This window comes from Ambystoma mexicanum, chromosome 3p (genome assembly GCF_040938575.1).
Source record: "Ambystoma mexicanum isolate Mex_15411 chromosome 3p, UKY_AmexF1_1, whole genome shotgun sequence".
Taxonomy (NCBI): Eukaryota; Metazoa; Chordata; class Amphibia; order Caudata; family Ambystomatidae; genus Ambystoma; species Ambystoma mexicanum.
The window spans coordinates 363,341,765-363,413,853 of NC_090925.1; positions in this window are offsets into that span (position 1 = coordinate 363,341,765).

Below are 72,089 nucleotides of genomic sequence, written 5' to 3' on the forward strand. Positions count from 1 at the left end.
ACTGAAACTGCTCTCATTTCCGTTCTCAACTCCCTCCTCACTGCTTGTTACTCCAAACACTCCTCTATTCTCATTCTCCTTGAACTCTCTGCCGCCTTTGACACAGTCGACCACCCCTTACTCCTCAACACTCTTTCTTCCTTTGGTCTCAAAGGCTCTGTCCTCAATTGGTTTTCCTCCTATCGCTACAACCGCTCTTTTACTGTCTCTTGGGGTGGCCGCTCCTCCCCTACTCATCCCCTTCACTTTGGGGTTCTCCAAGGCTCTGTGCTTGGCCCTTTCCTTTTCTCACTTTACACCACCTTTCTTGCCCCAATCATATCCTCGTTTGGCATCTCTTACCATTTCTATGCTGACAACATCCAGCTTTTCCTTTCCTTCTCTTCCTTCACTCCTGAAATCCACCTCAAACTCTCTTCCTGTCTCACCGCTATCAAAGACTGGATGTCTTCCCACTTTCTTACCCTAAACACTGACAAAACTGAAGTCTTATTCCTTGCCACAACACCCTTCCTCCCCCTTCTCCCACTCCTTATGTCCTCTTTCCTCCCGCTCATCTCCCCTTCTCCGCCTCTGCCCGCAATTTAGGCCTCCACTTCGACTCCAATCCCTCCTTTACTCATCATATCTCTCTAACCTCCCGTACTTGTCGCTACCACCTCTACAATGTTCGCAAAATCCGATCCTACCTCACTTTACATGCCAACAAACTCTTAATTTCTTCCCTCATCTTTTCTCGTCTCTTCTACTGTTCAGCTCTCATCTTTGGCCTCCCGCCTCTCATCTGGCCCCCCTCAAATCCATCTACCATTCTGCAATCCGCACACTTTGCTCTCTTTCTCCTCATGACTCCATCTGCTCTTCACTTTCTTCTCTTGGCTGGCTTTCCTTTCAATCTCAACTTAAATTCAACTTTCTCTGTATCGTCTTTAAATCTCTCCATGATCTTGCCCCTCCCTACCTTTCCTCCCTCCTCTCTTTTTACTCTCCCTCACGCTCTCTCCATTCTGCCGACCACTTCTTACTCACTGTCCCACACCCTCCTTGTGCCCCTTCCCGCTTCCATTCTTTCCAGCTCCTTGCCCCTCTCCATTGGAACTCCTTACCTCTCTCTATCCGCTCTATCTCTTCATACTCTTCTTTCCCCTCCTCCTTAAAAGCCCACCTACTTCATCCTCCCTCCTGACAATTCTTTACTACCTCCTTTCTTGCTTTCCCCCTACCCAGGCTCTTAATTTCATGATCTTGGAAAATTGTCCTGCTTACTGTTCTTGATGTTTTGACTCATGACCTGTACTTATTGCTTCTATTGTATTCATGTTGTTTTCTTGTAAAGCACTTTGGTTTAAAGCGCTATATAAAATTTTATAAATACAAATACAAATACTGGCTTCTCCCAACACTTGAACGTGCAGTAAAAATCTGAAGATGGCCAGCAGAGGAAAGGCTTAGGTAGAGGGCAGTCATTGGCTGGGGGCAGTATGACCCAGAGCTCAGTGATTGTTTTATAGGAGAAAGACAGTTTAGAAACGAAACTGAAACTGTTTTTTCTTTTACCAAGGATTCCCAGCCTGACGACAGGGAATATTCATGAGCATGTGAATCCATGCCAGACCCCATGCTGGAGAACTTTATGTGTCAAACAGTGTCTGGCAGGCTATTGAACTGGGCCTAATTGAGAGACATTGTAAACCTGAGAGAGGGGTCTGGGACCCGAAAGCTGAGAGGATTGAAAACTTGCATCCTCGAAACAGTGACTGGCAGTAAACAGTGACTGCCAGGCTAGTGAACCGGGCCTGATTGAGAGACATTATAAACCTGAGAACAGAGTCTCGGAACCGAATGTTGAATGGATTACAGAATTGTATCTGTGGAACAGTGTGTGATGCTGGAAATGCATTGGAGGGACAGGGCCACCCTGTCCTTGTCCTGTAGTCCTTTTTCATTTGTGTTCTGTATTGTTTTCTGCCCAGGAGTCCATGTGGGACTCCTGGCAGTGCAGCTCTTCCTGTTTTTGGTTTGGTGTACAAACCCATTGGACACCCTTATGGCACCCATGGGTGGGGGTGCAGCCCTGTGCACCTAGTGTATGTTTTTGGGCACCTGTGTGCGGCCCACAGAGCAGGGTATGGGCTGGTGGCAGCTCCGTGCTGAACTTTGACAGGTGCTCTGGGTATCCTCCATTTTGGGATACCCAGGCCCTGCCATTGGAATCGGTTGATTCCTGATAGGAAACAATATGGCCCCTGTGGAAACAACTCTGTCCCTTCCCCCTGACTGGCTGTTGGGTGGAAATTCCATATATGGTGTTGTTGTGAAGTCCAGGCCAGACTGGCTGTAGCCTTCCCAGTGACTGTATGTTGTGGGTACACCCTGTGGGTGGGACCTGGAAGAATGGAGTGTGTGACCAATATGCACTTCTTGTTGTGGATGTCTGGTTTCTGTTGTTTGACACAATGACTGAGGCAGCCCTGCCCGAAACTGGTATGAATGCAGTGTGTAGTGTTGAATGGCTGGGTACTTGTCCCAATACACATTCCTTGTTGTGAGTGTCTGAGAGGGAGGAGAATGGCCTGAATGCACTGTATGCCTGATTGGCTGACTGACTGTGGAATGCCCTTCTGAGTGATTGGTCACCTGAGTGTGACCCAGCAGAATGAATGGGAGATCAACTAGTATATCGGGGGCCTCTCACTGCTAGAAATCATTCAGAAGCTGGAGTTGAAACTAACATTGAAACTGAAGCTGAATCTCAAAGCCGAGCCTGAAGAAGAGTTGACTGCTGTCTCCCTTTGCCAAAATCCGAAAGCCGTCGAGACTGATCCAAGAGGGGACCTGGTTAGGCGCCCTCTTCCCGTGCTCCAAGGGACCATCGAGCACCGCTAACATTTGCCAAAGCGCCCTGGAAGTCAGACCCTCGACAGGCTGCCGACCGGAGACTGGGTCTGCCGAGGAGAATAGGAGAATGAAGATAATCACCGGACATTCCATCCACCGTCGTCAACCAGGGTTCACAGGTTTGCATAACCGCTGGAGGCCCGTCGAAGCCGTGTTGCCCAGAAGAGGGGACTGCTTGATGCCGTACCATCGATGACTGGAGCTGCAACGCTCCTTTGCCTAAGACGTTTGATTCACGGACGCGCTCGTCCGCACCGCCGCCCGCCTTAGCCCGCCAGAGAAGGCCAGGCTGTCGACGCGCCAAGGAGCATCCGACGGTGGGCTTCCTGCCACCCAAAGACCATAGAGATGCCGGATGACTCAACACCCTTGCTGGGCCACAGTTCTTCACAAACTCTTTGCGGTCCTGAACTATCGACATCGAGGTGCCCCGCACGCCTCTTCCTCGCAGGACGTCTTCGCTTCATCGTCGACGAGCACCGATAGGACCGAAGCTGCCGCCATGACGCCGAGTTCACTTTCTTTGAGGAATCTCAACGATCCGTGGCTCCTGCTTTAAAGCGAACCGCTCAAGAAGGATCCATCAACGACTCGTTGTCGAACTCTGCTATTCCAGGTACATTATAGAAGTAAATAAGACTTATAGAACATATATAGACTGGGCTTGTGATATATCTTTTCTTTACAGGTTGCCCAGGTGGGGGGATCGCCACACAGAATTGTGTCTAACGGTAGAGGCCAGTATTCTGCCAATTGTTCTAACCAACTGCTTTCTCTCCTATGTCTTTTGTTGGTTACCTTTATTAAGTGATTTGTGTGACATTTTACCAGAGTACAGTTGATGCACTTTAATGAAATCTAATAATAATTGTGGTACCACTTAGAACTGTATATATTTGGCATTGTAGATTTACTGAGCACAAAGTGAGTTATTGTGATTGTGTATATAACCTTGAACCTTAATTATATAAAGACTGTGTTTTAACTAATACAGTGTGTGGACATTCCTTTGTGGGGGCTTGGGGACTACACTGTACTTAAGAACCAGCCTGCATCACCTCCTGAGAAGCTAGGCCCCAATTGCTCGTCCATTGCTACCAACAACAGAGAATCTTGGCTGGGGTCCTCTGTGCCTCTCCTCTACCATATAGAGAGAAGAAGTACACAGCCCCCATCCAGTCTTTACACAGTGCCTGGCAGGATAGTGAAGTGCGCCTGAGTGAGAGAAATTATACACCTGAGAAAGGGGTCTGGGACCCCCACAAGTGGAAGAGAAGACCAAGGGGAGAGCGGTGCCCTTTTGCAAAATAGAAGGAAAGACCAGGCGAGGAGAAAGCTATCCTTTGGCAAAACCACAGATATCATTGGGAATACTAAAATAGAGCCTGAAAGGGGATTGTGGAAGTGAGACATATTTCCACATATTTGTGGAACTGTAAGAGTTGTCCAAGTAGACTTGGGGAAAGGAGACCTCCCCCTTCATTTGTGTTTAACTACCGTGGAAGGCCTAGTGTCGGCCAGGGGAAGAGAAAGATCTCCCCAATAGTTACAAACTGCCGAAACCCATCCAAAGGAAAGAACCATCTTTCTGTAATTAGGGTGAAGTTAGTATTATAGTTTTCTTTTGAATTGTGTGGGACAGAAATAGGTTTGGGACATACAACAGCGGACTAGCTTTCTTTTGACTGACATTCTGACACTATGCTTAGTTTTGTTTGAGGCAGGGAAACCCCTCTTAGTTATAGGAGCAGATAGGGTTTCCACTTTATTTCCTTTAAATAAATGTTTATGACCCGAAAATGTGACCACTGTGTCCCATGTCTACTTCTACATCCTTACAGTTTGCAGCACTCTGCTTAGAGGCTAGCCCTTTTTGGCTGGGTGGGCCCTTTGATTCCTGTTTCACGGGACAGCTCCTGTTGGGAGGCTGTCCTGCTCAGAGTGGCAGGGGCAGGGTGTCTGACCAGAATATACACAATCGCTCCACAACTGGTTTGGGCTCACCGTGCGGACACGTGTTCAATCTAATGTGGCGTTTATACTTATGTGAATTACTATCCACTATACCCTAAACTCAGGTATGGCTTTGTGTTAAAAGATTAAACTGCCACCAGAATAATAATTCATCATGACTATGATTTTGGAACAGAGGTGCAGACTTTAAATGCAGCCTCTCTGTTGAAGCAACTTGTCTGTTGCAGCAGCTGTGACATGGGCACCAGTAACCCCTGGACCTGCACTGTGCCACTGGATAGTAGGCATTGCAGATCAGGATACTGATTCAACATGGCACAGGTGCACACTATGGTTTTGGCATGGAGCTAATAAAAGGGAGATCCCCCTTTCTGGGGTAGGATTACCTGCATCATTTTATTAATAAATAAAAAACAAAAAAGCCAGGGCTTCTACACCCTTGACAGATGGCAATGCGTCACAGCCTGATGTATCTAGAGAGTAACTTCAGCACAATCTGAGAAAGGAATCCCTATAGAGTGGGTTCAAACCAGCTTCATTGACATATGCGTAATACACCTATGACTAAACAGAGAGATATCCCAAATGTGAGCTCAGTGCAGCCAACTAGAGACAACCTAGAGTGATTTCAGCCCAACCTGAAAGCCATCCCAAAGTAATTTTACCCCAGTCTGAGTGAGAGATCAAATGATTGACCTCGGATTAGCCTAAGAGATGCCTAGTGGCTGACCTCAGGCAAGTCAGAGATATTCCAAGAGTCACACCCCAAACGTGAGTGCCACCCAATATCTGAGCAACATCATTGCCCAGAAAGACTCTGAAAAACATCCCGTAGGTTACCTCTGGTTAGCTCAAGGAGACTGCCTGGCAACATCATCAAATCAACCTCAAAGGAGCTTTGTGGGAATTCTTAGCCCTGCCATAGGCAACCCAATAATGAGCTCCCAGAACAATAACAATACTTCAAGGAGTTAAACACACAGGGACCACTTGTTCGGCAGAATTATATGCAGTACCCTTTGGGAACACCACACACAATTAAGACTACAAGTGACAGTACAAATTCACCTTTGGTACAAGCCCGTACTGCACAGTTAAAGTGGTAGCAATGGCTGAGCAGTCAGACTTATCTCAAGAGTAAGTGAGCAGTATTAAATAGTTACACAAAGGACAGCAATTACTATGATTCAGGCAAACACTGACTCAAGGTTTTCAAGTAAAAGAATAAACATTTATTTCACTCTTCAGTTGTATAAGATTACACTATTATAAGCAGTTTAAAAATCACACTCTTAATACACCACATCACTCCCATTAAGTTCCAGACAAGTTAAGCTCACAAAATGAAGTGGGAGCAAAATGGCACTCCAGCAATTTAAAAGGGAGGGAAAAACAAAGTTAATAGAAATTGAACCACACCAACAGGTAAGTACTCAGGGCAATTGAGCAAGATGAACTACAGTGATAGAATCAGGTAGAAAAGGCTTAGGGCCAAAGTCAATGGGTCAAAAGTCTTTTGCTCAAGATCACATAGTTCAGGGTAGTTTGCAGTAAAATTCGTACCACGGATTCCGGATGAGGTTGGTTGACAGAAAAGTTAGTTCAAAGAGAAGAGAAGGACACGCCCTCAGATTGGAGAAAGATTTCAAACACTTTCACCACGGTTGAACGAAACAAACAACCGGATTTGCACAGTACCTTAAAATGGAGAGGAAGCTGTAGCTGAGGCGGACGTTCCTGGTAGTTCCTGCAGGCTCACGGTTCCTGAAGCGACTGTCGGACTGACACGAAGTAGGAAGACTGGAGGGTCCTGCACTACCCAGGGAAGAAACCAGCAGCAGAGCAAAACAACGAATAAAAGGTGCGCTCCTTAAAACCCAAGCAGGGTCCGACCTTCCTGGCTATCCGGACCACTGTAGCTCTGTACAGTGAATTTGACCAGAGGAGGGGTCCTGGCTTGAAGTTTGGGCGAACTAGTTGGTCCCACCAGCTCAAGGGAAGAGGTTTCCTGGAGGATCTTCTCTGTCGTCGGATTCTGAAGATTCAGACCTGCAGCAGGGCTTCACCGGGCGGTTCAGTCGTTGTAGGGGTCCTCTTCCATCAGCTCCTCGTTGGTTCTTTCGTTCCAGTGGCGACTCGGCCTTTCCAGTCCCAGAGACCTGTTTTTATGCAGTTTTCCGCCATTCACACAGCCTGGCTCTCAATCACACAGCAGAGTGGCTGTCCTGGCAAGGACAGTCACCCAGCCAATCTCACAGGAGTGCGACTTGGGTTACCAAGGGAACCCATGGCAGGGGTCCTAAGACCCCTCCCTCACATCCTGCCTACCCAGACTTTTAGGCACCTTAAGGAGGGCTTCTGTGTAGAAGCCTGCGAAAAGACGGCAAACAAAGGGACCAAACCTGGTTTGGCGCGCAGAGTAAAACACGAGAAAGACTTTAACTAAAAGAAACAGCGACTAAACCCAGCCGGAGCCGAAATAAAATATATTAGGTCAAGCAGGTTTATGTTCGAGGCTAATATAATAGCCTAAGACAATACCATGATTATAAAAGATAACCACGGTATGAAGAATAGGGTAGTTACCACTGCCACCAGCCAAGTCTTGATGAAAAGGGAGCAAAACAGTGCTCCAAGAGAAACAGGTTAAAAGGGATAAGAATTAACCCTTTCCAATACTCCATGTAAAATGGGGTGTACTGGGTCTGTGGTTTAAAGAGACTACATAAAGTTAATGGCAACTTTACATGTTTCTGGGAGACAGTAGTCAGTCCCAAGAAAATTGAGTCAGTGGGAAGTCTAAAAGACAACCCTGTGTCACTGCACTGAAGGTGCTGTGTAACACATATGAAATTGATGCTAATGGAGTAGGTGAGGCTCCAGAGCCCAAGATCACACAAATGGTAAAAACACACACAGCAAAACACATGTAAGAGTGGGGAAAAGGCTCACACCCTTACCAGGTGAAAAAAAAAACCCTAGAAATCCAGCAAAGCTGCTGAGGGACTCATTAGGTAAGGGAAATCAGCCATTTATGAGAATTCTCCCTAACACCACTCAACTGTCATCATAGTATGTTTCCGTTGTACTGCTTTTTGAATTGGCATGGCTTTGCTCAAACTGGTCTAGAGATGCCTGTTACCCTTTTCATTCTTACGTTGCAGCTTCCAATCTCAGTTTGGGCTTGGCCTAGACAGCTGAAAATCAAGATGTAAATGATTGTGCTTAGCATGCCTTGGTAATGGAGCATTTTTATGAGCCTTCATTTTCTGGTCCATGACAGTTCTCCATTAAACTGATCCCATTGAGCAGACATCTCGAGACATGTCAGCAGTACCTCCACTGTTCAACAGAGTAGTCTGTGAGTGGGATTAGACTGCCACCTGAGGCAGCAGTACACTGGATCACGCCCATCTTCCCAAAGATTGTGATAACTGTTTCGGCCAGTACATCAACCATGCTATTAGAAAACTGACCCCTGCACAAAATAGAAGCACCCACATAACTAAGGCTCAAACAAGTATCAAAACAGCAAACAATTGCTGTAATTTGAATAATATGCTGATACTGCAAAAGTTATTCTTCCAAAGGTAAGAAAGCAATGCTCAGTATTTTGTTACTGTTTTGACATTCTTAAGTAATGCAATTGGGAATCTCATCTGGTTGGTTATAAGCTGCCTTTATTTTTAGAATAATGTAAAGAAAAAGTGCTGACATTTACAAAATGGAATGACGTGGCATGTAATACTTCACTTTCTTCAAGTAAAACAGACAACTTCGCAATAAGCCGACAATTGCCAACTCTGGTTTGTTACGATAAAAAAAGACATCTTCGACAAGATATTATCAAATCTGAAATAATAACATTTGTATCCAAAAACAAGTAGACAAGAGTGTGGATTTCAGTAAAGATTCAAGTTTAAGTAAACCTCTGGCACAAAGTATGAAACCCGCAGGCATTTAAGAGTGTAGATTGAGGTGTTTCAGGCATCCAGCAATTGCAGCGCAGAACGGTGACAGGCGTCCCACTGGCATTCAGTTAGAGCAGCACATAGTAAACATACAATTTACCCCAAGATACTTAGCATTATTCTGAAGCAAAGTAATCCCTTAATGGTAAAAATAGGTGTTGGATGACCGGGACACTCCATGCTTGGCCAAGAAGCTTCTGGCGACCAAAGCGTCCCATGTTGAGGACATCTGTGTAATGTGAGGGGAAACCGAGAACTCTGTGGGAAAGATAGAAACAGTAAGCAATGAGGATTGTTGGAACAGATAAAAACAGGTACACTGCAACCAACTGGCAGACTAGCAAATCCACACACCACTTTATTGCTTGAAGTCGCTCTTTCTCTGTAGCGAGATAAACCATCCCAGTCTCACAAGGTTTTGTAAAGCAGTAACTTTGGAATTGCTTTATAGAGTGTCACAGACTGCAACCAGTTTGGACACAAGACCAAGACAAGTTTTAGTTAGAGTAACAAACAAGATTTATTAGACCGACCAGGACTAAGGTGATTCAGGTTAATGGGGACTGAGAAAATAACTGCAACTGCTATGGGTAGGAATGGGGAATAATAAAGTGAGCTTTCATTCAGCAAAGTCAATGTTATCGCAGGTGTTCATCACTCCACACCCAGTTGGGACAAATATGACCCACAATGAAGAATGAAGGTGGTGGCAAAAACCCAAAAGGAAAATAAACCAAAATCTCACAATGGTTGTTAAAAAGTGGGGCGTCACCGTGACATAAAAAGGGGAAGAAATCAAGGAAACAGAAAGAAAAACAGTTTCTCACGATGGTTACAAAGAAACATCTACCTTGGCGGTGGTGGGAAGTCTGTTTTCAACATCTTGATCTTTGTCTTTAAATTGTGGATTTTTGGGGTTACCAAACCCACTGATGAAGTCTCCAAGGTAGGGGGTCCTCTTAGCCTAAATCATACTGCTTTGGCAAAGTCTCAAGTTTCCGTCCACTAGTTTAAGGCAGAGGTGGATCTTCCCCCTAGGAGTGGATGGGTGTGCTTGGGTAGGTCTCGGCCACCTGACCCCTTCCTTGCACAAGATTCTGGTGGGGGACACACCCCTGCTCGCTATACCTGTCATATCCTTCAAGTCCCACAGTGAAGTTGTACCATCTTGTTCCCCCTTTTAAAGTAAATCTTCATCTCCCCCCTTTAGCCAGCTGCAATCTCCTCCTCACCAGGTGAGGATAATTTGTCCTCCTTCCACATTCCTGAATACTATCCTCCCAATGATCATCCTCCTCCTCCAATATCACTACCTTCTTCTGACCTCAAATATCTCTCTCTCCAGATGGTAACCCTCCTCCTCCAACAAATCCCCACCAGACGGCACCCCTCCTCCCCAATACAAATCCTTCCTGACCATAGCCAGCCTCCTTCAGTACAACTCTCCCTTGATGATAACCTTCCTCCTCCAATAAAACGTAATCCTGATAACAACTTCATCCTCCAAGATAACTCCATCCTATTGACAGCATTCATCCTCCAATTTAATTGCCCCCCAACCAGTTTCCTCTTAGCAAACACCTTTTTCAAGCCTCTGCTCGAACACCCCATGTGCATAGATAGAGGTATCTTGCTTTTATAGTCTGGTCCTGCCTACCCCGGATAGTGCCTGTGTATACAGACTGCACTAGTGTAATGTCAGATAGGTTGATCAGTGATTGGGCCATGTGAACTGAAAGGGGGTTGGCCTAAAGCAGGGGTCTGCAAACTGCAATTTTTCAGATGTTTTGGACTATGACTCCCATGACCCCTCCCCATTGACTATGCTGGATTGGACTGCTGGGGATTGTAGTCCAAAGCATCCAAAGAGCCAAAGGTTGCAGACCCGTGGCCTAAGGTTATTTTATGGTCTGGAACCATCTTACTTTTTAGACCTAGTTTGGACGTGTGACTCACCTACTTTCCACCCCTGGTGAGCTCTGTTGCCATTGCCTCTTTCAAACTGGGTCACTCCGTCTCTCAAGTGTTTGCATCTGAGGTTAGTGAAGCCTTCAGTAAGCCAGGGGACATGTTTAGTGTCAATGGAATGCTCCAACCTTACCTTCATGCTCCCCCAATGACTGCTCTGCTCATATGGTCAGACCACGCAGCCATTACATTCTCCATCCTATCAGAATGCCGAACCCCACACGCACTTTGGCTAACAGTGTACTATCCACCCATGTCCTACTATGGAACAAGGTCATGGTAACCCCCGGACATGGCCGACACCCACCTCTACTCCTTGCCCAATCTACCAGTCGAGGAAGGACTACCCTTTATCAATCACTTCGACCTATGGCTCTCCAACGCCGTCCTACCTCTCGCCTCCTCAAGGTCAACCTCCAAAAGACAAAGCCCCTCGCCCAGATGGTCCACACCTGACCTCAAATCCCTCAAAACACTCACCCTCAACCATAACAGAACAGCTTACACCCCTCAGACCCATGTCTACAAAGCAGAAATCCAGAAGGCCAAAAATCATTTTCCGGGAACAGAATCTCCAACGCCTGTAGAAGCAGCAAAGAACTCCACAAGATCATCAAAGAATTCATGGCCCCTCCTGGCACTCCCCTGCGTCACACATCTCCTAATCGCTCTGCAATGCCCTCATGGACCATTTCTACAACACAGTGCTAGAGAGAACCTGCACCATCGGCACAAAAGTAGCAGCACTCCCAGTCCCTCCATTACACCCCGGCATGAACCCGAACCTCTAACCCTCCCACCCTATCTTTTCTTCTTTCTCTCCCATCTCTAGACCCAAATTCCTTAAATTACTTGCCAGCCACCATCCGTCCGGTTGCCCGAGTGACCCATGCCCTCCTACCCTCCTCAAAGGAATCTTTACCTCAACCTGTGCAGGCAACATCGCAAGATGCATCCTTGCCTCCTCCCTCACCTAAGGCATATTCCCAGCAGCATTCAAAACAGCACACGTCAAACCCATACTCAGAAATCCCTCACTTGACCCCCTCCTTCCATCCAAATATAGACCCATTCCTAACACCCATTCCTTAGCCAAACCCACTGACTGAATGGCCTACTCCCAGCTCTGCACTTCCACTCAATCCAACCACCTTTGCGACCCCGCCCTGTCCGGCTTCAGATCCTGCCATGGAACTGAATCATCACTAATCTCCATATGGGATGACCTCAAAAGGGACTCAGACACAGAGGACTGTGCCGCACTCATATTCCTCAACCTCTCTGCACCCTTCAACACCATCGACCACAGCATCCTCATTGACAGACCACTCCCTCAGCATAAGGGACACAGCACTAAAGTGGATCTCTTTATTCCTCACCAACAGACACTAAATCACGCACCTCCCTCCCTTCACTTCGACCGCCGCCCGCCCCATCAACAGTGGAGTCCCACAGGACGCTTGCCTATCACCTCTTTTCTTCAACCTCTACATGATCACTCTCCTTGCACTTATCCGCTCACCCAACCTCACCTGCTACAACTACACTGACACCCAAATCATCTTTAAGAGCCCCAGGTCCGCCTCCACCCTCCACCCTGACCTCGCATCCTACCTCACAGAAAATCCATCACTTGATGATGGTCAACAACGTCCTCCTCAATACCGGAAAAACTGAAATCTTGCTCTGCGGGTAGACAGCTCTCTTCCCCCAACCCTCACCCTGGCCTTCATCCTTAGCCCCCCTCTCCCCTGCATCACCCATAGTAAAAAACCTGAGATGCACCATTGACACAGACTTTACAACGTGTCTAAATCTTGCTACCTACACCTCCACACTCTCAAACGCATCTTGCCTTACCTCTCCTACCCCCCACATAGTCACTGCAATCTTGTCCATTGTCCTCTCCCGCCTAGATTACGCCAACTCCCTCTACCTGGGTGCCCCTGCTTATCAACTCAGAAAGAACCAAAAAGTTCACAACTCCACATCTAGGCTCCTTCTTGCCCTCGGCCCCATAGAGCACATCACCCCTGTCCTCCGTACCCTCCACTGGCTCCTAGTCGGATGACAGACCTGTGCATCACTCACTGCGCCCTCCACAAGACAGGCCCAGAATACCTTCAATAGAACATCACCCGCTACCAACCCAAAAGAAGCCGTTCAGGCACTGTACTCCTCCTTGTGATCCCCACCTTCAAATCGACTAGAATAGGAGGATCCACCTTCTTTGTCCAAGCCCCCACTATTTGAAATTCAATGCAGCTTAACATCCCACGCATAGAGGACCACCTGGCCTTCCGGCGGGCCTTCAAGACATGGCTATTCCCCATACCACTCTGACAAACACTGCCTTCTTGAGCTGGTCAACCACGTCAGGTAGGCTGGGGCAGCAAAGAACTTTCCTGAAATCACCAAATGACAGTAAGAATAATCTACCAATCTACAGCAGAACACAGGAGAGAGTTCATGCCACACCTCAAACCTCAAGCCAGCCAGAGAACATGGGTCGTATCACACTCCATGCTTATGGAAGATAGCTGAAGGCAATGTCACCCAGCACATATCTGCAACCATACACCACTTCCAATGACAAATCACACAACACTTCTGCCATTAGAATGTAGCTTTCCCCCACAACTAACATTCCGTCTAGCTGTCAATGAGTTCTACTACTCTCCCATACCCTCTTGTCAACTTCAAAGCACCCATCCGCTTGCAAGCTCGATATTAGTAGCTAGTAGGGACCTGGCCACCCCTACCCAACTTTGCTTTGGCCAAAATGCACACACACATTCTAAACTCCTCTGATCAATTTGCCCATACCTTGGACTATGGTCCCCCTAGCACATTCACCTAGAGCGCTCTGAGTCCATAGCAATGGGATAAAGGCGCTACACAAATGACTAATTACATTACATTATGAGGTAAAGTAAGTATCCGCTGCGAGTTGAGCAGGAGTGGGGAAATAATGAGAGTTTATTTTGAAATTCCCAAAGGAAGGGCATGTAAACTTCATTTTACTAATCTTGGTCGGCAATTGACACTTTGTATCCATGGGACTTCCATAGGCTAGGTCGATGTGGTTTACTTTGCAGAATGATTTCCCTGATAGTTGTGCCAAAGAACACAAATGTAACAAGCTAAAAGGTAAAGGCGGGCACTGTCCTCAATATGATAAAATGATATTGTAATTTACAAAAGGTGTATTTGGTACTCCACGAAACCAACACCATGCACACATGTGGAAATCAATAGCAACTAATACAGCAAGGAACACCTACCTTCCCTTGCAACTGGGTGCACCTATGGAGTGCGACGAACACAGCTACTTTAAAAGAAAGTATGAACCACAGTAAACAAAAGCATAATCCAAACCACTGGAGACACAGATACCCCTTTTTATATTTGATATTTTTTTGATTAATTGTTCATTTTATGTAGGGACACATTTTTATTGTAGTTTTTCATTTCTACCATTCTAAGATTTTTCTATACACAGAACGAAGGCATGTTGTTAGATCCTTGCACTTTGTTATATATGTTTATGGTATTCATCACTGAGTTATGTCTGACATCATGTTATGCGTTGATTATTTTTTATTTATTTGTGTTAATGGGTTGCAAAAAAACCTTACACAAAAAAAGAAAATTTTGTAGAAAATGCTAAAATACATTACCAACACTCATATGAAAAGTAAAACAAAAGAAAATACAAGTGCAAATATACAGTTAAAATTCAAACAAGTCAAACATCAAACAATTCTTGTTCCATACTATTTCATATATTTGAAAACAATTGGGTTAGTATATCATGTTCTGTGACTTTTAAAATCCATATATTTATAAATGAATCAAATGTATCATATATAAAAACTGTAAAAGAGCAAATGTAAGTGCAATCGAATTACCACCAAAAATCCTTTCTCAAAATGTCTCACTCATCACAAAAGAAAGTCTGTTCACAAAACGCCCAAAACACAAATGTCCCAGTGCTTCACAGTACAAGAACAGATGTTTTAGATTTTCTATTTCATCCAAGCAAAATCTACATAGGGAAATCGAACCTGAAGTAGATTCCCATATACACGTCTACTCTCTTGTCTTAAGGAGGTTTACATTAAATGTCATTATGGTGGCTCTCAGCAAAGGGAAAGAAAAATGAATCAAATACGGCGGCTGGCTACATTTTATGGGTAGCCGCTACGTCTTTAAATCGCTTATATTTTTCATTGCACTGGCATGTCTCAACATTCATAACACCAAAGCCTATCTTCTTTTTATTGCATCATGTTTTCCATGATATTCCCAAGAGTGAATCCTATTCGACTAAGTTCTTCTTCACACGTCATTGCATAAAATGTTCTTTCTTCTTTATAGAAGTTGGAATGCTTCATATGATGAGTTTGAAGGAGCTTCTCTTGCACACCACGAGGCGTTTCCAGAGAAGCCTCATATTCAACAGGACAATTCCTAGTTCAAATCAATTGACTGCCCTTGGAATGCATTTTGGTAATACAAGAACATTTTTCCACACAAAACCTTCCAAATAGGTATGAGGAGCCAGGAATGAGACGCAGAGACAGGGGATTCATGTCTATGAATATGAACTGTTATTGAAATAATAATGGGGTTTGGGAAAGGCCTCACTGTCTCTAATCTAGGAGGTATTTCCCTACCTCAGCTAAAAACGTAGGGTCTGTCCATTGTCAAGATGTCCAAAGCAAAAATGTACTGTGTCTGAAATCCTATTCTAGCCCTCTCACACTAAAAATAACTATAATGTGCCGAGGATAATGTCTTTGACCTAGAAAAAGTGCACAAATGTTCAAGCTCAAACAAAGGTGTAAATCCAATAGAAATGTCCAAAGGATAGTGTTCGCAGCAGCTGGGGGATGGCTCCCTTCCCCAGGTTTCTCTTCACCAAAGCAAAAATGGTTAAAAGTAATAACCAAGTTCCTGTGGTCCAAGAGGATAACTCCCTCCTCTTGGTGTTGCAATTCTCCACTGGAGAAAAGACTCCCTTCCCCAGGTTTCTCTTCTTATGCAATGCAGTTCAAAACCCCAAGGGTATGATTCTTTATTTGGATTCCCTTTTCAAAATGCCACAACTTGGGTGTGGGTTCCAGACTCACACAACACCTGGTATACTCCCCTGCCAGGTCCTTTGCACAGTCCCTTTCAAGAAGGGGTATTGCTCTTCTTTTCTGTTTTGCATCAATTTTTCAGCTTGCGTGGTATACTCTCCTGCCAGGACTTTCAATTTCAACTTCATAGTTACGAGTCCCAGACTTGCCGTTTGCCTGGTGTACTCTCCTGCCAGGACTTTCAAAACAACAGTCAACAGCTTCGGGACCAAGGGGGTATTTAGCTTCCCAAGTTCCCATTTTAATTTGGGTACTTATATTCTCCTTCGTCCTCAGGTATTGGGACTCTGAAGATTAGCCATGTCGTAAGCCGAGGGATTTGCCTCCCACTTTAGCTTAGGAGTGCCTTCTCCTACGCCCACGTTGAGCCCCTGCCTTCTTCTATGGGCTCACTGGTACTTTAACGACTTCTATAGCTTCTTGACCCTCATTCCTGTCCTGCTTCGTGCCTGCTTTCTCTCCTCGGTACGGACGGCTGAGCCCTGCAGCAGATGGCATTCAGCGTGTCATCCTGGCTTCCCTTGTCGGTACAAAGCTTCCTCTTTGCTTCGTGTCACCTATCAGCACCTCCGGTGTCTGCAGGATTACGCCACTGACACAGACGCCACCTTTCCTGCTCTCCGTTTTGCCCTTCAGCTTTGCTCGTGTTCTCCTTTTCCTCTACGGTTCACTCGCGTATTGGTATTCGCACGTCCCTCTGACAGCTTGGCTTGGTGTAGGCTAGCCAGCCGGATCGCTCTGTGTTGCTCAGCTATTTCAACTTTGAACTCCAATGCTGGGAAAGGGAGTTGCTCAGAGCTAATCGAATTTCTCCAACTACTAGACTGCTTGTCTCGCTTCAGTCGAGTGATCTTCATTCGGGTTAAACTCTTCCAAGTGTCAGTGTTTGTCATTAGGTTGGTTACCGAATATTGAAGGATACTGTAAAGAGGCTTTGTGGGTTGCTGAGGGGGATTATTACAATATGCCATCAAAGCATGTGGAATGGAGGGGATATCGCTGAAAGGGAAAGGGGGATACCATGTCCCATCCTACAATGCCTCACTGCCCTCTTACCCCCGAGGACCGCCTCCCCCCCATCTGTAGCCACCCCCAGGGTCAGGATCAGGTAGCGGATGCCGTGCCCTGGCCACATGAGGAGAGGCTACCTCCAGGGAAGGAGTGATTTCATCATCGGATTAATCACATAGGCCAGGAGGATAGCTCAGGGACAACACGTTTGTCTTGGAAGCAAGGCATAGCAACACAGGTTGAATCCCGGTCTCGTGCTTAGAAACTGGCCTTCGGTATTAAGCGCCTTATAAAAGAAGAATTATTAAAGGTTAAATCAAGATCAAAAAGAAGATAGTGGATTTCGAGATCATATATGACATCAGGAATAACTTTTCCTTCATAGAATTTTATTACTGGAAGCATATTCAATTTATCAAAAGATTATGGAAATGCTTCATTTGGTTCATCAGAAAAACTGCTTTGTTTTTTAAATCACTAATTAACACTTTTTTATTCGATCTAACAACCACCAATTCAGTCTTATCTTTTTTCTACTGGATGTTATGTGCAGGATCTTAGTGATCTTAATATTTATGATTAAGTCATTAGAAGAAGTATAGTTTTGGAACGCAGTGAGTAATCTCTGTAGTCTTACCTGGGTACAATCCAGCAAGATAATATCATCCGCATAGGCTAACCAAAATAGCTTAGTACAATACATTTCTGGAGAAATAAAAGTTGACTTAGCTAACTCTTAATCCATGTCTAAGAGACATATGCAGGGAGTCTGCGGCTTCTGCGTTACATTTTGCACATTGGTCACTAGTCGCTGGTGCAAATTGGGTGACATGCGTAGGTGTATAGTGCAATTGATTGAGTACCTTGAATTGTATTAGCCTAAAACTGGCATTTAGTGAGATCTCTTTTGTCAAATGGCACCAACGCAACCACTGCTCCTCATGAATCGTTATGCCTAGATCTCTTTCACATTTCCCTTTGGCCCTATTGACAGATGATTAATTAGACTGATACACCTTATATAGTCTGGACACTAGTGTTCTAGATTCTTTGTTGATCACTAGCATTTCTAACGGTGTGCAAGGGATCGGTTCTTGAGAGAATGAGGACCACCGGGATCGGAATGCCGTCCGCATTCTGAAGTATTGAAGTAATCTAATTGGGTTACTGCCCAGCTTGCTGTGACATCTTTGAATGTGACAAACTTCCCATCAGGGAAAAGATCATGTAGTGACATCTCCTCTCCAGTATCCCACCCGCTTTGGATATCCTTGTCGTATGTGGGTGGAGACCCGAGCATCTCCACAAGAGTACCGATCCGCAGTTTTGGTGTCACCACCCCCAGTCTCTTAAAAAGTCTTGACCAGGCGTTTCCTGTTGTGCGGACTGGATCGAACAAACATGAGACAGAATGTTGATCTGCAAGAATAGTAAGGCACTATAAGTTTCAAGGGCCAAATATATTGGGGTATCATGCAAGGAGGACCAGTGGCCTGCATATTGCACCTGTGAGGCAATGTAGTAGAACTCAAAGTCAGGGGCCATCAGGCCACCCCGCTCAAATGGTTCGGTCAGCGCCTCCCATTTCATTTGCGAGGCTCCAGTTCCCCATGTGTATTTGATCCCTAAGGAGCGTCTTTTATCAAAGAAAGAGCGGCCCGGCCATACAGGTATATTGCAAAAGCAATACAACAATTTGGGACCTATAATCATTTTGAGTAATTAGAGTCTGCTATATGATGATATTGGGAATTTTGCCCAAAGTTGCAACTTAGTGGTCAGCGTGTCTAAGTAAGTCTCATGGTTATCAGCAAGTAAAGAGCGGTGTGATCGGGAGACCAGTATACCCAAGTATTTAAGTTTATGCTGGGCCCATCTGAATCCCATTAAATCTGTCGGGGAATGTGTACTATCAGTCAATGGGAATAGCTCTGATTTAGCCTCATTGATGCAGTAACCAGAATGTGTTGTACATTTGCGAATCTCCTCCAGTAGCGAGCCCATGTTTAGTTCCGGATTGCGGATTGTGTCGTCGGCATAGAGAGGTATCATTTGTGGTGGGCCCGCTATGTGTAGACCCCTGTGGCTGTGCTTATGTGTTATTATACAGGCAAGGGGCTCAATCATCAAAGCAAAGAGCAATGGAGATAATGGGCATCCTGCCGTGTACCGTGACCCAACTGGAAGGAGGGGGAGAGTGTGCCAACGGTGCGCACTCTGGCAGTTGGGCCGGCGTATAGCAGACTTATGAATTTAAAGAAGTTGTTCCCCAGTTGCATCCGTTTAAGGAATGCAGAAAGAAACCGCCAGGAGACAGAGTCAAAGGCCTTCTCTGCATCAGTTATTTTAAAACCAGAGATGAGAAAACGTTTGCGTCTGCGTCTAATAGGATCTATTTTCTTTCCTTACTTAAATAGTGGTACCACGTGCACCGTTTTCCATGTGGTTGGATTGAGCTTCTCTTTTAATACTTTCTGAAATGACATATGTAGGATGTTTGCCCACAGTTCATGACTATGTTTAAAAATTCTATTGCATAAACCATTCGTACAGGGGGCATGAGAATTCCCACTATTAATAATGATGGTAACGATATCATCTACGTCAAAGGTCAAATGCCCACCTTGATTACTTTCGGGGACTCTGAATTAAAGGCTGAGTAATGTGCTAACCAAGTCTATTTCAAAATCAGATTCTCCTGAATGGCCAATTGAGAACAATCCATATCATTAGCCATTCCCCAATAATTAATATCCGACTTCTCAAACATACATATCAGCATCTTCTCCACTTGCTATTGGAGGAAGTTGTTCTGTATAACTTTGAACCTATTTTTATATTTTTGCCTTATCACCCGAATTGCTTCTGTTTTCGCCATCCAGTTCAAGTGGTTTTTAGCAACTAATTTAATACTGGCTCTCATCTCTTTCTTATGTTTCTGGATCTCGTTGTTAAATACATGAGAACGTTTGGGAAGGTAATTAGTGTTTGACAGATCGCTGTCTACTGTGCTGCATTTAAAGGTTAGAAAATGTAATGGAGTGAAGAATTCCAATTTAGTTTCAATTGATAAAATATTGAGTTTCAAGATCATCTTATTATTAAACGTATTAATGTTTTTAAGAATACCAGATCAATCGTTTTATCCCATGGAAACTGTGACTTGTAGAACGACCTCCTTTCTTTGAGTCTTGCCCCAAGCATTAAAAATACAGCAAAGCATATAATGATTGGTGGGCTCGTCATCTAACACAGTGAACTGATGACACCTTTTAAACAGTTCTTTTGAAACAAAAATATAATCAATACACTCTTTTTGGTGTCCAATATGCCTGGGGTGACTTACCTGACAAGTCCCCTTAATATTGCTGTTTATTCGTAACAAGTTGCATTCATTAAATAAATGTTACCATTTACTAACCCTCTTACGTTGATTAATGTAATAAGTCGTATCCGGCAATGCAGTATCAAAATATATTTTGTCACCAACAAAGCAGTCAGAATTGAAGTCCCCTGCTATTATTATAAATGCATTTGAGAAGTCTTCACCCCATTTAAGTAAAATATTTGCCAATTTAAAAATAAACATGCTTAAAGTAATATTCCCTGAGTTCCAATATACAATAACCAGGTCAAGGTTTAGGGCGGGTTCTTTGATGATTAAATGTAGAGCTAACAAACCGGGAGAGGCATCATTAAGGGGTTCCACTCAAGAGGCACCACATGAATGTACTGCTACAAGTAGACCACCCTGAGGTCTACCAGATTTGCTGCTAGAGGTCCTTTGCGCCACTGTTAAATAACCATCCAGGGTTCATTCTTGTCTCATAAAGGTTTCTTGTAACACAATTACATCAAAATTCTTAAACCTATGACAAATATTTATATAATGTAAAAGATGGAAATGGCCTCTCGAGTTCTATTGAGACATAGTGCTAAAAACCCAGACGTTTGAACATCTACTGAGAAGGAAGTGTATTAAGCGCACTAGGGAGCCACTGCCAATCGTTGAAGGAGAGTTCCTGATTTGCAAAGGAGTCTATTGAGACCGCCTTTTGACTCGAGTGAGTACTGTGGCGTGATGGAGTAAGGAGGCTGACAAGGTGTTCTCATTTTGGCTATAGATTGTTATTCTTAACTCAAAGAAAGTAAACCTATCTTTCCCCATCTCTTGATGGGTCCATCCCTGCCTGAGAATGTCTGTCAAAACAGAAAGATACTGTCCTCTGTCCAAGCCAACTACTCTATCCCTGCAACTAAAAACTAAACCACTCAATTTTCCAGGTTCTTCTTAACAAAAGCACCGGGAGAATGACTCCCTTCTCCTGGTGAAACCATCCAGTCTTGGTTGATTCAATAGCAGTCATTTGTGAAAGGTTCTGTTTTACGATAGGCACTAGAACCAAGAGAGTGACTCCCTTCTCCTGGTCTACTTGGGGACCTATTCAGGACTGTTCCTTGATACTCTTTTGAACAAGTTTTTAAAAGTCCTTTCACTTCTTCCCAAGAATTACTGAACAACTGGGTTAATCTTTTCTCAATTTGTCTTCTTACTGTTCATACCCTCTTAGGGCTACTTGTATCTAGACTACAGGGGAGATTCCTCCTGAATAGCTCTTGGCTCAGGTCTTTCCTGCAAGTTGGATTTCCTACTTTGATGAGGGAGTTCACTCCTGATGTTTAGGGTTCTTGTGACCACTGTGACGAGGAAGTTCACTCTTGATGTATTCTTTACTTTGAAAGTAGGCTTTGTATTTAGGGAGACCATACCTGTGAGTCTCTTGCCTTTTTCTTCCTTGGCTGTGAGCACCAATGTGCCGGCCTCTATTTTTAAGGCATACTGGACTCTTGGGGCCTTATCATGAGCTGGGCGGTATCCCGGCTGTAATACTGCCAAACTGTAATAGCGTTAGTGCCCACTGGTCTGGCAGTATTACCACCAGATGAGGGGTTGGGCACTAACGGTAAATCCCCATTTTCCATTGGGTCAATTGGAACTAATGGGGCAGTATTGGTGCTAATACCGCGTGCAAATACAGCCAGCGATAATACCACCAAAAACAGGGCGCTAAATGGGATTTTCACCTCCAGAAAAAAGCTGGAGCTAAAACAGCCCATTTAGCGCCCAACTCGTGATAGGGCCAGCCTTTAAATGCAGCAGTAATACCTTTACCGTCACATTTAAGGGCTACAGCCCAACTCCTGAATAGGCCCATGGTCTTTTGTGGATCACTGTGATGAGGGAGATCACTCCTGAGCAACCCTTGACACTTTATCTGACTTGAACATTCCCTGGGTCTACCGCAACTCCCGTTACCTTTGCTGTGGTCGGAGCGTGTCTCCGGTTCTTCCCAGGTTCTCGGGTCGGCTTCTCACTCACATGCATCTTCTGCATGTCTTTCTTCCCTTGTTTCTCTGCACTGTTCTGTGTGTGGCGGCCTGTGTGCAGTTTCTGGACCACCTCCCGGAGTTCACGCAACCACTGACGTCCTTACAGTGGATGTTGTAGTCGAGTCCGTCCCGACTCACAGAGAGCCTCTCTGCTCAAGGTTCTCTCTCTCTCTCTTTTTAGATAGAGAGAGAACCTCGAGCAGCAGAGAGAGAGAGATGACTGCCTCTCAGTAAATCCTCTTTGCCGAATTGGAATCTCCTGCGTCAGTGTCTCAGGATGCCAGCTTCCCTCGCTGCAGCTGCAGGCCAGCTGCCTGCTCTGCGAGTCTGAGTTTTTCTTTAATCTCTACTTTATACAGCAGGGTCCGTCCCCGTGTAACATTGAAGTCTCTTCCCTGTTGTTTCAAGGTCCTCTTCATGCTCCCTTGAAGCCACCTCATTGCAGTCTTTTGGATATTCATCCTAAGATTATTCTTCACGTTTCCTACATCTTCTTCATCATAGTTATGTTGGATCTTGCAAGTGACACAGAAGAAACCTTGCAACAGCACACAGTAGTACTCTCGGGATGGTTTAACCAGGGTCATGGGATGTAAGGGAAAAGGTTTAGGTAGGTTATTCACAGTATAGGAGTCCTTATCCCGATGAAGAGAGTCTCTCCCTCCTATGAAGTCCTCCCACATACTACTAGCCCTAGCGGGTCTTTCTGGCAGTGGCTTCACCTCCCTAGCCTCTTAGGGAAGGGCTCCCCTCTGGGGAGAAGCGACAAGATCCCGTGAATCATCACAGCACCCAGTTCACACGAGATTTCCAGAGGCAACAAAGAGGACTGCTTAGCTGACCACCCGCCTCAAGTATGGGCATATTACTTAGGCGTCTGTCCCTTACTCGTGTTAAGTCATACCCCTTTGTCTTAGGTCATCAGCTGCTGATACTAGTATGTCACTTACAATCTGAGATGACACATCTGTTGCCACAATGTCAGTTCTTTGGTCTTCCATGAACTCCACTAACTCAATGTTCTTAGAAGTAATCAGTCACAACAAAGGGTAAAGATATTTTTCCTGTTCAAGACCTTGTTATCCTCTACAGGAAACATGGTTTTGATTTTAAATCGAGGATTGAACGTGGCATTTACCTACATTGTATTGCAATTGGTCAAGGTCTTAATTACCTAAGAACCTTGCCCTTTTGGCTTATGTATGCCAGTCATCCCTTCCAACCCAACCAATGGCATTAAACTGCAACCATCTGTAATCAAGAAAGTTCCACTGATCCCCTTTCACTATCCTCTTGGACCCACTCAGCATTTCCAACCAACTCGGTCTGGGAGCAGGAGTCCACTGTGGATTGGGACTTTTGAGATGACTGATTACCCATTGCCGCTCCAACTGCTATATTTTTCCTCTTTTTATTCATTTTCTTAACCCATTTTTGCCTTCAGAGTTTTGGAAGGAACTACGTTATGTTGATTTGGAATCAGCTCCGACTGGTTTCCTTTTACCAGTCCCAATTCCTGTTCAAATAGTTCCTTTTCCATTATGGTAACGTCCAAAAATGTCAGCAAAGCACTTTTGTAAAAAAAAAATGTCTGCTTCACTTTGTTAGATGAAATATTTCTATTCTCGTTGATAAATGTATCCTCTTCCAAACAGATTACCGAAGACAAAACCAAGCCATTAAGAACATCGTTACATCGAAGGTTGGAAAGTTGGGCAAGTTCCTTCATAATCTCCTTTGATGGTGGAGTGTCCAATTCTATAGGTAGAGAGTAATGAACACTGGTCTTTATGCTTGGGTCCGCATAATCACGGAAGTCAACACCATGCAGCTTTATTTCATTTGAAGCATATTTTTCAATATGTGACAAACAATCTTCAAGCCTTTCCAGGATGGTAGACAGCTGAGTTGTATGGGTCTTCATGCTTAATTAAATCGTGAACTTTTACCAGTGAATACAAAATAAAATGTAATGCTGACAATGATGGTGCACTTAAATCTTTAACAGCTTCAGGCTGGGGTGATTGATACGAAGTGTGCACAGCTGCCCTTTGACGAGGAATCAAAGGAGGAATCCGGTAACTCCTGCAGTTGAGTTAAAAACAACACTGGAGTATGAGATAAACAGCTCGTAAACATGAAGCCTTCTGAAAATGTTTCGGAAGACATAAATCAGCCACTGTGACTTCCTTGCAAACATGGAGAGGGCTCGAAAGGTGATCTGTTATGGGGTTTAAGTTAGCAAGATCAAGAATTGTCTGCGATTTTCTATTTAATGTCTGTGGAGGTAAGCATAAAATCCTGATTGGATGATACAGTTACAAAAGCTTGTGATTTAGCCAGTGGACTATTCGGAGAGAGCGTAACCAAGCGTGCCAGCCTTTTAGGAGATGCATGGGGGGGTGAAGATTAGTAGACATGACAGGCTCTACAGTATCCCCTTGTTTTCTTCTTTAAAAAACATTTGAAATACTAGATGTCCTAATGCATCCTGATATGTACAGTTCAAAATACCTCAGGATCTTGCAGAATGGGCTCCAGGCTCCTCCAGCTCCAACTGCTGGCAACTGCACTTGCACGCTTGCGCGCGAGATCAGGTTAAGTGTGTCTTACTCTTCAGAAGCTCTGCCCGGCTCAGTGATCTGAAATCCACAGCAGGTGGGCTGTCTCCAACAGTGAACAACTCTCTTCAGCGTATTCAACCGGCAACTGCACTTGGCAATTTCACAATTTCTGTCCTGATGAAGGACTAACAGGTCCTAAATGCATTGGCTCTGTTACATCAGCCTTCTGTAAATTGAAAATCAAGATGCTGCGTCATTAAACTTCTTTACACACATGGACTGAACTTCTTTCGGATCAGGCTTTTGGTGATAAGGGCTCGAAAAACGGTCACAATACTCAAGGTGAGTGAAATAAGGTCCATTGCCAACCCTCGTTAGATCAGCTCCTGATCTAATTCTGGGCCAGATCCGACTGCCGTCCCTACAATCTTTCCACAATCAAGGTAGCCAGGGGTATTCTTATTCTAGACTAGAGTTCCATTCATCTACAAAACATACCTTTTATTTCAATAAACAATACATTGAACAAAATGATAAAGGCATAGCTGGAAAAGGGAACAAGAGAAAAAAACGGTGCTTCCTCAAACACCATTCTTTTATAGAATGAAAATTATACATGTTAGCGCACATAATCCTGGAGAAACCTGGGTTTCACTTATTCTCGCTCACCCTTCCTCCTTTCGAAAGTGCCTTTTCCTCATTCTCCACCTCTCTCTCTTTGTCTTTCTGACTTTCTGCAATAGTCTGACTGCCTACATTCTTAGCCCAGTTCCATGATTCAACTCTCACTACTCTGCTCAGATTCCACCTTTTGCCGTTGTCCAACACCACATGGCCTACATACTCTAGAGCTTTTGACTTCCCCTTTCCAAAATGGAAGGGTTTATTCATCTTTACCCAATCACAACAGCACGCTTATGCCCTTTACCTCACATTCCTTTTTTCATCAAAAGCATCTTTATACTTTTTGACACCTCAGTAGTCTAGGTAGCCACTCATCGATACTGATTTTCCCATTCTCCCCACTCCTCACCCACACAAAGTAACCAAGAATTGCATCTCAATGTGGTTTGTTCCCGAGCTGCGTCCTCACCTGGTACCTGTTGGTTCCTGTACCTATTGAGCCTTGAGGTTCTACCTGTTCTCCAGTTCCCCTCTGAGGCTCTGGCTCCCTTCCTTCCTACCTTTCGCTATTCTTCTTGCTTCTGGGTTCCTGTTACCTTCCTGAGTCCTGCCTTGATTTTGGGGTACAACCTCCTTGTATCACCCATTGCCCTCGTTCCCCACCTCGACTTCTTCCCTAATTCTTCAGTTTTAAGTGACCTTCCTCCCTTTATTGTGAAAGGATGCAATACTGTTGCCATATTCAGGGTATCCCCCTATGCTTGAATCATATGCTCTGTCACTTTGCTCTACTCATGACAACTTGCTAGTGCCAACTAAGCATCGTCCTTGATGATTTATCCTCTCCATTAACGCATTACTCTAGGGGTAGTATAGTGATGTGTGCTGGCTCTATTGCACACTTTCCCAAAACCTCCCCCATCTAACTTGATGTCATTTGTACTATGCTCTACGATTGATCCCCCTTAGCACATGTCAAACAGTTCTTGGTGACCTCTTCAACAATGTTATCTATTGGTTGCCACAAGTAGGTCTCTCTTTGTGCCTTCTTTTCATTAGGTATTTAATGGCACAAAACCTGACAAGCACTCTGCATGCTTATAATGTTCTGTGCCATTTTGGATTTATTTGATGGAGCAAGGGAATCAAGCATAACATCTGCTCAGCCTTTTGGCCCTTCCCCATGCTGGAAAACTGTCAGCATCTCTGCCTTCATTTAATTTTGGTGTGGGCTTCGAGGCTTGAATCCCTATATGCTTACAGGCATAAAAAGGAGGAACAATGCAAAGAAATTCAGTGCAATGGCGGCCAACGTGCACATACATGGCAGCAAGCATTACTACTTCTTTTCTGGTCACGGTGTAAAAAGGCATGGGAAACCTGGACCGCCCAGATTATCATACCTTTTGTTCACCCTGACCAGAAAGTGTCAACATTTCAGAGTCAGTACTGCAGTCACGGAAGTGTTAGTGCACACTGTCCTTTTCGTTGGTAAATTCGTTCCTTACAATACAATCAGCACTTCATTAAAAATGTGCCTATTAGGCGTCTCTAGGCAGGGCTCTCACAAAAATTGCTCTTTTGTGCACTTTCAAGAACACCTTACCCTAGTAAGACTGGGGGCGCACACAGGTTTATTCCACCTCACCAAACCCAGTTTACAGCAGACAACTCATCCTCCCTTCCCATAACTTTGAGACCATTATTGACCATCCAGCCAACCCCCACTCACATAACCAGAGACTCTACCGCGCTCATCATTTTTCTCTAGCTTAGTCTAACACTCTTCATGTGTCAGAACAGAATTAACAGACTCACTTGCCCACATTATCTACATCTGTATCTCACTATCATACTCCTTATTTTCTATGCTGTCAGAAGCAAGCAATCACAAAAGGTGTTTCAAGGCACCACAAGACAAAAAGGGGGAAGGTGCAAGGGAGAAAGATAACAATAAAAGTCCTACTAGGCCTTGTGACATTCGGATTGTGCAAGCGCATTATCAAGAATTGTGAGGGAGAAGGGGTGGAAGAAGTGCTGGTCTGCGTGAAATGGGAAGTGCTAGCGTGGTAAGGGACTTAGAGGGTAAAGAGGAGAGCGTGCAAGTGAAGGCGTGGGGGGGTGAGAGGACCACAGGAGCTAGACGAGCGCTAAGGGGAGGATAGGAGGGAAAGTGCCAGGGATTGCAGGGGGTGAGGGTTCACATGCTAAGTGCGAGGAGTGGGGTGGACTGGGCGGGGTGGGGGGGTCTTGTAGCCCTGTAGAACTCAGAGGAAACCAGACAGCCACACACTGCGGTAGTCGGGATGTTAGCTGCGGAGGGGAAGAGGGAAGGAAGAAGAGAAAAGGAGGGTCTTTAGGAGCTTCCGGAACTTAAGGAGATCCGGCTCAAATCTGAGAGGGGCAGGGAGACCATCCCAGAGGGAGGATATTGCAGATGAGAGAGATCTACCCCTCCCCCCCACTCTCTGCTTAGAGAAACGGCTAATCGGCAAGAGAGTTGGAGCTGGAAGACCTAAGGGCTCTAACAGGGAGGTATTTAGGGAGAGTTGGAAGTAGCGGGGGACACGGCCCCAGAAATCCTTGTGGATGATAAAGAGGGTGTTGAACTTAATCCTAGCAACAACCGGGAGCCAGTGGAGAGATTTCAGGGCTGGAGAGATGCAGTCCCTGGGCTTGAGGCCGAGGATAAGTCTTGCAGTCCTATTCTGGATTAGCTGAAGGGGAACGAAGAGAGGATAAAGGAAGATTGAGGAAGATGCTGTTGCAGTAGTCCAACCTAGAGAGGGCAAGAGCTCTCGAGACATTGAGTTTCTGGGGGAAGGTGAGGAAAGGGAGAACACCTCTGAGAATGTGCAGCTAATATTCAGGGGCAACGCGTTTGTCTTGGAAGCAAGAAAACGAATAGCTACACATGTTTGAATCCTGGTCTCGTGCTTAGAAACTGGTCTCCGGTATAAATCGTGTTATAAAAGAACAATTACAATAGTATGCCTTCTTGACAAGGTCTGCGATGTGAGGAGAGAAGGAGCAAGAGGAGTCAGAAATGACACCAAGGTTTTTTCCCTACCAAGAAGGGGAGGAGACCCATAGATTGCGGCCAGAGGGTAGGAAGCAGCTGGGGTCCCAATAAGAAGGATTTCTGTCTTACTGGCAGAGATCATTGGCACCACACCATGCCTGAATAGCAGTCAGACAGTGACGGATGAGAGAGGAGGCAGTAGAGGGAAGCTTGAAGGAGAGCTGGGTGTTGTCTGCATAACACTGGAAGTGAGGAGAGAAAGAGATCAGGTGGGCCAGAGGGGCAAGTAGATGTTGAAGAGCCACGGCAAGAGGATAGAGCCTTGAGGGACACCGCAGGTGAAGAGTGTGATAGGGTAGAGAAAAGCGCCCAGTTAAACCTGGGAAGGTCGGTCGGAGAGGAATGAGGTCAACCAGTCCAGTGCCAGGCCTGTGATGACAGGTGTGTCACAGAGCCAATTTTTCATGGGCATGATTGACCGTGTCCTAGGCAGAGGAAAGATTCACAATGATAAGAATGGATGGAGAGTTTGAATCGAGATTTGAGAGCAAGTCATCACGGGTGTTTAGTAGAGCAGTTTCCGTGCCTCTGGCTGCTCTGAAGCCAAACTGGTGGTCTTGGAGACAACCAACAGATTCAGTGTGTTCGATCAGTTGGGAGATGACCAGCTTCTCCAGGAGTTTGCCCAGGAATGGAGTACTGGTGTTATGGCAGTAGGTAGCCGGGTATGAGGGTTTGCATCAGGCATTTTCAGGAGAGGATGCACTAGGGAGTGCTTGAGAGGTAGCGGGAAGGACCAGTTGCAAAGGAGTGATTATAGAAATCAGCCAAGGCTGGTGCAAGGGAGGCAATGTTGTCCTTGAGAGGCCTGAAGGAGCAGGGGAGCACCTGTTTAGAGGAGACTTTCATAGAGAGGACTTGTCTAGAGACCTCATCCGGTGCTATGGGTGAGAAAAAGGAGAGTAGGAGGGAAGGGGAGAGGGGATCAAGGCATGCCTGAGCACTGGGAAGGGAGGATGGATGGGAGTAGAGAAGCGTGAGGACAGAATGTCCTGAGTTTTGGCTAAGAAATTGGAGGCCAGTGAAGTGCAGAGGGTCAGGGAAAGAAGTGGAGAATGCAGTAGGATTGGCGAGTTCCTTGCATATTTTAAACAGTTCGCCCTTATTGTTAGTGGCCCCAGAGATACAGGCTTGGATATGGGCCCTCTTCTTCGAGCAGATGGAGAGTCTGTATTGACTTTGGAGCAGGCAGCAGGCCAGTCTGTCAGAGGATGTGCCTGATGCCTGCCACTTCCGCTCAGCAACTCTGTACTGCATTTCAGAGAGGCTAGGTCGGATTTATACCAAGTGTTGCGCTTGGAGGCAGGCTTCATGCAGATCCTCATGACAGGGGCAAGGATGCCCAGCATGTTAGTGATAGAGAGATGAAGATTAGCAAAAGAAGAGTTAGTGTGGGAGTCCATGGCAGGAGTGGGAGGGGGAATGAAAGTGGAAGCAGCAACTGACACTTCATCGGTCGAATGGCAGAGGTGATTGGCAGTGCAGGCAGAGGCTCAGCCGGGGGACCTAAGAGATCCAGATTAGAGGACAGGAGAGCATGGTCGGACGTTAGAGGGTTGGAGATGGGGATGTCTGCTGAGTATGCAAGGTATGTCCAGCTGATTGCATTGGACCAGAGTGATGAATGTGAGGGAAATAAAGTCACAGAGGCTGCGGAAGAGTTCAGTGGCCGAATTAGGAGAGTCAAGGTGAATATTGAAGTCTCTGAGGAGAAACTTTGAGGTGTTGGCAAGAAGATAAGAGTTCAGAACAGGAAGAGGTAGACCGGACCAGGGGTCCTGTAGATGGTGGCAAGAGTCAATGAGAGGGTTGGAGAGACACCAAGCCTGCAGACGAACCATTTGAAGGAAGAATAGGACTGAGTGGGAATGCTAGTAGCAGGGACCCATTCTGGGAAGATCAAGGCCACTCCGCCTCCAGACCGGTTAGGCCTGGGCCTAGAGAGGATCTTGTAGCCCTCAGGGAGGAGTGTGTTAAAAGCAGTGAAAGAGCTGGCAGTGAACCACATTTCAGTGAGAGCGAGAACATCAAGTATTCAAGAAGGAGACATATCAGATTAGTGTTTAACAGCAGAGTGAGAGTTGAGGGTAACTAGGTGAAGCTGGTTACCACCTCTGAAGGTCTTCCGAGGAGGAGTACAGGGATGTAATACGACGGTCGGTGGTGAAGAAGGGGCAAGAGGGGTGGCAGGAGAAGAGGGGAAGTTGATGAGGGATGGAAGATGCCTATCAAGAAAGAGGAGGTTGGGCTGAGAGCCCTGAGCCATGACAGTGCATTCTGATAGACATGATGCACCTAGAGGATGGGAAGCATGCCAAGAGTACATCTCATCAGGTACCACCATTAATGGATGACGGAGAGAAAGGGGGGAGGACTGAGACCATGTGGGGAATCCATAGGTCCGGAGAGGGAGCGACAAAGAGAATGTCAGTGACAGTCTGCCTGGAAGAAGCGTTGACATAGGTGTCAGAGATGTGATGGGCTAGATTGGAGACCAGGAGATGTTTTTTGAGCTTTATCCTCCCAAGCTTCGAAAGAGAGGTAGGATAGGTAAGCGAGTAGCAGGTAGAGTAAATAGGGGAGATGGAGAGCACCATGGAAAGAGAGAGCAGAAAAAAGGAAAGGAGGAGAGATAGAGATGGAGAACCTGCACAACAAACTCACCAGGCGGCCTAGCAGCAAGACAGGTGCAGATGAGTCAGGTGCACGAGGCGTCCTAGGTCGCCGTCAACAGGGTGTTGTGCTGCTCCAGCAGCGAGAGGGGGAAGCCCCGTGGGCCAAGCACAAGGGTCCAGAGAATCGTGGCAACTCTGGATGGTGTGGGAGATGCGAGGTGTCAGGAGTCAGAGGATGCAGGGACCTCAGGCTGATACAGGTGGCTTAGCAGCAGGACAGGCGCAATAGTCAAGTGCGCCAGTCATTTACCGGCGCACAGTGAGTAAGGCGTGTGTGCAACCTCTCTCATATGATTAAACAAAGTGCAGGAAAACATCCAGGATCACACTCCAGTATTGTGACCGGGTTCTTTGCCCAACTGCATCATGGAGAATGTAGTCCACAAGAATCTAGCCCAGAGGGACCAGGCCCCATATGTCTGCTAACTGTAACTTCGTGTAGCACTGAGCACTCTGCTGCCCAGGGCTCCCTGTGGCCACCCTCACTCCACAGACACCAGAGTCTGCCGCGCTACGGTGCACACTAGGGATCACTCTCCCCAGCTGCCACAGGGCCCAGAGCTCAGCTCACCATCTGCCAACAAACAGCACCCGACCAGCACGTCAGGTAGCTGGAGGTGCTGGCGATCCCCTCTGGCAGGGTTGCGTCTTCGAGGTCAATGACGCCAGATTCTCTGCAAGGGGCTCCGTCAGCCCCAATGCGCTCCGCAGTATGGCCCACACTGCTCCTCCACTATATCTCACATCAGCAAGGTGGCACTGATTAGAATGACGAAACCTTTTCCAATTGTTCCAGGGAATGTAACTTGGCAGATGACATGTAGCTCACCCCCGTAAATAATAGTGGCAAGTGGGACAATTTGCAGTGATTGAATTTATAACACTACCGTGTTGCGGGGGAGAGTATGGAGAGTTCCACATCTTCTGGTTTCGGAGGATGTACCCCCGATGGCGCCTCTCACGTGCGCACTGAGCTCCGGTTGTCGGTTCCTTGGGCGCCGCCATGTACGGGGATCCCAGCAAGCGCGTACATCCATGCTCATCTCTCCACGCATGCACAGTCCTGCTGGCCCTGCCGCAGCATCCGCTTGTCTTTCAAGCCTCGTCCTTGTCCCGGAGCTATATACGGTCACCTTTCGTAACCAAGCATTGCGTCTCAATGTGGTTTGTTCCCGAGCTGCGTCCTCGCCCGGTACCTGTTGGTTCCTGTACCCTTTGAGCCTTGAGGTTCTACCCGTTCTCCAGTTCCCCGCTGAGGCTCTGGCTCCCTTCCTTCCTACCTTTCCCTATTCTTCTTGCTTCTGGGTTCCTGTTACCTTCCTGAGTCCTGCCTTGATTTTGGGGTCCAACCTCCTTGTATCACCCATTGCCCTCGTTCCCCACCTCGACTTCTTCCTTAATTCTTTTTTCTTGATTCTAGTGCTTTTCTTGCCTTGCTTCTGCTTTGTGCTTCTGCTCAGTATCCAGAGAACCTGAATTTCGACAGCCTGTTGGATCACTTTGCACGATCATCATTTGGCAATTCGACAAGGATCAAAATTCCTACAAAAGAAAAGAAAGGTCTACAAACCAACAAGATCAAGCAATGAAATCTGCCTGGAACCAAAACCATATGCCAGAAAAAAACTAGGGGGCTTCACATTCTCCCACCTGGTGGCAAAAACTTGGAACAACCTCCCGAAAGGAATAAGAAATACCAAAGACCACCAAAAATTTAGAAAACTACTCAAAACTTGGCTCTTCAACGCCTCGGAACCAGACAGAAACAACTGAACCAATCGAACAGAAAATACAAAAGAACAGACTGACAGAATCCATGACAGCACAGACAACACCTAGAACTAACTAAGGGAAACTCTGACAAGAACAGGAGACAATGCTAGGTGTAGCTGATCATGAGTGACAACCATATCAGGACAGAACAATAGGCACAACTACCAACCTTACCCACTCAGACAGGGCATTGGGTACGGGTGTAGGTCGCAAGTAGATTCATCCGAGAGGACTAGTTTGCACCAACCACAAACTGGATGTAGGGGCCGGCCAACAAAAGATAGAAATGCAAAGACTAGCTAACTTAACATAATGACACAGAGACGAGAGACAGCCTTATCATGCTGGATATAGAACACCTTGTCTAAATCCCGAAAGACTCACAATAGGAGTGTGTATTTCTTGGGACAACAATGCTACTAACCAACCCAACAAAAACTTCTAAAAACCTCACCCCTCTTCACGCACCTTTCACACCCTAACTAAACACAACCACTCCTCTTAAACCGCAGCAACCTGCACGCACTTCACCACACCGCAACAACAAACACACCAAACAGACCCACACACAACAGCACACGATGGACCCGGACCATATACCACACCAAAAAGCTCAGCGAATGGTGTTAACCGAACTGAAGCTGCCAATAGTACACCAAAGCTCCCTTGCTCCTCTCCAAACTTTGTCCTATTAACCTGCCCAAACCCGCCCACCTTTTCTTTCAGATCCGCAAGAGCGCGAGGGGATCACTCCGGTGGTGATAGTGCGTGGTACAAATATCCTTTAACATTAACATCCAGCTAGGCATTCCCTGTCGGTGCCTGCACTGTTCCGATGCCACGCGAATCAGGGAAGTGCCGTCCTGTAGCATTGGGAGCTAAGCCAGGATCTACCTGTTCCTACCAGGGAGACTCTGAGTTGGCACCCTGTGCTACAAGTACATCTCGTCAGCGCTTCGTGACAGACTGGCTACCACTCCACAGCAGACTCCAGGAAGACCAGGTACACTGCGCTCACGAGACGCATTGTTTAACAAACAGGACACAAAGCTGTGTAAGTGCCATTGGAAATAAGGATTCTAGACTCCCTTCCAAGATGGCCGCCAATATTCCAAGTACCTCAGTGGCATGGGAAGGAGAGAGGGACTGCTGTCAGGCTGCAGATCATTACTGCTGTCTCATCAATGCCCATCGTGCCTTCAGCGTACATCACAGGCAGCCTTCCCCCAGAGCACTGACCGCACCCGTCCATGCACTACTCTGGGCTCCTGGCTTCGGACACCAGGACAGATGAGCGATGACCATGTTGCACACCACTCTCACCACAGCTTACAAAGGAATCTGCACTGACCACAGGGCTACTGCAAACCACCACCTCACTGCCGAATGGTGACATCACTGGATGCTTCGCCAGCTCCAGTAAGCCTATATGCACTGCATAAGTCTATTTTTTAAAGTTTGATGTCCCGGGGCTCGGAGTCTCCGGACTACGTGGCCATTTTGAATTCCTGCCGGAATCTGCCCATGGGTTTGCTTTTTCCAGGAAGGTATTTCAGAATTATATTTACTGAACACTTGATAGCCATTTATTGATTCCCAGATATCAAGGTCTGCCTCCCTTGTGGTGAATAGATGTCATAGGAGTTCATGGTCAGACCTTATAACAAACAGCATTCCCCATAAAAACCTGCAAGCCGCCTCAACACCATGCCCAGGCCTCTTTCTCGATCACAGAAAACGTTGTTCCCTTGTCATTTAGTTAAGTGCTTTTCAAACAAGGCCTCAACGCCCTTCATCCACATGTTTTTAACTTGTATCCAGATTTAGAATCATCTTAGGCTCCACTTTGAACTAATGCAACGTGAGAGCACTGGCTAGATTATTCTTCAATCCAAAAACCTTTACCTGCTTATGACCAGTCCACACAAAGCCAGTTCCTTTCTTCATCACCTCACGCAGCACGGCAGACTTTTCTGAAAAGTTTTGATTTCATTTTGCTTAGATTTCTATGAACTTCATGAAGGACTTAATTGATCTTTGAACTCGGGGACATTGAGTTTGACACAGTGCTATACAGTACAAGAAATTGGGTGGGAGGAAAGCCTAAAGGGTCTGCTGGAATCAATCTAGAAACAATAAATGACATTGGTATTGAAGATGTCAGGATGGGTAAACTCAAGGTGATTCCAGGTTCGAACTGGAAGAATGTTCTACACTTTCCTCAAATCCTGTAACAAATGACAGTCTCAGAGATAAAGCACCCACATGCTTCTCAGCTCAATGTACAGAGTTAGGGTCTCTCTGGAGTCTACAAAGATGCTAACAAGTATTATTTCTTAGTTTAAGTGTGGCCCGCTCCATTGCTGGAGCTATCGTGAGAAGGTAAAGCACTCTCTGTTCCATGGGCACGGTCTTAGCACATTAATGTGACAACATCAGAGGATCCCAGCCCTGCTGGCACATGGGTGTTTCAGCTTCTGCTGTGGGCCAGATTGTTAGAAGGGGAGGAGTGGGGGATTGATGGGTGAAACAATATGGAATAGGCCAGATTATCAGTTAGAAGGGCCAACTTGTTTGCCCAGCTCAACCTTTTCATACATTGTATAGGCTTAGCAACTTCTACCCTGGACAATAAAATACATGACAGCTCAGGACTGATATAGGGTCTCCAGGAAATCTGCACAGTAAGCAATTATGGAGTTTGGGAGCACTGTATAGGAGTCTTGCAGCCAGAAAAATGGAATGCAGAGGAGCATCATTAACTTCTACAGGCCGACTGGGGAGAGTCCCTTTTATTCTCTACCATGTTGGTGATGTAATGTTATGGGGACAAGGACTATACTCCATCCATGTTTGTGCCCAAGACATGTACGGAGGAGTGTGGATGGTATTGGAGGGGCTTTGAGAAGGCCTCAATACCCCATCTCCAGTTAGCTCTTCACACAGTTTATGAGCATTCATTGTCCCCACAGCCTCTATGAGCCTTAATGAACGTGTATTGCATGAGACTTTGCCCCACTCCACTAACTCCTATTTTGGCCTCCCCTTCTCCCTTTTATGGTGTGATCAATGTATGTAACTGTTTAACCTTACACAGACATTTGGTTTTGTTTATAGTCATTGCTCCTACTTTTTCCAACTTCCATGCAGGAATACATATACAGTTTACTGTGATCACTGTTTATCTTTTTCCAAGTGTGGTGGTGTATTTCCAGGCTTTTCAATTTGTTTCAAAATCTGTATTTACAGAGTTTTTTCAGTGTATATGAAAATGTATCTTTTATTGCTTTATGTATATTATTTATAATTGTTTTAAGAAAAAGTATACATCAAGATGATGCAGCACTTGTTATCTCCTTTAGTTATTTGTCTTTTAGTCCTCAATTTATCATGGAAAATGGAAACTACACATACAAAAATGCAAAGAATCGGGAACTGGCCGCTAGGGGGCGCACGGATGACCTTAGCCTCCATGTGAGCTCTACGTATCTTGGTCCATTAAATGGCTTGAGCCCCCATTTATAGACCCCACACCCTGAAAAACTGACCAAGATTGTTGGATGAATATATCCTCCCCTCCCCACTGGGTGAAAACCCAAAGAAAATCGGGCAAGGATTCACTGAGAATTAAGCCCCAGATGCAGTGCGTTCCTGTGGTGGCCTGGCCTAGCTGAAAGCGCCGAAAGCGAAAGTAGCAGAAAGATCACCGGCGCAGAGGAGGGCCTTGCCGAGAGTGGCAAAGGCCAAAGGAGAAACTGTGCCATCCAAAGCAATCCTTACGTGTTGAAGGGGCAGCGAGCCGGGTACTCGCTTGTGAGGACGGCGTATCTCCCTCACTGGCATTTAGGAGGAGAAAACCGACGCGGAGCAAGTGCAGCCCAATACAGCACCCCTGCGGAGCACTGAGAGGGAGATAGTGAGTTCTGTTGACTATTGCGGGTTCCCACCACGGCCCCTCTCTCCCTGTTCGCACTGCCCCGGGTGTTCCACCATTGTCACCAACCTATTCCAGGGGGGCTGCACACTTGCGTGGTGCGCTGGTCTCATACTGTCATCAGGAGTTGACTCTGTGCATCGGACCGAACGCATTTCCAGGCACAGCAAACACCTGCACCGCACCCCCTGCCTGAAGGACGGAGACAGATAGGAGGTGTTTTTGCCTGCACTCTCGGGCCAGAGCGGCAGCTCGTGGTGACTCTGGTGCTGAGGAGGCTGCTCCGCACGGCTGTCTGAGAGGGCCTCCGTGCAGTGCTTGGTAGGCCCGCACGGCCTGACTCTGCTAACACAAAGGCAGCACGCAGAGTACAGCGCCACATAGGCCATATACCACAGATGCAGATTCTGCTCTTCACTCGCCCTGGTCTCCTTCCTGTTGCTGGCAAGACACTGACAGTGGAGGCAGTGCTAAAGGCACATCAGCCCCGCGACAACGGATACCGGACTAGGAAACACCCTCCCCAGTGAAGGGGCATACCTAGGGAAAGAACTCGGGGACTCAGACTATGGCGCTACCGGAATGCATCAGTGCGTCACACTGGGCAACCCATCAAAGGGCCTGAAGACCCAAACAAGAGATCAATATCCACAGTTCAGTTGATGAGTGCATGTGGAAACGCACACCTGGAACCATTCTGAAGCCTTCTGCTCCCCCGACTTCCATCGCAATTAAGGTTATACCTTCATAAGCACCGTTGAGTAACCCACACACCAGGAGAGAGCCTGTACAGTGGCGGCTCTCTCACAACACACAGTAGCAGTACAACAAGCAGAACCAAATGGTGGGGCCACTGCCGCCCCCAGAAGGACAATGCTAAAACCCGGCTTCTCGTAGCCGCAAGAACCATGTAGGTAGAGGGGCCCGAGCTACAGGACAGAGCGAACACAGCAGCTGCCCTACTGGGGAACGAGGCCTCCCCCCGGTGGAGGAAAGGCTCAAGTGGGAACACAAGGCAGCAAACACACCGTGGATCGCCCCAAACAGAACTAATCAATGAGACTGAACCATTGCGTGAAGCGCCAGGTACACAGTGAGCTGTACTACTAAGACTACCAGGGGGTTGAGCCCTCGAAATCGGGCCGTGTGCTGTCCGCTGGTAGACCTGATACTGCTGGACGTCAATAAGCAGCCTCTACCGAACTAGGCAGCCGTTCAAACGACACTAAGCACAGAAAATACCCGCCAGACCTACTGGGGTGATCTTGTGTACAATTCTCAGTGGATTCGAACATTGCTTTTCCGCACTGGTGGCATAGCCCCCCTCAAAAAAACCGCACCATAACAAAACGATCCAGGACTACACCCACTGGGAAGGGTTGGGCCCTCATGGTTGAGGCGCGTGCCCTCCTTCCACACCTGCTCTTGGGGTACGTAGAGAGTGAGACTCCCCGCCATATGAGGAGAGCGACGGAGCCCTGAGACCAAGACGAACTGCAGGCGAGTAGAGCAACCTAGAGGAATCAGATTGATGTGACTACGCTCTGAAGGCCTCAGAGAACACATCACCCATCAAACTACGTGGGAAAGACACATGAACACTCGGCAGAAGCTGGCACAGTACTGTTTTATTCCACATCAATCTGACGTACACTCCTGTACGGAATTGGCAATGGCAGCATTGGAGGCAGAAGCGGCTGCGACGAAGGGCGATGTGGCAGCCCTACTTAGAAAAATGAAAAGTATGAGGGCGGACATTGGTGGAAAGGTCGATAAGAGAACACTCAGAATTGACAAAATTGAGGAGAGACTAGAGGAAGTGGAACACAATCATACCTTCCTCAATACCCTGGAATCCCAAATGGATCAAAGAATCGCAGAGAGAGAAGCCAGAGAGGAGGAGTTCTGTCTGAAAATTGACAATTTAGAGGACCGTGAACGGCGGAACAACCTGCAAATCTTCAAGATTCCGGACAAAGAAGGAGAAACCGAACAAGACCTGAAGAAGACTCTACACATGATTATGAAGGTCCTGTTCGAAGACCACACGGTAGATGAACCGAAGATCGATCGAATACACAACTATGCCAGCAAAGCTACAATACTAGACAAGGCCAAGCGCACCCCGCACATTCTTCTCAACACAATGAGAGTGATGATCTACTAGGACTTATCCTCTCTCACCCTTGCCATGCGAAGATTGTGCAGACCTCAAACTAAATTGCTTAAAGAAAAGGGAATCTGATACCGTTGGGGATATCCCTTCTCTCTCACGTTTGAATGGGAGGGGAACACGCTTCGGCTGAAAACAGAGAAGGACATAAAGACCTGCACATCAGACCCGCTGGGGAACCAGGACAACTAACAAAACCAGGGAGAAGGCAGTGGGGACGAAAGGCAGTGGCGCATCCAGGGTCCGAGACGGAAGAAGATCCCCGGATCCAGAAAATACAGAAAGGTGAACACCTCACCAAGTGCAGAACACTGAGGATAAGGAGAAGTAGGTAACGAAGGAGAAAAAAAAGACACTTCACAAAGACAAGGAGCGACGTCTGAGTTGCAAACTCCAACACGGTAGCCGCACGTGCCTGCGGCCTTCAAGAGTTATCTTCCTGACTTGACCCGCTTAAGTACTAGAGATGACCAGAGTGGCAGGGATTGACCCCTTCGAGAAGATATGCGCAACCAAGCATTCAGTTGATGACTGAACATGCGAACACGACTTATCTTTGCAGATTGTTATAGTACTCCGAAGGGGGCACCCCAAAGGTAAATGAGGGGAACTACTGACATATTTGAATCAAACACTGGTAGCCTTGTGCTTAAAACCCGAGCAGAGTCATCCTAAAATGATGTAAGAGTCAAGTTAACATTACAAATTGGGGGGGGGGGAGGAGTGGGGTAAGAGGGCCCAATGTTTGATGTGATTGTTTGAGATGGGACCGTATGAGGCGCGTTCCCCACTGGTGGTCCGGAACTGACTAGGTGACGATAACCTGGCTAGGTCAGACGCTGTTAGGGGTGGAGGGGGGAAGGGGTTAAGGGTTGGGGGTTGGATAGACACAAGTTTTTACGCAAATGAGTTCCATGAAGCTGTGAATGTGCTGAGAGGAGGTTGTATGAATGTCCCACATAAACGATATAGACAAAGAAAGAACTATGGCTGTAGACTCTCTGTCCACAGGACCAGGACTTCTTAGGGTTGGTACGCTCAATGTGAAAGGGCTGAAATCACCCACAAAACGGTCACTAGTCTGCAGAGAATTTAAAAGGGCAAAGCTGGACGTACTATTCCTACAAGAGACTAAGTATATGCGCGGGGAGGAACGTAAGGTCTTGTACTGCAGGGTCGGTGTAAATATTGGGCCTCTGGTCCGTTGAGGAAGGCAGGAGTAGGTATACTTGTAAGGAAGGGGCTCAATTTCGAGATCACCAAGCTGTGGACTGACGTGGAGGTAAGGGCCATCATAGTGGTAGGTAAGATACACAATACCACACTCACACTTGCAACACTTTATTCCCCCAAGAAAGGGCAGTGTCGCTTCCTGCAGCGCACTGTCCCGAAGATAATGCTGGAAGCCTCAGAGCATGTAATTCTGGGAGGAGATTTTAATCTATGGGCAGATCCTAGGTGGGATAGGCAGGCCGGTAATCCAGAGGCAGGGGAACCGGTAGACGGAGGCCGCGCAGGGGTGCTAGAAATGATGGAGACGTACAGATTATGGGACAGTTGGCAAAACTTTCATCCCAACGAAGCAGGGTACACATTTTACTCGGCGCCTCACTCTAAATTCACAAGAATAGATTATCTTTATCTTTCCGGAGACTTGCACGGAGCTGCAACTGCCTCATAGATTGTCCCCATGACATGGTCACTGTTGACGTGAACCTATTCACATTACCATGCGGGTGCTCGAAGTGGCGTTGCAATGAAACTCTGTAGAAGGACCTGGTCTTCCGTGAGGAGCTGAAAGGAGAGATTGAAAATTATTTTAAAACAAATGACACGGGAGAAATATCCAGCAGAGTTGTGTGGGAAGCGGGGAAGGCAACGTAGCGGGGTATCCTGATAAGGGAAGGAGCAGAGAAGATGAGAGAAAGGGCTCTGATAGAGAATAGATTGAGGAGCGAGATCAAGCACCTAGATGCTGCGGCACAGACATCTACTGAGGGGAGAACGGAGAAAGTAGCAGAAGCGGTGCAGAAAAGGGAGGAGCTCCGACGCTTGGAAGAGGGATTAGTTGTACGCAAACTCCAGTTTCTCAGACCAAAACATTATGAGAAAGGTGATAAAGCAGATGCACTACTGGCTGCTAGGCTGCGGGGACAACGGGCAGAAAGGTGAGTAGTCGCCATACAGGAGGAGGGAAATACCCAGATAACAGATGCGAAAGAGATCCCAGAGGCCTTTGCAAAATTTTACGAACAGCTGTATAGATCCGAAACTATGAAAGGAGACACGGACATAGACCAATTCATGCGGGGGGTAGACATGCCGAGACTTGCTTGAGACAAAGTAGGAGAGATGGAGTCTCCCAATTACCGCGGAAGAGATCGAAAGAGCGATCAAGAGGCTCTCGCTAGGGAAAGCGCCGGGCAACAACGGGTATGCAGCGGAATTCTATAAAACCTACATCTCGTACATCCTCCCCTTTTTGGTTGATTTGTTGAACGATATACTGCAAACAGGAGTGGCCCCTGAGTCCTTCTCACAGGCGTTGATCTCAGTGATCCCCAAAGAGGGCAAAGACCCCAAACAATGCGGATTGTACCGCCCCATTTCACTGCTCCACATAGATGCTAACATTTATACTCCAGTACTTGCAGCTAGACTGGAGACCGACATGCCCCTATTGATACACTCTTAACAGGTCGGATTTATCTTAGGTAGACAAGGTGTGGACACGATGCGCACGACACTTAATTTGATTCATGAGTCGAAGAGAATGTCAGGCGATCCTGCGCTTCTGTCGATTGATGCTGAAAAAGCATTCAACAGGGTATAGTGGGGCTTTTTAGAGGCGGTACTCGACAAAGTTGGACTAGGCCCTATCTTCAAGAAAGGGGTCAAGGCCGTCTATACATCTCCTAAGGCATCAGTCACGGTTAACTCGGACTGTTCCAGATGGTTTGACCTAGAGAGAGGCACGAGGCCGGGCTGCCCTCTCTAGGCGATACTGTTCGCCCTCTCCCTAGAACCCCTGGCCCTAACGCTCAGAGGTTCTTGGCTGGATTAAGCAGATAGATGGGATCTCCCGAGAGGTACACCTCTCCTCATACTGTTCAGTTTGGAAGAATGGGATGGTGAATTGAGGAGGATGCACTGAATTGTGGTACCCTTGCTGCTAGCCGCACGGGCTTGCTTGGTGATTAAATGGAAAGCGAGTTCGGTCCCCGGCAGGAAAGAGTGGGCTGGCGTTGCTACAAACATTTACACAATGGAAAGAATTATGACAGCTCTCCATGGGAGAGCAGCTCAAAACTAATTGATGTGGAATGACTTTGGAAATATGGGTATACCCAGCTGCACACAAAACACAGCGCAGGGGGAGGGATGATGAACCGCTGTTGAACGCAGTACTGATTGACCTGCAAAGTGCGTATACATGGGAACCCCAGGGATGAGTGATTTTCTGCGCCATGAACGTACAGTTTGAATTACGTAATAAGACATGATGTGAAGTGGACGTCATACAACATTAAGATGAACTCAGCATACATGGACTAAGAGAAGAAATTGTTTTCTGGGGGGAGGTGAGCGGGGGTTATCTTGTTGTTTAAGACTACAGTTCATTTGGAAAAGGGTAGGCCGCACAGGAATGACTTGTAACATGTTCCAAGTGTTGTCTGTATGTTACTTATTATGTTTCTTAAAACCCAATGAAATCAAATTTAAAAAACAATACAAAATAAAATGCAAAGAATCAAACAAGAACTTGATGGGATCCAGTTGCCACACATAGGTCTGCACTACCCAAAGTTAATACAAAATCATGTGGTTAGAACTGAGTTTATCATTACACACAGTGTGGCTCTAAATAGAAATATAAAGTTTATATATTTAAAAAGTGGATGGTTAGATAAGTTCTGGGACCATAAAAAAAAGAGCTGGATATTTAATTCGATGGGAACTAGGGATTCCAAATCAGAGACATCACTCTGCAGTTTTTCTTTACCAAACAATTATATTTTGCTGAAAGCTTTGCATTATGTGACTAGAAGTTACCTTTCCTTGGTCATTTCCCCGAAAGGAGTTTAACGGTCTAGTGTTTGATGGAGGATAATTGGAATTCAAGGCACCGTTTGATCAACTAGTCCATTTGGATCTTCTTTGGCAAGTGGCTAAACAATGTTTTCCAGTCCTATTGCTTTGGGAATCCAATATTTCACAGCACATTGCTACTTTTCTTTTAAAGTACATGGTACATACAATAAATAACTATTAAGGGGGACATAATGGGTCTCATTACAAGTTCAGCGGTAGCCTTGCCAGAAAAACCGGCAGGCTGCCGCCCGAACTATCACATTTTTCTGCCACCTGGCAATGGGGAAATACATGGGAATTACAGCCCTGGTGGACCCTGTATTTCCCCATTACCAGGCGCCAGAATTCAATAGTCCCCATTCCCACTTGAGTCGTCCCATTGGACTCAATGGGAATGGTGCTGGTGCATCCGTCAAGGTGTGCTCGCGGGTGCCGGTACGCCCGCCAGGTCAGACCAGGCGGGCGGGAAGGCACCCCCGAGCAGAACTCGTAGTTTGCTGGTCCGGTTACAATGGTACCGGCAAGCTTACTGGTACCGTTGTTACCGGACCGGCAAACTTGTAATGAGGCCCAATGTATGACTTATTTCAGTTTCAATCCTATTTAGTCCAAAATTGTCTCAAAATGTGCAATCGATGGCAGTGCTGATCTTGCTTTTCATTTTCACTTTAATAAAGGAGTCCATGCATAGCAAGCTAAGCATTGCTATCGAGTGAACATATTCTGATATTTTCATATGCACCTCAGGAATGAAAATGATCTGTTGGGGGGGGGAGGGAATTAGATTAAATCAGATTTTACTAAAATCCAAAAAGCCTAAATATATTCTTCATCACTACTCGCACGCACAAATTATCTGGAAAGCATTATCCCCTTCTCATGTGAAAACAGACTCTCTGTCATCCTTTAGAAAACCAAACTGGCAATCGCCAATTCAAAGGGCTGTTTATGCCGATATGTCTCCACAAGGGTCTTAAGTCACAGTGCAGATCCCCTGATAGCAGGCAAATGGTAAATCCAGAGTGAGAAACACCTCACTCCTCCCATGGTTAATAACATTTATAATTTAGAATAGGGTGCAGATTCACCCAAATTACTTTGTTTAAATCATATAAACACAATCACACACACACACACACACACCCCCCACACACACACCCAAAACCTCCTTTACTCTGTACTGATCGTCTCTTTAATTTCTAAGGGGACTTATGGTACCGTGTGAACTACTGGTTTTGTCCCATTCTTTTGAGCTTAATTTTGTGGCTAAACCCCTTCAGCACCCTTATCTAGCTAATGAATACCAGGGGCTATCATTTGATAATATCTTATTCAATCAAACTTGATCCACTTATTGTACTTGCTCAACCTGCCCAGGGTTTAATTATATTTCTCCCCGGTTGCTTAGAACCCAGCAAAATATTTCATATGGCGGAATTGAAAATATTTCCTTTTATCCTCCTTAGTTTGAATGCTATGTCCTCCTCCACATACCATAGTAGGTGAATAGATATTCCCCCTGGGTTTTCAAGCCAATGTTAGCCCTCATGAATTCCTTCTTCAAATCTAGCCCCCACATTCCTTCTAAAAGGCAGCCAATTACATTATGTTATAGGATGACCCTAAATCTGCTAGCATTACAATGGTTTTCCTTTTTATGGGCACCTAAGCTACAAGTGCCGTGTATGGTTCACCTTCACATTGTGCTACTTCCGGAACTGGTAACAACACATCTGAAAACATCTTTTTCCTTATCATTATGCACACAATTCACATCCTCTGACATCCACTTAGCCCTGCTAGTGGATTACACATCCTAGCATAAAGCCCTCCATTACATTTCCTGAACCATGCTCCTGTTGGCGGGCACCCCTTAAAATCAGCCACATCAAAAACAAACTCCTTTGGTGGGCCCCTTTCCTAACACGTCGGTGCTGTCCACAGCTAATAAAATTTCATTTTAAACATCACAAACTGGCAGAAAGGTGTTATATAAGACCACTTTACATTACATAACATCACTATTAGTAATGGTGGGACATCCCACTGACCACACTCCCACCTTAAACCACTCTTGCATTCACATATTTTACACGTTTACAGACAGCTCAAACCCTCTAGCAATGTTCAGATCTTCTTGTAGGACTGGCTTTGCCACCTTGCACAACCCCTCCTATATATTAGTATTTGCTGTGTGCATTTGCTGTGCACCAGGGGCGCTCTTGATTCAGTAACAGGCTCCTGGTGAGATCAGACCGGCTAGAGCTTGAGCCATTTAGAAAAACTTGTATTGCTCAAGAACAGTATTTGTCTTTTGCCTAAAATGTGCCTCTAATGTGTTCATAGTTCTTGCATACACAGAGGGGCAGTGGCACCCTCACCTTCACTCACTGCTGTCTTCACGGAATAAGTCAAATGCCTGTGCATTCCTTCCTCCTTTAATGTCCAACATGGTATCTTTCACTCTAATCCAGAAACCTACCCTCCACACAGCCAAGAAATGGTATTTCAATAAGTCTTGCCACATCTTCTATGGTTTAGGTGGCTCCACTGGCGTTTCCAGAAACCTAGTGGGGATTCAGGACTGCTTACTGAACATACACAAGGCTCCAACTTTGCATTGCACGATCACTCAGACCGACTATACTTCAATGACCACAATATTGTTGCAGTGTCTGCAAGCGACTGGGCAATGACATTCACTGCCTCTTAATGTCCAAGAGAAGTGCAGGGGTCAACGTGTGACAATGGCAGAATGCTTACAAGCTCTTAGGCTGCTTGGACACTTGCATCAGCATTACACCCCATGATTACTGTGGTATGGAACAACACCATTCGTTCCTCCCTGTGTCATGAAGGAGGCCTGATAGGGGTGCAGCAATTGTTCCCTGGAGGGCCATATTGATGTGCTGACTCTACCTCATTCTGCGGTAGGTATTTTTCCTTCAATAAGCCCTCAGTGCTGTGCATGCATGCTTTGTCACTATTAAAAAATGCCAGCCATTTGGAGCAACTTGTGGTCAACAAACCGGGGCATGCACGGCTAGGCCCTGCTGTGCTTCTACTTCGCCAGTACACCTCTGTTTCGAGGTAACTCATGGACCCTGCTCCGGTGAGCATACAGCTTGACTCCACTGTGCTACTGCTTGCCTGGTACATCAGTCCATTTAACCAGTTTCTCTCCACATTAGCATGTGCAGTGAAGATACCACTTGCATGTCGGTCCGTCACGAGGCCCCTGTTTTACCTTGTTACTAGCATATACTGTGCAAAGGCTGCCACCTCAGCATGTTCATCACATTACAGACACACCTACTAGTATACCTACATGTCCCACTTCTACACAGTGCTTTTTTTTAAGCAGTCCCTTTGCCATGCCCATGCATTCCCTGATGCGCACTGGCAGTGTCAAGCGCAAAGGACACTTAGATGGCTGCTCATGATGATCACAGGAGCAGTGGCAGTGAGTGGCTTCCAGTGAGATGCAGCAGCAGCCTCCAGCAGTCAATTAGGATAGCGTTCTTGCTCAGCAGCTGTTTCATAGAAAAGGGTGTTAGCAGCCCTCATCGCCAATAAAATATGATATGGATTGCAGCTTTTTCCCCCCAATGTTTATTAACAGGCAAGGTTTGTTGACACCTATCACCAGATTAGCTCCAGATGCACTCCTGACCAGTTTGGAACGTCCACACTTGTAACTTGTCCACGCACCGAGTTTCCATGCTCATTCACATTCCAGAGCAGTATTCCATTAAGCTGCAATAGTGGAGACTCCAGAACTGTTCATATGCTGAAGGTGAGGCCTCCAGAACTGGGCTCAGTTCTGTAGATACAACTCCCAGAGCTGTTCACAATACTTTAAGGGAGTCCTCCAGAACGGTTTAAAATACACTAGCTGTGGCATCCCAAACTAGGCATGATGTCCAGTATGAGGTTTTCTGAACTGTTGACAATTATACCTACAGAACTGGTGACAATACTCTGGTTTATGCCTCCAGTGTCATCACAAGGAGGCCTCCAGAACTGGATACATTTCTCTAGCTTTGGTTACCATAACTGGTCTCAGCGATATGGATCTGGCCTTCTTAGCTAGTCACAATGAGTCTTCCAAAACTGGCCACCGGGCTCTGTATAAAGCCTTCAGAATTGGTCACAATGAAGCCTCTAAAATTTCTACAATGTGCTTGCTGAGGCCGCTGAAAATGTTCACAATAGTTGAGGACTTCAGAACTAGTCCTAGTTAGGCTCAGAGAACTGGTCACAATATTATAAATGTAGTCTCCAAAGCTTGTTCTAATAGTCTAGTGGAAACCTCTTCAGGGATATGTTCTGGGAATTCAAGAGAATCATAAAGATCCCAGTGTGATATCTACTGATCGGGTCAGCAAGATCTATCATGCTATTATGGCCACAAGGTGATGTAAGGAAATCATGGTGGCAACAATATAGACATGCACAAGTGATCACAGTTCAAGGGTATTTATTGAACTTTATAATGGGTGCGATAAACGTCTAATCTAAGCCTAAATCTAAGATGGGAGCAAGCTCCGACGATCAAATAATAACAAGGCAGTCCTAGTGGCGTCTTGTAAAATAAAAAGGGCCTATACTAAAAAAAATAGAAAATAAAAAACTATTGCCAATCCTTACTACTAATTATCAAAAAGAGTGTGGGATAATGTTCACCAGAAAAGAAAGAAGTGTTCACAAAATGATAAGTCAGGATGGCATGGCTGGGTCTCCTTTCCCCACGCTTGAGGCATGGGACAAGGCGGGACTCTCGAGCACAGCACACTGCTGGGTCTAGACAGTACGAGGTTCCCAGTTCAATTCAACTCAACGATATCAAAACCCCTTCAGTGTCTAAGTCTCTTTCCTGCAAAAGTCTCTAGCCTTAGAAGGTTTGCTGATTCAAAGTAACAAACAAACAAAAGTTCTCTCAGTGATCTTGCACCATGGGCGATTGTTCTTCGCCCCAATTTCACAATGACAAACAAACAAAAGTTCTCTCTGTGCCCTTGCACCTTGGGCGATTGCTCTTCGCTTCTAGGACCTCCCTCCCCCAGGCTCGGATCCTCTTTGCCAACTGGGCCTCCCTCCATCGGGTTGACTACGGCCTCCCAGATATTGCTTGTAATCTTTAGGAGCTTTAAAGTCTGCCAAGACAAACAACAAGGTGGACAACCCTCTGCGGGGTTCACCTGTGTTGACACACTGTTCTCGGGTGTATGATTCTTCACTCCTTTTCGTAAAACGGTAAACAAATAAACAAAAGTTCTTTGGGTGATTGCTCTTCACACCTGAGATCTCCCTCCGACGGGCCCGTATCCTTCTTGCAGCTTGGGCCTCCCTCTTGCTTTCACTACGGCCTTTCTTCAACACAGTTCATGTGTTCCTAATACTGTTCCTGTATTGCTCAGTTTCATCAGAAAGCAGGGTTACTTTCTCCTAGCTTTCTTTCGGCATCACTCTGTCGGGTTCACATTTGCCAATCATCACAGTTCACAATCGTAGTGGAAAGCGGGGTTCCCTTCCCCTAGCTTTCCTCTGGCAATGGGTCAGAGACTTTTGATTGTACAAGGGATTTGAGGTAACCCCTGTAGGACCACTCTGACGCCTCTCGGCACCCCTACCCAGGGCCTTATGATTCTTGTAGTTTCAAAAACAGGTCCTGTCAGAGCCTTTCAAATGAGGGCCTACGTGGAGCCGGACCCCTCTGCACCTGGACCTCAACTGGGCTTTCTTTAAAGTTCAAACATACACACAAGTTCTTCTCCTGGTAAATTCTTTGTGTTCAAAGAAATGTTGCTACTTGCAACCTTGGGCTCAACACAGTTCGGTTTTCTATCAGTTTCCTTCGACTCACCGGCTGTGCTGAACCCGTTGGTTTCTTTGTTCTCTGGAGTCAAGGATAGTATCACGGTAGCCAGTTCGCCTCTCCGCATGCGTTATCAATGCGGGAGGGCCCTGTGTACCATAGATATCTGCTGCTCTGCACGCCAGCTGTAACTCCCAGTCTTATGATTTCCCTTTTGGAGGCGTCACGGGTCTGAGTTGAAAAGTGCAAGGGCAATTTGCCCTTCGTCATCCTTCAAGCTCTCACTGCTTTTCTCCTCCCTTTGTACTGCCGGTTTGGTGTAGCTGCCTCCTCGTGCGTTCGCTTTGCTTGAAGTGTTCTTTCGTGCTCTATTTTTTATTCCTGTGGGGAAGCTAAAGGGCCGTCATGTGTGTGTGGTTATTCTCAATTGCCTGACTCTGTCTGACCTTTGTGTCGGGACATGTCAGGTAAATGGCTTTGATTTCAATTCACTGTTTGTCACAATGTGAGAAAGTGCTCATATCAAAAGAGGAGGTGGTAGATTTTCGAGATATCCTACAGGGTAGGGTTTGTGGAACAAGAGGGAATGACTGGAATTTTTATCTTGAAATTAACAAGGGGGATTGTGGGAACGGTATGGTTTGGTTACAGCAGACTGGGAGTTCGGGAGATAATAATTAGAGGGATGGTGAGAAGAATGACTGGGAGTGCTCGGGTAGACAAAAGGACGACAGGGATTTCGGAAGATGTAGTTTCCGCACTGCCGTAGGGTTTGGATACCTAATAGGTTTAATTAGTGGATGGTTGTTGGATTTATGGAAGGGAGATTCATTGGGTGGAGGGGAGGTTGATCTAGAGTTGCCTATAAAAACCTCAGGGATTTGGTACTCCTCGTCTTCTTCCCCTATGTCATACCGCGTCTCACCTGGGGCATTTTCCTGAGTACGTCCCAGATTCCCCTACCCAGGTGGATCCTCCCTCACCAGTCCAACCCCAAGAACTGGATCCAACAGCGATGGCCAAGTCCTGGACACCTGGATAAGGGATTCCTGGGTCCTACTCACGAGAGCACCCCTAGGTTTCTCACAGTGACCACAAACTGCCCTCTGGTGTTGCCTCCCCATTATGTGCCATGGTTCAACTCTTGTGTGTTTTAGGCTACTTCACATTCTTGTGATTTCTCATGGTCAGGGTACTCTCACTACACTTCTCAGCCTTCATTCATCTATTTTCTTTTCTTCCACATTCAAACTCACCTTTCTAACTCGGTGCACCACAAATCATCTTCTGTCCCATCCATGAGGATTGGGAGCAGCTGGCCTTTTTTCCCATTCCTGGTCGAATTGGCATGAGTGGTTATTGTTCGCATTTTCGCCCACTGCAAGAGAAAACTTCACAGTCAGAACCTGTTTACATAGGGTAGAAGCGCCACCTTACCCTCAGCAGAACAGAGGATTCCCAAACCTCCCAATTGTTCCTCAATGGAGCGAGCGGTCCTCACACTTGTCTTTTTTAGAGAAATGGGCCCCTCCCAACATCCCACCATTCGTATTATTGATGGTGAGGGTCGGATACACTTCTCACTGGTCAGTTAACGGAGCAGACAGAAACCTTCAGACTTTTCATTTGACCCTCTTTGACATTTCAAATCTGTTAACTAGTTAGTTGCAGGACACACACAATAAGGTAACATTGTCCAGACCATTGTTTCAGGGTCGTAGAGGATAGCGTGTGCTGTAGGCAAAGGAGAAGATACAGCTTTTCACCATCTGAGGTTTGGGGGCCATTTGCGAGGGGAGGAAAAAGGCGTTGAAATTTTTATGTACTAAAAGAATTAACAGAATGAAGTTAAAAAAGAAAGAAATACCATTTCTATGTTTATACTGTGTGCAACAAACAAAAGCAGCCTGTACACATGTTTCTGTTACTGCAGCAGTTCAATGCAGGTATCATTGACACGACAAAACCAACAGTTTCTGCTTTTGTGTAGGCCTGGGATAAGCACTTTCCAGACACTTCTATAATGGTAGTACGTGGCTATAAAACGGCAACAGCTGTAAAATGGTGTGATTACCTCAGGACCACTGTCTAAACACTTCAAAGCACAGCACCCCTTGAATCAACTTGCAAACCTCACCAACCAATCCAAGCGTCCTGACGACTCAAACACTTTGTTGCCTCCCATCTGGAAACAAAATGCCTCCTGGTATACAAATCAATATACACCTAAAAACACCAAGAAGTGCCCGTTAGCATGGGGAGACTGCTTTCACAGAGGGCGAGCTGCCGAGGAGAAAGAACTTGAGGAAGCTTTTTTTGCGGTAAGGATAAGCCCCGCCACCTGCCCCAGAATCCTTTAAGAAGGCACAAGCGCACGCACCAGAGCGCGCACACCAAGAAATGCCCAGAAGTGTCTGTTAGCCTGTTTGGCTGTGGGGGCAGGCTGATTTAAAAGTAAGCGCATATTGTTAACACGTCGCTTTCACTCGCGGAAAGTTAGAAGGACTACAAGGACAGAATGAGTCCGCGGTAAGATAAGGCTATGGTAGCGTTGGGTGGAGGGAGCATTGAGTTCTCGTAAAAGGGGAGGTGAAAGTTCCTGTTAAATAAGTCTTCCTGTTGCGGAATAAACGGGCGTTCGATTGAAGTATGGGGTCGCCATTTTATGAGAAAGTGGAATGCTGATGTTAACACAAACGCGAGAGCTACGCTTTATGGAGAAAGTTCGCTCTTTGATGGATGAAATGAAGAAAGTGACTATATGTGATCTGCAGACTGAAAGCTTCATATGTGTTTTATGAAAACGGAAATTATTGAAATTATAAAACGGGTGGAGTGGGTACTCTAAGTGTGCTACGGAGTGTACTGCAAGATCATTAATATAAGGTATTAAAGTAGGTAAACACGGAAAAACAAATAGCAGCATTTTGAACATATCCACAGAGAGTATAAACACACATAAATGTCTTAACTGTGTTAAATGGTGATTGAAATAACTGATGACAAGGGATTGTTTATGTGAGTAGGCGTGTCTTTAATTAGCAGAAGGAGGGAGGTTGTGTGGCGAATTAAAAAAGGGTACGCCTATTGAGAAGCACGCATTACAAAGGATTGAAAAAGTGATTAGAAGTAACCTTACAATTAAGGTATGAGGAAAAAGATAATTTTCTCTAGGAAGGACGCATAGTAGTAATATAGTATTTACTACTAGAAGAAGCACAATAGCAAGGGCACTAGCTCTGCCTCTCCCGCAATCACAGAGGCAAAAGACATTCAATCATGATGGTGAAGTGGAAGAAAGTGAACATCTGCAGGGGACAGATGTGGAAATGGTTAAAGCGATTGAAGAAATAGAGGGTGGGAAAGGGGTGTGTGCAGAAATGGACACTGGTCAGTCACAATCGTTGTTTGAAGAAGATGGGGAAGGGGTGGTTTTGCCAGTAAGTGGCCAGGAGCAAGGGGGCAAGGGATGGGGAATGAGGAAGAACATGGAAGTCCAATGCCTGATACCCCTCTGATTTTCTCTAAGGGCATTATTACACAAATGGCAAGGATGGTCAAACCAATAGATTATGGAGAAGGAGAGTTGGAAGATAAAGGGGTTGAAGATGAAGAGGATGAAAGTAGTGTGAAATCAGACAGAAAACTCATCCTACTCACATTACTTGAAACAAGAGCTTGGGTAAAAAATGAACTGAAAGAACAATCAGCTTGTTTGAGAGGCATCCTAGAAAGGATAACGAAGTTAGAAATAATGAGAAAAAATGGGGAGAAAGAAGCTCTAGTAGATGAAGGTGGGAAGTTGAAGGGAGGGGAAACAAAGGGAGTTACAACAGGAAGAGGGATCTGGAGGGGAAAAACGGGGAGAGGAGAAGAAAAAAGCTAAAAGATGGTGAAGGGAAGATAGAGGAAGGAGAGGACGGTAAAGGAGAGGTGATAGTGATCCCAGAAGATCTACAAGAAGAAAAAGAAAAAAAGGATTTTGAGGATGAAGAGTTACGAGTTATAATCTAAAGAAACGCAAGAAAAAGAGAAAAAAAGAAACAGAGGGTCTTAAAAGCAGCAGAACTGAAAATGAGCAAGGCATCATCATTAAAATTTCTGCAGAATGTGGGAAGGGGGTTAACTGCAGAACAAGCAATAAGGGAAAATGATGAAGAGGAGGAGATGAGTGAGTCTAATGAGGAGGAGATCCGGTGCATGAAAGAGAAGATTACTGAAAAAGGAAAGCACAAGGATTATAGTAACTCAGAGATGAGATTGAAGGATGTACTGAAGCATAAACAACCTGAAGAATTCTGAGAGAGTAAGAGAGACGGGCAACACTTGTTTGAGATATTTAAACACCCAGCACACATACTGGCAAACCAACCTAGGCCACAGCCTATCCCTCAGAGATTAAGTGGGAAGAGTGTTTGGGAGATAGAAGAGGAGGAAGATAAAGTGGTGGGAGCCTATTGTTGAATTGCCTACAGAAGCAGGCGTGGAAATTGTGTAACTCTCCAATCTGTGGCACAAGGGGAGGGATGTCAAAATGAGCGAGGAGATGGAAAAGCAAGCAACGTTGAAGGTTGTTAGTGGTTACGAAGGGAATAATGCAGTAAATATGTCATCAGAAGAAAATGTCAGGAACATAGTAAGGGAAATTCTTAAGGAAAAGAAGTGGGGTGAGCCTCAAGGGGTGAAAGGAATGGTTGAAATTGAGAAGGGGGGGAATTGTGGCCTGGAAGAGAGACCTAGTGAAGACAAAAAGGGAGGAGAGGAGGGGAGAAAAGAAATATGGAAAGATGTAAAAGATCATAGGGGAGGGAGAACAATTCTGGAGAGGGAGTGGGAAGGGAAGCGGCAGACGTCTGGAAATTTAGAACACTGAAGCAGCCGGATGCACCAGGTTTGATTCTGCAGTACTTCTTTGATGAAGGAGGTCCTAGCTGCTTCAATAGGAGGAGAATAATGGAGTTGTTTGAATTTATCCCAGAATTGAGGCTAATCTCCTCTGCGGATATTCAATTGGTGGATTTAATCCACTCGTGGAGGTATGATTATGTAAGACTGGTAATATATTCGCCTTTGGTGAGAAATATTATAATGAAGGAAGCGGATAGCCTCCATAAATATGGATATGATGTGTCGATCTGGGAGAATATAAGCGAGGGAGAGAGAGAAGGAAAGGAAAAAGAAGAAAGAAGGTACAAAGAGAAAGAGACAGTAAATCAGGAATAAAGTCATGAAAAACATTGCAAGGGAAGACTTAAAGCTAAGACGTTTGGCAGAGGTTTTGGAAGAATCTATTGCGCAATTAAGAGCTTTGAGCCAACCTCTTTAGATCAACGGGGGTATTGAATATACTCAGCTGGAATTCCAGAGGGCATAAACACTTACCAGAAAATAGTAAAATCTGTGCAGAATTAAAAAGAAATGACGTATTGTTCATACAAGAAACATGGTCTACAGATAAACTAACATGGGATGGATATGATTCGGCCAGCATATGTGCAATCCAGGGAAACCTGGGGTGACCCAAGGGAGGGTTAACTACTTTGGTGAAGATGGGAAAGGGTTTAGAGACATGTGAGGAATGGACAATAAATGGTAATATACTTGGTACGGGATGGCAAGTGAAAAGGGGTGTCGAAAGGGGGGCTCTCCTGTTGATTAACGTTTATAGGTCCATAGAGGTGACCCTGGATAAAATCTTAGAGAAACTAATTCAGAAACTAGAGGAGTGGTTCACTCGAAACGAGGTAGCTGGAGTAATCTTAACCGGGATCTAAATGCAAGCTGTAACTTAGATAAACTGGAAAGAAGGGATTGCTTTATGTTTGATTATGATCATGTTGCCAAGGGGAAGAGAAAGAAAGTGGAGGGGGGTATGTGGTTAATTGGGCCAGAAGTTGGGGTTTGAGACGGTTAGAAAATGACACCCCAACGTGGGCAGCAAGAGGCACTTACTCAGAAGTAGACTTCATATTTACGACCACTAAAGTTTATCAAAGCGTAAGGAGATTTCAAGTCAAAGAATCGCATGTAAGTGACCATGCAATGTTATTGTTAGAACTAGAATGGTTGGACAAGGATTTTATAAAGGTCGATAGTAACTTGAAGAACTTAAGTATTAATACTAGAGGCAACCGAGTAAGGTGGACGAATAAAAAAGTGAATAAGTTTAACATGCTCATGCTAAGTGAATTTGAAGCAAGTACGTGAATTTGAAGCAAGCACCTCCCTTCCTCTTTATCCATCTTCTTCACATCCCTCTCCTTTCTGGCCATCTGCAGCATGCCGCATGCGCACCCAGACCAGCATGCCCACCCATGCCTTACCCCACAATCTGACCTCATACACACCACACCGTCGTCTGCACTCCATTCCACACTCAACTACCATACCAATCCGATCGGACATCACCCACTCCACCTCAGGCTCTGTAGACTAAGAACACGCACCAAACACCTCCTAACTCTCCGCAGCACTCCACACTCCTTAGGAACAACAGACTCAGCTCTCGCACCCATACATCAGCCGCCCAGACTTACCTCTCTGACCACGCTCACTACCCTAGCACCCATCACGCTGCATCTATCACGCCCCAGCCTCACACACCCAAATACGCACCGTCCACCCCCAACACCACCAACGCCAACACACACACTCTACGATCAGACTTAAGATGCGCTCTCATCAATGCGCGCTCTGTCCATGTCCATGCCATTGAAATCAATGACCTTATCACCACCCACAATCTTGACCTACTTGCCATATCCGAAACCTGGCTCCATGAAGCTTCCAGTCCATCCATCCACCTCGCTCTCCCTCAAAACTATACCATTCTCACACAGGACCGGAAAAACTCCAAAGGTGACGGCGGCGTCGCCCTCATCTTTAAAGACACCCTCTCCATAGGAATGTGTAATCAAGAATGGGACAACAACGCTGATCTCCTACCCGCTAAACTAGCCCTCTCACCTAACTGGACCATAAACTTCTTTATCACCTACAGACCACCAGGATCACCCTTTGACTACCAAAAGCAACTCCTCCAAAACATAGGCAACAACCTCAAAAGCACCACCAAAAGCATCCTTCTAGGGGACATTAACCTTGGTTTAGCTGACCCGAAGGACAAAGCAGCCGCAAATTTAGCCAAAGAACTATCAAACATGGGGTTCGAACACAAAATTACTGCCCCCACTCATAACAAAGGCAGATCCATTGACTGGCTAGCTGATCACAACTGCTCATCTGTAATTACCTCCATCTCAGCCCTCCCATGGACGGACCATTACCTCATTAAATTCTACATTCCTACCACGCCCACTCATAAAATCTTAACTCATGCCCCACCCGCTAAAGTAAGAAGCTCCAAAAAACTCACTGCTTCCAACCTCGCCCCTCTCCTCGATATCCCTGAACCCAAGCCTCCATTCATCCATGACCCTACCTCTCTAGCCAACATCTACTCCAGCACACTCACTCAAGCCATTGATCTCATTGCCCCTCTAGAAGAAAAAAAAGGGAAAAAATCAATGCACTGCAACTCTTGGTTCACTGAAGAACTATCTGACCTTCGCACCAAGAAATGCAAAGCCCTATCCAGATGGCAAGCAGCGCCTAATCAATCCTCGCTTAAAGATTTTAAAGAGATCTCTTTGACCTACAAAAAAGCCATATTCCACGCTAAATCCGAATCCTACAACCAGAGAACTACTAATGCCAGCTCCAAATCAAGAGAAATATTCTCCATATTCAAAGAACTCACCACACCTGCCTCTGGCCCAGATGAAATCATCAAGGATGAAGCATGGTGCACAGGAATCCAGGCTGCCCTCCTCAATAAAGTTAAAACACTCCAAGACAAAATAGCCTCCCAACGCAAAGCTCTCAACACCCCCACCTGTTCGCCCACACCTTCCACCAACAACTCTCTCTCACAAACACCCCTTTTTGCTTTTAGAGAAGTCTCAGAGACGGAAGTCAAGGACCTCCTCAAAAAAATCAAACCTTCCACCTGCAAAGGGGATATCTGCCCACCCTCCTTAATCAAAGAGTGCTCAGAATCCCTCACCCCCATCATTACGGCTTTCATCAATGCCTCCTTCGCATCTGGAACTGTACCACAATGCCTAAAAGAAGCCTGGGTCCGCCCGCTCCTGAAAAAACCCTCTCTCGTTACTTCCTCCCCTAACAACTATCGCCCCATCACCACCGTCCCCTTTCTCCTCAAAATCCTAGACAAAGCCGCACACAATCAAATCCAACACTACCTGGAAACCAACACCATCCTAGGCAAAAGAGAATCAGGTTTCCGCAAAGGCCATGGGACTGAAACTGCCCTTCTAGATTTAAAAAATCAAATTACCAAAATAATGGACACAGGCACACCTGCCCTCCTCCTTCTGCTCGACCTCTCTGCAGCATTTGACCTGGTCGACCACAGCATTCTCACATCTCACCTCTTCAATGCTGCACACTTCTCTCACAAGGCTACCACTTGGATCACATCCTTCCTTGAAGGTAGGGCCATGAAAGTGTACTATGACCAGGACAGCGCCCCCCCCACCACTATAAATTGTGGAGTCCCACAAGGGTCCTGCACTGCACCGACCCGTTACAACCTATTCACCAAACCCCTCTTTGACTTACTGGACTCCTTCAACATAGCGTACACAAACTACGCAGATGACACGCAAGTTCTCCTCCCCCTCTCCGGAGACTACGACCTAGACTCAGAAGCCCTCCTCAAAATCTACTCGACTATCCAAACCTGGATGGCCATCAATGGTCTCTGCCTAAACGGAGACAAAACCGAAATCATCATCCTAGCCCCCAACGAAACACTAACCAAACTCAGCCCCGATTATTCTCACATGACCATCGACAGTATTAGCATACCTGTCTCCTCTGCCGTCAAGACCTTAGGAGTCTACATTGACGTCACACTCTCAATGACTAGAAAAACCAGCCATCGCCTCAGCTTCTGCTCTGACCACCAAACTCATTTATGCCATAAAACCCTACCTCACCACGCCCAACTGCCTCTCCATAGCCAGAGCTACTATAGGAGCCAGATTGGACTACTGCAACGCCCTCCTGGCAGGCACATCGTCAAAAAACCTAAGCAGGCTCCAAATAGTGCAAAACAATGCCCTCCGCGCTGCACTACACATCCCCAAAACTGACCATATTTCACAGGCCAGAAGACTTGTCCACTGGCTCCCAGTCAAGGAAAGAATCAACTTTAAAATCCTCACTCTCACACACAAGTGCATCAATCACACAGCACCCCCCTACCTATCTGAAACTATAACAAAGAACTCTTCCATCCGTCCCAGAAGATGCCATCACGCCAACCAACTCCGAGTACCCACTGTAAAAAGAGCCAAAGCCGGCGGCATTGGCTTCCCACACATAGCATCTAAGCTCTGGAATGCCCTCCCCATCTCACTCAGAGCAGAACCTTCTCTGTATTCCTTTCGCAAATCTCTCAAAACCACTCTATTCAACTAACTTCATCCTTCCTTCACCCACACCAGCTCGCATAAGTCTGATACGAAATGTGTCTGATACGAAATGTGTCTTGTAATGAAAATTTGCTTTGTAACCATCTTCCTTCCACGGTAACCAGATTATGTATGCCTTCATGTAACAGCACCACGATGCCCCCGGGCTGACGTGCGCTTTAAATAAATCCGAGTAAATAAATAAATAAATAAATAAATACGTTAGAAGACAAAGTAGAGCGATACTCAGTGAAGGGATTTCCTGAATATCTTGAATCAGGGGTTGATGGCTCAGTAGAGAGTGTGAAAAATAAGCCAAATAAGAAGAATAAACATGTATTCAGTGCTGTAAAATGAGATTAAAAAATGCCCTGCGAAGGGAGATAAGAAAATCTCTAGGTCTAAAGAAATAAGTATGGATAAGGGTGAAGCCATTAGGTTACAGAAGCATTCACGGTAAAAATTCAAGGGCTTTTTGGGATCTAATAAATAAAACTGAAGAAAATAATTTGACGTGTATGAGCAACTCTATATCCGAGGACACTTGGCTGCAATATATTAAAGAAACCTTCACTACAAAGGAAATGAGAATAGATTTCTATGAAGCAGTGGAATGGGAATTGGAAGTATCGGTGGAACAAATTGAGGCAAAAATTAGGAAGGCGAATCCATCAAGGGCAGCGGGCCCCAATAAATTAACGAATGAAGTATTAAAACAATCACCATTATTATGGGCTAAGATATTATGTGTTGAATTTAAAGATATAATTGAGACACATACCATTCCAGAAACATGGAAAAGATCATATATGGTACCTATTTTTAAGAAGGGATCACGATTCCTACCATCAAATTATAGAACTATCAGTATAATGGATCCTGATTCAAAAATGGTTGCCTCTTTGGTACTTGATAACATATGAATGGAGTGAAAAAAATAACATCCTTGATTTTAGACAAATAGGATTCCGAAAAGGCATAGAGACGGATTGTGGGAGCCTATTGTTGAATTGCCTACAGAAGCAGGCGTGGAAATTGTGTAACTCTCCAATTTATGTTGCATCTATGGACCTTAGCAAAGCATTTGATTCTGTAAATAGGAAAATTCTTTGGCAGAAATTGGATAGTTATGTAATTTCCGAAAGGTCTATTGAGTACGATAATCTTCTTACATAACGATTCTAAAATTCAAGTTAGACTGAACTCAGAAGGTGTATTATCAAAAGAGTGTTTAACTGATAAGGGATTTCGACGAGGATGCATACTGGGACCAACGCTTTACAATTTGTATGTGTCTGGTGTAGGTAGGGTGCTGGATGTAAATACTCTTGTGTCACTTAAAATTGGGAAACAAAGTAAATTGGGCAGGATATGCTGATGATTTTCTTCTTATAGATGCTACGCGGGCAGGACTCCAAAGACTAATAACAGCCTTCGGTAACTATATGGCAGGGCTGGAGTTAAAATCAATCCGTCCAAAACAGTCATAATTAAGATAACAAAAGGAGGACAAGGAAAAAGAAATCGTAAATTTGTATAGAATTGGGAAAATAATGAATTGGCAGTTAAAGAGAATTTCTAATTCCTGGGTTATCCTATAGTGGCAAAGTACAGGAAAACCTTTTTCGTAAACTACCTACATTCGAAAGTAAACGGAATGTTAAATCATATGAAGCCGGTGGATTGTAAATACAGAAGATTCTCTTTAGAACCGTGCAGAGAATTCTATAGAAGTAAATTAATCCCGACCATATTGTATGGGCTTGAATTCTGGCTAAAAACGCTGGAGCCGGAATATAGAGCTGTTGAAAGTAAGATATGGAGAGCCATATTGTATTTTTTACCTAAATGTATACCGCTGGAGGCAATTAGGTATGAGGTTGGCCTGCAATCTATTGTAAGCTTAATTCAGTGGAAGAAACTATGTGTAATGCATCGACCTTGGAAGGTTTGGAACCGATGGAAGTACACATAACATGGATGCTGGAAAGTTCGTGTAGCGGTCTATGCATCATCCAAGATGGCCGCCAGCTCGTATTTACGCACAACGCACCAGTGCTCCGATGCGTTGTATCTAAGTACTTTCGTATCTTACCAGCGCTGTGTTGCTGAATATCTCGCTACCTATTATTGCTTCCTGTTGCTCTTACCTCTCTCTTCGTCCACTATCTTACACAGAGGTAAACGTACTATTTTGGGTAGCTTTTCTTTATACAGTTTGATCCCTGTTAATCGCACTTTGAGGTTTGTTCTTCAACTCCTCAGTCCCTGTATCTTTCCTTCCTGCTAAGTACCTTGTTTAACTTTCTTCCTGACTACCGTTTCTTTTCAACTTACTCTGTTTCTTCCGCCTGGAGTTTCTTCTCTCTAGTTAAGGTCTAACCTTCTAGGCTACTCTAGGCTACTAATCATCAATTCGTTGGATCGCTGCCTTGGCGTTCTTCTACCTTCCGGCCAGTTTCCTGTGCTCCTATTGTGCCTCAGTTCCTTTGGCACCACCGGCTACTATAAACTGCTTTTTGGACACGAATTCTCAGTTCCCTCGATCCTACTACACCGAAGAAGGAACTGGACTCGCTTCTACTCTTCTATACAACCTGAAGACGACCATTCACACAGGGTTTTTTCAGCTTACGGCTTTTTCCCTGGAACAGCGGGTTGGCTCCTGGGAGGCTCCTGGGATTTGGTTCCTATCCGGTCACGGTGGCCTCTGGGGAGTCACGCCCGTACTTGCATCAAAGAAGGAGTAAAGAGATCAGAAAGACACGAAGGAAAGAGAAGACGGAACTCCGAGAAGATTCCGCCGGAGATTCAGGTGAGGATGAGTTGGAAAGGGGAACCAGTGTTGCAAGTTTTGACAGTATACAACGCCAAAGGACAAAGGGAATGGCTACTCCAGAACAGGTACAAGAAATGTGTAACGTCATTCAAGCGTTACGAGTCGATATGCAGAATCTACAGGCTGAAAATCAAGCTCTTCGTCAGCAAGTAGCAACTCGAGATGAAGGAAGAGGTGAACTACCACCGATGCCCCTGTCCATTAACAAATATTATGGTGACCCAAAGGGAATGAAGGAATTTCTCGACGCTTGTACTGTGTATTTCTCTTTCAGAAGGAGGAACTTTGAGTCAGGTAGATCACGGGTTGGATTCCTGATAGCTAACCTAACAGATAGCGCATTAAAATGGGCAACACCTCTAGTTACCTCTGATGATCCTTCGGTTAATGATTAAGACTTATTTGTTTGCAATTTCAAGACTAGGTTCGGAAGACCTGAGGTTCAGTATTCTACATATGAGGCCCTTATGGACGTAAAGCAAGGGAACCAAGACGTACAAACTTATATTTCTCACTTCCAAGGTTTGGCAAGCTTAGCAGGATGGCCAGACACTGCGCAACAGACCATATTTCGAAGAGGGTTGCACGAAGATATAAAGGATGAGTTGGCACAGGTCGAAAGACCCGAGACGTTCTCCGATCTGGTTTCCTTGGTACTCCGGATAGATTTCAGGTTGCATGAGAGACGCCAGGAGAAACAGAAGGGTCGAGGACTCCAATGGAACCCCCAAGCTGGTGCACAACTTAAGGATCGTGTTTCTGCAGAGGAACCAATGCAGAGAGGAACCAATGCAGATTGGTGCAACCAGAGGACCCCTGTCTTCTAATGAGAGAAGACAAAGGAGAGAACACAATTTGTGCATGTATTGTGGGTCTTCAGATCATCAGTTGAAAGACTGTACAGTGATTCCATCTCGGCGTTCGGGAAACGCACAACCCCGAGTCTACGCAAGGGAGACTACGCGGAAGGTGGCACAAACCCTTGCAACACCACTAACACAGCAGAAGACAACCGACTGATATTTCAAGTATCATTGAACTCTACTAATGGAACCTCAATTCCGGTATTAGCCATGTTGGACTGCGATGCTGCAGGCAACTTTATAGACTCCTCATGGGCACAAGACAAGGGTATTCCGCTTAGGCAGAAGAGGAAGCCCATTCCTGTGGAAGGTGTTGATGGACGTCCATTGTTGTCAGGACCTGTTACTATGGAAACATTACACTTACAGATAACCATGAAGAATCGTACTGAAGAGATAATCTTTGACACTATCAGAGCTGCTCATTTTCCAGTAATACTTGGCATTTCTTGCTTGAGACTTCACAACCCTTCTATTGACTGGAGTGCTAATCGACTGAGTTTTAACTCAGATTTCTGTGGAAGGAATTGCATCAAGGAGCAACGGATTAAAGTCTCTGCTTGCCCTATCAACCAGTCTACAGTTTCTATTTCTGCCATTCCCGTCCAGTATCAAGAGTACAAAGAGGTTTTTGAAGATGTTGTTCCCAAACTCCTCCCACCTCACCGACCTGAAGATTGCTGGATAGAGTTAAAGGAAGAAGTCTCACTACCTTTCGGTAGGATGTATCCGTTGTCCCAGCAGGAAAGGACTGTCTTGAAAGAATATCTGAACTTCAATCTTCAGAACGGTCTGATTCGGAAGTCAAGATCCTCCGGAGGTGCATCACTTTTCTTTGTAGCAAAGAAGGGAACGAAAGAACTACGTCCGTGTATAGACTATCGAGAACTAAACAGAATTACTGTCCGGGATCGTTATCCCATGCCCTTGATAAGGGACATTCTTGAAGCTGTTAAGGACTCCAAGATCTTCACTAAGATCAATCTACGTGGGGCCTACCACCTACTCAGGATCCATGCAGGCGATAAATGGAAGACCGCTTTCCGAACACCGTTGGGGTTGTTCGAGTATTGTGTAATGCCGTTTGGATTAGTCAACGCCCCATCGGTGTTTCAGCGGTTCATGGACCACATTTTCACTGATATGCTAGGAACTTCCGTAGTAGTGTACTTAGATGATATTTTGGTCTACTCTTCCACTCTAACTGAACATCGAAACCTTGTTAAGGAAGTACTGCAGAGACTCAAGGACAATCGTCTGTATGCTAAGGTCGCAAAGTGTATTTTTGAGGCTACCGAAGTACCTTACCTCGGCTTCGTCTTATCCTCTAATGGAATACGGATGGATCCGGATAAGGTAAAGGCCATTCTCAGGTGGGCTGAACCATCGTCTCCTAAGGATATACAAAGATTTCTTGGCCTGGCTAATTTCTACCGTTGTTTCATTCCTCACTTCTCGGAGATGGTACTTCCTCTGACTTTGCTTCTCAAGAAGGGAAGTGTTTTCGAATGGAATCCTACCGCACAATCAGCCTTTTCGGACCTCAAGAGACTGTTTACCACAGCTCCAGTACTTATTCAACCAGATCAGTCAAAACCCTTTATCGTGGAAGCCGATGCTTCAGGCGGACCCCTCGGAGCTGTGTTGTTACAAGAAGACAATGAAGAAGTAGAACATCCCATCGCCTACTACTCACGTACTCTTACAGTCAGTGAACAAAACTATTCTGTACTTGAGCGAGAACTTTTAGCAATGAGAAGAGCTTGCGAGGAGTGGAGACATTTACTACAAGGGGCCACACATCCATTTCTGATTTGCACTGACCACAGGAATCTGCGGGTTCTCCAGCAGATGGAATGCCGCAATTCCTGTCATGCCAGATGGGCATACTATTTCTCCAACTTTGATTTCCAGATAACATATATACCAGGCTCACAAAATGGAGTAGCTGACGCCCTTTCTGGAAGCTGGCCGGAAGATCAAGGTATGGAGGTCAAACCTACTGAGAAGGAAAGGATGTTGCCTACCACAAGATTTATAGCAGTGATCAACTGCTTTCTTCAGAAGGTTAGGAAGGAATACAAGACATGGACTAGACGGAAGCTAATGTCTAAAGGTCTTCAAGAAAGAGGTGGATTATGGTTCTACAATTCGTCTCTCTTTCTCCCTTCTTCTTCACAACTTCAAGCCAAGGCGCTACATTTTTGTCATGATCTCCCATTAGCTGGTCATAGGGGACAAAAGGCCACATACGAACTATTGGCCAGAAGTTTTTGGTGGCCTTCGATGAGAGCTGATGTTAACTCATACGTTAACTCCTGTTCGGTATGTGGTAGTGCAAAGGTCTCTAGACAGAGGCCTTTAGGACTTCTCCAGCAAGCTGATTTACCTTCTCGACCCTGGGAGAATCTATCTATAGACTTTATCGTAGATCTACCTCCTTCCCAAGGGAAGACAGCTATTATGGTTACGGTTGATTCCTTTTCAAAGCAGGCCCATTTTTCCTCTTTAACAGGAGTGCCTTCCGCTTCTGAGACAGCTTCTGTGTTCCTACGAGACATAATAAGACTGCACGGGTTTCCTCGAGTGATCGTCTCGGACAGAGGAGTACAATTCACCTCTAAATTCTGGTCCATTTTGTGTAAGGAACTAGGTATCCATAGAGCATTATCATCAGGATACCACCCTCAATCCAATGGACAAACGGAGAGACTAAATGCCACACTGGAGGAGTACCTGCAGTGTTTCTGTAACAAGGAACAAGACAATTGGGCATCATTGTTACCCATGGCGGAGTTCACATATATAAACACGGTACATACAGCTATTGGAATGAGTCCTTTTCAGTGTACCTATGGTTATCATCCGCATTTTGTACCCCCAAATACAGCCGGAAGTACCAAGGCACCGGCAGTAGACGAGGCAGTGTTCAAAATCCAACAAACACATCAATTGGCTTTGCAGACTCTAGAGGAGAGCAGAAGAAACTACAAGAGATTAGCCGATGCCAAGAGAAGACCCAATCCTCAATGTAGTCCTGGTTCAATGGTATGGCTATCCACCAGGTACTTACCTCGCTAGACACCTATGGGCAAATTTACTCCACGATATATCGGTCCATACAAGATCGAGGCTAAGATCAATCCTGTCGCTTACAAGTTGAAGCTACCACCTCGATTCAAGAGAATACACCCGGTATTCCATACTTCCTTACTAAAGTCTTATGTGGAACATCCCTATCAGAGAAGTATTAAGAAGACGAGAGTAGTAGATTCCAAAGAAACCAAGGAGTACGAAGTGGACAGATTGGTTGATTCACGTTATCGACAGGGTATCTTGCAGTACCTGGTACACTGGAAGGGATATCCCAGATCAGAGAGAACCTGGGAGCCCAAAACCCATATAAGTGCTCCAAGACTTGTTCAGAAATTTCACAGGTTGTACCCGAGTAAGCCAGGTGGTGTCCGACATCGAAGGGGGCATACTGTAATGCATCGACCTTGGAAGGTTTGGAACCGATGGAAGTACACCTAACATGGATGCTGGAAAGTTCGTGTAGCGGTCTATGCATCATCCAAGATGGCAGGCAGCTCGTATTTACGCACAACGCACCAGTGCTCCGATGCGTTGTATCTAAGTACTTTCGTATCTTACCAGCGCTGTGTTGCTGAATATCTCGCTACCTATTATTGCTTCCTGTTGCTTTTACCTCTCTCTTCTTCCACTATCTTACACAGAGGTAAACGTACTATTTTGGGTAGCTTTTCTTTATACGGTTTGATCCCTGTTAATCGCACTTTGAGGTTTGTTCTTAAACTCCTCAGTCCCTGTATCTTTCCTTCCTGCTAAGTACCTTGTTTAACTTTCTTCCTGACTACCGTTTCTTTTCAACTTACTCTGTTTCTTCTGCCTGGAGTTTCTTCTCTCTAGTTAAGGTCTAACCTTCTAGGCTACTCTAGGCTACTAATCATCAATTCGTTGGATCGCTGCCTTGGCGTTCTTCTACCTTCCGGCCAGTTTCCTGTGCTCCTATTGTGCCTCAGTTCCTTCGGCACCACCGGCTACTATAAACTGCTTTTTGGACACGAATTTTCAGTTCCCTCGATCATACTACACCGAAGAAGGAACTGGACTCGCTTCTACTCTTCTATACAACCTGAAGAAGACCATTCACACAGGGTTTTTTCAGTTTACGGCTTTTTCCCTGGAACAGCGGGTTGGCTCCTGGGAGGCTCCTGGGATTTGGTTCCTATCCAGTCACGGTGGCCTCCGGGGAGTCACGCCCGTACTTGCATCAAAGAAGGAGTAAAGAGATCAGAAAGACACGAAGGAAAGAGAAGATGGAACTCCGAGAAGATTCCGCCGGAGATTCAGGTGAGGAGGAGTTGGAAAGGGGAACCAGGGATGCAAGTTTTGACACTATGCCTTTTGTGCAAATGTGATTACTCAAGAGAGGGGACCCTTTATCAACAATTGGGAGCGAATGATATGGTGGGGTATACAAAGAACTTAATGGTGGAATGTGATACAATTTTGGAAGAAATAGGTGTGACAATGGCAATGATTAAAACTAACCCGAATAAGGTGAACAAAATACTTAAGGGAATCGATTGGGAACAAAAACAAATTGTAATTTCTAAATCAAGAATGTATGCACAAATAATATCACCAGAAAAAAACCCAGGAGAATTAGAATCATATTTAAAGAAATGTCCATGTAAGAAGATGAAAATAGGATTCATGAGATTCAGAATTAATGTCCTCTCCTCAAATGAAATAAAATGTTTACAGTTACAAAACGATATGGAAAAGGGAATGCGTAGATTCTGTAAAGATCCTGGAGAGATAGAATCTTTAGTCCACTTAATGATAGAATGTCCAGAACTTTTGTTAGGCAGAATAAGATACTTTGGAGAATGTGTAAATAAGGATGGTGTATTGGGAGATCTTCTATGGCTAAGGATGTTAGATGGTGAATTAATGTCTCTGAGGTTAAGAGTTTTAGCATTTTAAAAAAATGTATGCAAAATAGATTAGAAAGTAAATGATTTGCTAAGAATAAAGGCATAGTCTGATAAGTCATGTAAATGTGATATATAAGGTATTAAAAAAATAAAGGAACTTGTGTATAGGTATTGTAATTATGTGTGTTGATTTTACTCGAAACATTATTTTTCTAAAAGTTTTTATAAACTGTAAACATTTTTTTAAAAAAGAATATACACCTAGAAAACACACCTGCACAGATGTCAGTTGTTCCTGGTTCAAAACACATCAACAGTTAAAGGGATGGTCTAGTAAAATTTTTTATTTAAAAAATAGATAGGCCACATAAAAAAAAAAATACTAGCATCCTCCGTTTTAAAACTTCCTATGTAAAATGTTGAGCTATTCAAGCTCAAAATTCGAAAAAGCAAGCACAGGGGCGCCGCCATTTTGTTAAATGGAGGCCCTCCTGTGCTGGCTTTTGCGGCACTAATGAAGGAAAAGACAGCCAGCTGTAGTAAACAAAGTCTACTGCTGGGTGGCTTTCCCTTCATTAGTGCCGGGACTCGGAGGACGCGAACCGGAGACCAGAGCAGGAAAGCTGCAGCTGAATCTCGGTAAGTGCTATTTATTTCTTTTACAAAAAATAAGCACTAGCTGCAGTTTTTTTTCTAAGTTTTCCGGGCTGGAGGAGCCCGGAAAACTTAGAAATAAAACTGCAGCTTTAAAAATGTTGTATTTATGTTTGCGGTCGCTTTTGAAGCGACCGCAAACATAAATACAACGTTATTGTGTTGGAAAACGCTGCGGTTTTAAAACCGCAGCGTTTTCCAACACAACCGCGTTGTGTCTGCATGGGAAAGCAGATTTAGGCAGACAACGCAGCATTTAGCATTTCCCATTTGGGGCTCTCGGGCTCCCCACGGGGAGCCAGAGAGCCCCAAATGGGAAATCAGCTGCAGGTAGAAACACTACGCGGCATGTAAACATAACCGCGTGTGTTTCTGCCTGCTGTGGCTTTCACTTTGGGTCTCCGGTGCGGAGCACCGGAGACCCAAAGTGATAGCCACAGCAGGCAGAAACACACGCGGTTGTGTTGGAAAACGCTTCAGTTTTTCTTTCCAAGTTTCTCAGGCTCCTTTTATTTTTTTAGAAATAAAACCGCAGCTTTAAAAACGTTGTATTTATGTTTGCGGTCGCTTTTGAAGCGACCGCAAACATAAATACAACGTTTTTAAAGCTGCGGTTTTATTTCTAAGTTTTCCGGGCTCCTCCAGCCCGGAAAACTTAGAAAAAAAAACGCAGCTAGTGCTTATTTTTTTGTAAAAAAAATTAATAGCACTTACCGAGATTCAGCTGCAGCTTTCCTGCTCTGGTCTCCGGTCCGCGTCCTCCGAGTCCCGGCACTAATGAAGGGAAAGCCACCGAGCGGTAGACTTTGTTTACTACAGCTGGCTGGCTTTTCCTTCATTAGTGCCGCAAAAGCAAAAGCCAGCACAGGAGGCCCTCCATTTCACAAAATGGCGGCGCCCCTGTGCTTGCTTTTTCGAATTTTGAGCTTGAATAGCTCAAAATTTTACATAGGAAGTTTTAAAACGGAGGATGCTAGTATATTTTTTTTTATGTGGCCTATCTATTTTTTAAATAAAAATTTTTACTAGACCATCCCTTTAAGCACAACTGCTTTTCTTCACTCTCTCCCCCCCCCACTAACCAATTCCCAAACCCACATTCCCTTTCAGATCCACAAGAGTACCTGGAGACCAATGCGAACAGCAGTGGTGCTTAGTAAAAATCTCAATAACTTTTTAAAAAAAATGTATTTATTGTTAAATGGTTACAAAATAACCTTTAACAGTTATAGAAAACAATAATACTGGCTCAATCACAATTAAGAACATACATTATACAGCAACTTCGAAGATGAGATAAGAAAGAAATACATAGATGTTTAAAATTCAAAAGAGGAAAATTCATAAGTGGAAAAATAGCAATTCAAAAATTAGATATACCAAATCAGCAATAACATAATCAGCAATAAAATTCACCTTGACACAAATGGACAACAACTTATTCCGTTTAGCAGCAATAACAACACAAAGTATGATCTTAGTTGAAGACAGATTAGTTTAATTGAATGAATCTCACTATCAACACAATTTTTTTCTAAATGCAATGAGTTCAAGAAACCGGATACAGCGACAACCGTAGAGGTGTTCCAGCCCGCCAAACAACAGCACCATACTAATTCATCATCACCCAGATAAAACAAATTGGAGAACTTTTTAAGGGAGGCCAACCTTTTCCCCTGCATCCCACCAGAGGTTATCATCAAATGTTTGAGCGTTTCAGGTTGATTCTCCAGTTTACAGAAAACGACATATCGCAGATGCAAGCAGCAACAAGCCGTATTTAATCAAGAGAACCTGGGTGAGGTGAAAATTCACTCTAAAACACATAAATCCTTGTCTAATCCTCCTGTATGGGTATATTGCAAGATACAGAGCTAGAACCCCCTCATTCTTATGTTCCCTGCACATGTGACTTAAAGATTTGTCATATATGTCTAACCGCCGCTTCAGACATGATGGATTAGAGATTAGATCAACTTTTGAAAGATCTTTCCTCTAATAAATTAATACAAAACAAACATTTCAAAATTCATTAATACACCTATCAGCCTTCCTTTACTCTGCCATCTTAAAATCCTGAAACAAAGAATTATTTATCGGGCATAACATTTTATAAAATAATTATACAAATTTCCAGCGGACCCTACGCTATAATGATTGTATATCCAATTCAAAACGAATCACTGAAAGTTGGACACAATTAGGGAGTTTTAAGGCTTTTCTTCAAATTATGGCTTGTAAAACGCAGAGGAAGTCGAGAATCCAGAAACAAAATACTTTGACCCTGTACAGGAGCTTAGGAATTATCTTACTTTGATAAAATCTCATAATAGGGAGCAAGGAATATTTGCCGTACTTAGTATAGACTCTTAAGATCTGATTTGAAAGTGTTGAAGTGCGTACTTCAAACCAATTTTTAAAGAGGCATTTAGATTGTTTAGCAAAAATTGGGATGCCTAGATGAATACAATTCTCAACCTGTTCAAGTGTAGAGGATCCCACTTTCAACTTACATTTTGGAGCATTCCTCCAAGATGTACATCTCATAATCTTAGTCTTGTAGGGGTTCAGCTGAAGAGAATTAATTCTCGCAAAATCAAGAAAAGCATTAATCAGGCATTGTAAACCAGATTGGGAAGAATCAAAAATGTAAAAATCATCAGCATAGGCTAACCACATTGCTTTTAAGTGGCTCATTTTTGGGGAGGCAAATACGGCGGGTAATACAAATTAATCAATGTCAGACATATAAATATTACAAAGGCAGGGTGCCAGAATGCAACCCTGCGGAACTCCTCTAAAAGTAGGGATTTTCCGAGATAAAAGTCCCTTTATTGTCATGTCTGACTTGAATGTTTGACTCTGCATACACACCAGTGATTAATCGTAACAACCCCTCCATAATCCCCCATCTCCTAAGTTTGGCCCTCAAGAGTCCCCCGTCTACCGCGTCAAAGGTGGCCGATAGATCTATTGTTGCCAAACATATGGAGTCATACTTTTTATATCCGGCCTGGCTCATAACACACTTCAAAGTAAAACCATTAAGGGTTGTTCCGAGATACTTTTGAAATCCCGTTTGCCATTTCTTTATCCTACTCACACTTCTCTGCCAACCCTAAAGATGTTTCAGTCGCAAGTCGGAAAACGTCTTGCTGTCTGCATCCAATATTACTATCAGACGATAATTACATGGGTCCAATAGGGACCCTTTTTTTAAATAATTGGGCAGGATATATGATGTTGACTATGATTTAGGAAAACTAAAAGATGAAACAATATTTCCAAAGAGTACAGCCAAAATGGTTGTCCATGCCTCTGGATTCCCCTTAAGCAGTAGATTTGACATATGATTGGGCCCAGGGGCTGAGAGGAACTGATCTTAGTGATAATTTCTACAATCAATTCACAATGGATTGAGGGTCTCCATCCATTGTCAATTGCAATCATTTCAGGGTAGGTCATAACTCGATTTCCAGGAAGAGCAAATAGGGAGGAGTAATGCACCAACCACGTTTGTTCAGCAATAAGATTGGTCTGGCATGCACACTGAGGTTTCTCAAGATCGTTTATAAGTTTCCAGAATCCGTGAGAATTACGATTACAGAGGGAATCTGGTATTTCTCCAGCATGGGATCTGGCATGGATTCACATGCTCATGAATATTCCCTGTCGTCAAGCTGGGAATCCTTGGTAAAAGAAAAAACAGTTTCACTTTCACTTAAAAAGTGTATTTCTCTGTAAACCAATCACTGTCCTCTGGGTCATCCTGCCCCCATCCAATGACAGTCCTCCACCTAAGCCCCTCCTCTGGAAGCCATCTTCAGATTTTTACTGCACGCTTCAGTGTTGGGACTCCTGGAGTTTGTTCTCTGAGCTATTTGTACATTTTCTCATATTTGAGATGTAAAAAAGTTCTTTTTTTGTTTCAAAAAAGCCTGTGTGCTCATTTCTTCATCTGCTGACAGCGAAGACCAGTTGTCAGTGAAATTCTGCTCCCCTCAAGGGTGAAGATCCATCGAAGATTCTACAAGGCCCCTTGGGCCTACTCCGCGCCCATAGACCAAGACGGAGAAGAAGGGAAGGTTTCTCTTCAGGCCCTGCACCAAATGCGGGCTACAGAATGTGTTTGTGGAGGACAAGCACCTGCAAAGCCTCTACTGCCTGCACCAGG